The sequence below is a fragment of the Nymphaea colorata genome, chromosome 2, assembly GCF_008831285.2.
Source record: "Nymphaea colorata isolate Beijing-Zhang1983 chromosome 2, ASM883128v2, whole genome shotgun sequence".
In the NCBI taxonomy this organism is placed as follows: Eukaryota; Viridiplantae; Streptophyta; class Magnoliopsida; order Nymphaeales; family Nymphaeaceae; genus Nymphaea; species Nymphaea colorata.
In genome coordinates this window covers 6,642,753-6,706,812 of record NC_045139.1, presented here as the reverse complement: position 1 = coordinate 6,706,812, position 64,060 = coordinate 6,642,753, and the positions used below count along the sequence as shown (strand labels likewise).

Genomic DNA, 64,060 nt, shown 5'->3' with positions numbered 1-64,060 from the left:
ATAAGGCATTTGATAAGAAGAATATAATGTTCTTGAAATTTATGTTTTCATAATTCATATTCCAACAGTTGAAAGTAGTCTAGTTAGGGAAGCACGAATGCATAGTAAAATATAACAAAATTTATTTATAGATTAAATAAATATTGTTAAAATATATAAGCAACTAAAACAAATGTAATTAATCATTTCTTCATACAAAATTTTGTTTATTTTTTTTGTCACTTATTAATACAAATGAAGCTCTAAAAAGGAAAACAGAAAAGAAAAATATACCTTCCAATTTCCTATTTGCACTTGCATCTAAGTTCATATTTATTTCATAAACAGGTCCAAAACGGAATTTCTTAACAATAACAGTTAGATTTTTAAAGATCGAAATAGATTCATGAAATATTATAATAACAATGTCATGAATCTCTCACAATATTTTAGATAGATTCACGAAACAATAACAAACTTGAAATATTATAATAACAATTCTTTTAAACAGATTCAAAACAATAACAAACTTGAAATATTATAATAACAATTCTTTTAAACAGATTCACGAAACAATAACAAACTGTTGTCATTATCAATATCAACATGAAATACAACCCATACAATTTGCACCATGACAGTCAAGGCCAAGCCTATTATGCCAATTTTCGCGTCTTGAAAATGCAAATTATGTTGTCAAAACTGGAGGTAAAACACTACTCAAGGCGAATCAGCCGGCTGCCCAATGTTGCCAGATGACAAAAGGCTTATAACTATTCTGCCACAAGGGCATTAGCAACAGTTTATAAGGTAGTCAGTCATGGATTGTGGTGATTTTATTGACGGTTTATGATGTTTTTAGTGGTGCTTTTAAATAGCTAGTCGTCCCACAACATTCGGCTTCCCGTTGATTTCAAATTTCTTATATATATATATATATATACTTAGCTAGAAACACAATTCAAAATTTGAACTTATTTGTTTGCAAATGATACTTTAGAAAGTTTGCTTTACTTCAACCATATTATGTGTCTTGCTCGCATGTCAAATATATTTGATTGAATCGTGTTAGAGTCTTGCTCGCATGTCAAATATATTTGATTGAATCGTGTTAGATTAGAAGAGTAGCACCCATGAAAATCGAACATGAAACGTGTCTCATCTTATGTTCCTTACCCAGCCAATTATTAGGGTGACACGAGAGAGAGAGAGAGAGACACCCCAACAAATAACTAACCCAAACTGATGAATGGGGGAAAGGAGGGAAGAGTAGGTGCGTTCCGAAAAGGAAAAGTAAAAGGGCAAGGATGTGGATATACTTAACCGAGGGTTGAGTCACAAATATTTTATGAGGGAGGCTGAATTATAGTTAATTTTTAAAACTTGTATATAAAAAATATTTTTTTTAAATTTACATATAAATTTTTATTTCTTTTTTAGAGGAGAGCCAAGGCTCCTGCCAGCCCCCCTGAACCAAACCTCACTCACTATAAGAAGGTCATAATTTGAATGCCTTAGAAAATTATTAAATGGTTGGGATTTTCCGCACGAAAGACACATACCACTTGTTAATTTAATATAGTAAGATATGAAAATGTGAGTCCATATGCAAGAAATACAAGGTGCATTTGAGTACTTGATACATTTGTTCCTTTTTCTTCTTTCTTTTATGTCTCAAAGGCCTTCCTTTTTACTGCATTAACACAAAAGTTGCCCCCCACAGTCTATTAATAAGCTAAAGCTTCCAAATTAATTTAGTTCACTTTTGAATTGATCATTGAAATTCTCGTCTTGCTTATTAATAAGGTAAAAAAAGTTCTTTGACATCGAGGCTGCCGATTTAAAGAATCAGCCAGCCAAAAAATATTAAAAAATAATTTTTGTACATATAGATTAAAAATACAAAAAATAATCAAAAAAACAAAAAAAGTTCTTAAAAATACTCAAAATTATTTTATAAAATGGCACCCCCGCGTTCTTGCACATGAATCGAACGAGTTTGATACTTATTGTCACAACTTATTGCTGTTAAGTTTTGGTGTATTATTATTCACAACTGTAAACAGTAGGTACACTCTATTCTAGTTGACAGATGGTTCACTGCATGCTAAGTCCTGAAACAACCTTAAACCTTACCTTAAACCTTGAAGATGAAGGGAAAAAGGAAGAAGGTTTCGGTCTCTCGTGCCATTGGCACTTGACTTTTTGTAAAGCTTTTTACTGTTGTATACCACACTTGACCCTAAATATAAGCGAGAAGCAAGTGCCCCGACATGGCTCATCTGCTACAATTTTAATTTTTCGATGAAGTATTTGGTGGCATGCATCAGCTCCTATAGGGCTATTTTTAATAAAAAAAATGAATATTCAAAATTATTTAATAAATACACAAAACAATTAGTTATTGTAAGATTGGTATTTTGGTCAAACTGTTTATCATTTGCCTCATTAATGCTACAACCAGTTTCCTAATTACATCTGATTTTTTAACTTGATATTAATTTTTTTCTCATATCCAATTTATAGTAGAACGGTCCCATTGGATATGATATAAATCGGATATGTGGACATTCCTAAAAAAAATCAAGGACATCCACCCCATAAAGTTTCCCCACCTCTTGAGTCATAGGTTGCAGAATTTATTTCAAAAAGGAATTGAAATGAGCGGACTCCTGGATGTTGCTGGATGCTTAAATATTTTAAAACTATGGATAAATGTGCCATAAACTGTTGCTAAAAACATCATAAATATGATGTAAACTGTTGCTAATGCTTCTGTTGCATGGTAGTTTTAGCGACAGTCTTTCAAATATTTTAACATCCAACAATATGTGGCAGCTAGCTGATTTTAATTCCTCTTTGAAATAAAGTTAATTTCACATAATATAGTTTTTCATGTGGCAAGGCAGCCTTTGTATGCCATGAATTAATTCACAAAAAGAAAAGAAAAATTGATGACCCTGTTCTAAGCAATGCACATGACAAATGTGAGTCATTCTAAGGGTGGGAAGAAATTTTAGTTATATTTTTTTTAAATATTTTTGTCTATTCTTTTATAAAATACTTTGAAAATATTTATATCTGAGGCGATTTAGCTGAATTGAATGGCCAATTCACTTAATTCTCAGTTTTGCCGATTCCGTTTTACAAATCAACGTCGGTTGGAGTCCGTCCCCAAGAGGTGTGGCTGGTTGGATCAACAGCTATTAAGCGGTTGGTCGATGGTTCAAATCCTAGTGGTAACAACTTACCCCTTGAAAAAGATCAGGAGCGCCATGGTGTTTGAAGCTTTGGATGTCCCCACACAGTGCCGGAAGCATCCGCAACCATCGTTCATCGGAGAAAATGGAGGAAGAACCACGTCCGCCACTTCCATCGCCGGATTTTCAAACATTTGGGAGGGAGAAGAAGAATTGAACCATGCTTTGGCTGATGATCGAGATCGCCGAGACGATTGGGTGCCGGAAATCCCCTCTGAGTTTCTTCAGAAATGGCTCTCCCCTCCCCCTCCTACCCTAACATTCTTTTTTCAATGGGATCCTAGGCAGCGCGAGACTTGATTGGGATACCCACTTTCAAACTTGAGTGTCGCGATCCCATCTTTTACTGTCCAAAAAAATAACATCTACAAAAATAAAAAAATGCGCAACCAGCAAACCTTATGCTATGCCCGTTGAATTGAAACAACTATACTACTTTATCTTACCTAAGGAAATAATCTATATTTTATACCAGACATGGGCCGAATCATGCTTCAATAAACCACGTGTGGGGGCTCGAATTAAATTATATCCGTGGCGCTCAAAAAGGAATGCGTGGACATTTATTAATTTCATGTCGCTTTTCATCATGGTGGATCGATCGGGACCCTTATTGTACCTGGCACGTGAAGAGAGAGAGAGGGAGGGTCCTGACACGGGCTGAGACCTAACCCTGGCATCCACCCACCACCACTACATTGATGAGAGGAGGTGGGTCCGAACGAAGGGAAAAGTAAAAGGCAAAGGTAGGGACCTGACCTGACCTGACCGACCCATTTTGAGATCGAGGCTTCGTGCTAGGCTGTTCTTAACATCATTCCATCGTGCATCGTACGGCCAATAATTTATGAATCAGGCACAAGAGTTTTATTACTTGTATCAATGTATATATTAATGTTGGCATGTGATGTTGAATTGTACATTTAACTTCAAGCAAAATCAAAGAGCAGCTGCATTTACTTTGGATATCGAATCAATTTTTGTTGCAACTGTGTTGTCACAAGTCCCCAAGACTCTTTCTAATATCCACGGTCACTCGATTAACGAGATAAAAAGTCCAATTTTCGAGTGAGCATGAGATTAATAATCCACTTTTGGAAATGATGCCGAAGGTCCTTCTATTTTCCCTATCTCCACAATTCTGTATTGCGTCGGGGCTTGGGTGGCTAGTACGCCATCTTTAACGCGATATATCGCATCCATCTTTTGCAGTCCAAAGTAACAAGCAAAGCGAAACTGTGCATCTATATGAAAATCAAAGAATTTTGTTGCACAGTGTGGGCAGCTGCCCACACAAGCCTACATGTGCCACTCTAAGTGCCTGACGTGAAATATTTTAAGGGTTCAGGCAGCACAGTGGAGGTGATTGTGATGTGTTTGGAATCACTTTGGAGGACATGGTTGAATTAAATGTCACAGGTTTGATGGTCACAGACTTACAGTACCGGTCGACTTGTATCTGTCCACTTATCTATCTCAATAAATTTCGGGGTTAAAGTTATTGGTCGCCGAAAGCAAACGAAAGCGAGTAAGAATCTCGTATCATACAGGGCCGGCCGCTGTGGAGGTTGTTTGATTTCACACTCCTTGTTTGGCACATACAAACATGAGACGGTCTGCCACACCCTAAAAGACGTTCGAGTCGGGGGGAACGATCGAATAAACTATCTAAATAGGACTTGCTTGGGCACGTGTTGCCATAAAAGAAAACACTGTATTCTTGGAATATATTTCAAGAATATCAACATGGTGCGTTAATGTTTATGTTTCTTGTTTGATCGTCCATCTAGAAATAAGATATACTTAATCACACAATGTTTGTGGAAATATTTTTCCGAAAACTTGTTTAACGGTTACATTTTTCATTCCACTTTTGATGGAATGAGAAAAATTTTGAATATTTGAAATTTCTTTTAAGGATTCATCTTTACAGGACATTTTCAGGCCATCAAACGGTCGGTCCCTAATTAAGATGATTATGTTTTTAGTCTTATTTTTTGGGTGAGCCGGAGGGAGTTCTTACCACTTAGGTGAGAAGCCGAAGCCCCATCCCCTCCCCTTCTTTCTCTTGCCACCTAAATCAAGAATTGTGTCGGGACATAAGTAAACTTATGGTCACCTCGATGCTTTTTACAGTTCGAGCAGCTCGTTGGTAGCCAATTTATAATTAGTAAACTGAGCGCCAAGTAAGTTGCAGCAGCCCTACTTAAGCCCCGCATTTTGTCTGGCCGGGCTAGCCATGATGTCCAGGTTTATTTGTATGATTTTTCATGAAGTTGTTCCATATTGTTTCGTGAATCTGTCTTAAAAAAAATAAAGTAAATTTATAAGACATGTGCATAGTTTTTCAACAATCAAATGATTTTTTTTTTAGGTTGTATTTATTTTTATGGACAATTTTTATTAGAAAACCAACTTGCGGCCATGACATTTCATATGATCCATAGGGTTGCATTGTTGGTCTGAGTTGTCGTTTCATCATTCTTGTTGCTTATATCATTATTTGATATTAATGTCACTAATCATATTTTCATTTAATGCGAGCAACGAAGATTGGTATGAACGAGATCCCCGTGATTTGGGGCCTACCCGAGAGAGAGACAAGACCTAATATTTTTAAAGTGGCAGTACGATATCTAGTGATGTAGGCCGCCTGGATATGAATTTTCATCCACTATTCCGGTTCAAACTGGTTCAAAATTTTGACATTCTTTTCATGGGGTAAGCGGCAGTTCTGGATTGGGATAGGTTAAGATTGGCTGACAATCAATGTGTTTGATCCAGATCCAGTTCGAACTAAACTGCACAATTTATGACCAAGCACATCGGTACTTAAGTTAAAGCAGTGGTTACAATGTTCTTAAATACAACGGTAAGATTGCTAGATATATTGTAGTTCTGGCTCATATATTGAACCAATTATTGAAAGTTCTCTTAACATTCTAACTTCTTTTTTTAATGTTTGTTTATTGAAATCCGTGAATACCAAACTCTTGTCTTTAAGTTTCGGGCTTGCTTCAAAGCTTGATTGGACTTACGGTATATTTTTCAACTCAAGTGTTGCACCATTTGTAACCCAAATGAATTAACGCACGACAGCTACCACGTGCTTCCTGAAACCGAAAGATTTTAATCCTGCAATCAGCGGAACAAGAATTTGCATCCCCATCCCAGTAATCTAGCAAACTGAACTTCGACCCTCTAACTCAAGTTCATACCCGGCTGCTGGATCCAATTTGATTGAGTAGGTAACCTGTTTAATTATTTTATCTCTGTTATCTCACATGTGAAAGAGGTTAAGAACAATATACCACGAAGCTCTGAGGCAAATGGCAGGTTTCTATTGTTTCTTTATTTCAACATACCGCCATGTTTCTTTAGTCAAATTAATGAACATAAAATAAAGTTTCTTTTCCATAGTAAAAGCCAGAAGAGTTACATCGAAGCACATGGAGGAAGATGGTGCACTCAATGGATTCTCGTAAGAGTTTGGCGTACATGCGGAGTCCATCAATCTTTCTTTTCTTGGACTTATTGTTGGGGGGCGTCTGATCGATTGCTCCTATTTGCAATTTTGATATCTTGATACCACTGGAAAGAGAAGAAGATCAAAGGCCATCTTGATTACTGATACGAATTTTTTATTTACTGAATCTTGGTCTTCATGACTTTCTGGTTCCAACTTTTTTTTTATTGAATCTTGGATCTTGATGTCAGTGTAGCTTCATGCTAATTCATGCTCACGTTACGCTTACAACGAAAATGATTTGAAATCACGAGATAATTGTCAATAACCATTAAAAAGTGTAGTTACTTTTATGTCGGGAAGAATTACGTCGCAGTGAATAGATGACATGAATCTAATGTGGCATGTTTGTGCTGTTATGGCAAAAAACTCCATGATGAAATCTATGGTTGATTAAACTCAGGATCTTAGATTATACCTAAGATCAACAGTTAAGATAATGATTTTACACTTTTACATTGAGAAAATATTGAATTGAAGATTAGTTACGAGGAGGGTCTGATCTTAATCCAAGGTTCTTAGACCTATAAATTTTTTATCAGTGTCAATTAAACACACCTGGTTTAGAGAAAAGAAATGCCGTGAAAAAAAAATAAATTTTAGTTCAGATCAGAGAAAAGGGCTACAATCCCAAAGCTGTAGATAGGTCCCGCAGGGAAAGAAAAATAACATTTAATCTGTAGAGAGAGAAAGAGTTGGCATCATATGATATGAGATCATTGAGACAGAGCCCTCTCACTGATCGTTGTACTGTTCTTGTCTGCAGAAAGCAGTGAGCAAGGGAATCAAAGTGCGTATTGCCACCGACCAATGGGGAGTAAATACCACCGTCATCATTTCTGGCATTTTAACTGACTTTTCTTATTTGCCTCGTTAGATTTATTATTAGTTTATTGTAGACAAGCTTATGCCCATCTCTTTCTCTCTCATTGTTCAGATTCATGGAAGTGGGCAGGAACAGGACAACAAAAAAGAAGTGGGCGGTGTTTTATCTTCCAGATTTGACTTGAGAGGAAGAAAGTTATCAAATATAAAGAAAACAAAGAAAGTGGCTCTGCAGATTTACCATCTTATGATTTCTTCTCTTGGATCTTGAGAACGTGTAAATACTCTAAATCAAAGAGGTGCAGAGAGACTTAGATGGCAGCTTTAGTTTCCTTTTCCTGTGGCCTGTTCTGTCCTGCTCTGCCTCTGTGAAACCACTCTTTCTCTCTCTCTCTCGTGAGGAAAGGAGCATTTCGGTTTCCTTTCTTTCATGGTAGCGGCATTGAAGTGAGTGAGTGAGTGAGTCAGCCTCTACAGAGGGGTAGAATACCAACTCTGCTTCCGTCATTTCCAAGAGAGATAGGGAGAGGGAAAGAGATGGGCAGAGCGGCAGAAGAGATGGATCCTCCACCACTACCGGAACCACCGGTTTACTTCCCCCTCCGGTGGGAGAGCACCGGCGAACAATGGTGGTATGCCACCCCAGTAGACCTCGCGGCAGCCAACGGCCACTACGACCTGGTTCGAGCGCTCCTGCGCGTGGATAGCAACCTACTCATTAAGCTCACCTCCCTCCGCCGGATCCGCCGACTGGAGACCGTCTGGGACGACCACCCTGATTTTATCCATGCCCCCGCGGCCGCGCCGCCGTTGCCCGCGCCCTCTTCCATGACTGCGAGGTCCGCGGCACCAATGGGGCCAACTCCCTGATCCGTGCTGGGTACGGCGGGTGGCTTCTGTACACGGCCGCCGCGGCCGGAGATGTTGAATTCATGGAGGAGCTTCTGAGGAGAGAGCCGTTCCTTGTGTTCGGAGAGGGGGAATATGGCGTGACGGACATTCTGTACGCAGCGGCGAGGAGCAGGAGCATTGTGGTGTTCAGGATGATCCTTGATGCAGCATTGATGGGGGCAGAAGCTCAGATGGAAGGGGAGGAGGTGGTGGAGGAGAATGTGTTCAAGGGAGAGATTATGAGCAGGGCCGTCCATGCAGCGGCCAGAGGCGGCAGCTGGGAGGTGCTAAGGGAGATGCTGCTTCAGTTTGGAGATGCATTGGCATGCAGGGACGTACAGGGATGCACTGTTCTGCACGCAGCAGCAGCAAGAGGACAGGTTGAGGTGAGCATTCTCTCTCTCTCTCCCCTTGTCTGTTTGATGGTTATCAATTTTCTCGACGCCTTTAGCTTTAATTTTGCTCTTCTTGAGGAGTATGAAGCTTTGAGTCATTTGCTTCACTTAGTTAAATTCTGGTATTAGGTTCTGGGGACCTTGCTCTCCAATTGTGATATATACAGTACAGAGAGTTTCTTGTAATTCTACTGTTAGTTTTTTCCCCTTCCACTTCTTTCTCACGTTGGCAGTTCCTTGCCAAGTTTCTTGTTCTTCACTAAAACAAAACCATTCTTCACGTATTTGTACAGCACGCGACCATGGATTTGGCACATCACAGAACGACAGTTTTCAAAATGCTGAAATTGTTATTCTCTGCTTCAGCTCATGTTACAAAATAAATTGAATCTCTATGTCTGAAGTCTTGAAAATTTCTTATGACCCCAAATTCTGTTTATGTTATAAATATACTGAACCCATGTCTCTAAAAGTGTTCAACCTGCAAGTCAAACAGTCTGTTGCATGTCAAATAGCGGGCTTACCTCTTTCGTCTGTCACATGAATCTGTTATCTGTTCATCAAGAATGATGACTGCTGCTTCTTCTAAAGCATGACCATGTAAACTTTACCGTCTCATATTTCCCCAGTTCCATTTCAGCTCTCCCTATCATGAGTGTTCATGCTCGTACGATCAGCTTGCTGCCTGTTTCAGCGTTAACCAAGGTCTTAATATTGTGCTGCAGGTGGTAAGGAATCTGGTGGAGTCTTTCGAAATAATTAACTCTAGGGACAACCAAGGAAACACAGCACTGCATTCGGCAGCTTTCCGTGGCCATTTGGAAGTAGTCAAGGTTCTAGTTCTTGCTTCTCTTTCCTTATCGTCTGCAACAAATGATGCAGGGGATACTTTTCTCCATATGGCTGTTTCTGGCTTCCGAACCCCAGGTTTTCGAAGATTAGATCGACAGATGGAGCTGATGAAGGTGTTAGTTAGTGGACAAGTTGTGTGTCTGGCGGAGTTTATTAATCTCAAGAATAATGAGGGGAGGACAGCCCTCCATCTTGCGATGACTGGAAATATCAGTTGTGATTTGGTTGACCTCCTAATGTCTGTTACTTCAATTGATGTAAACATTTGTGATCTTGATGGGTTGACGCCTTTGGATCTTCTCAATCTACATCCACACTCTGCATCTTCTGAAATATTGATCAAGCAGCTGGTTTCAGCGGGTGGTATTTCAAATTCACGCAGTCACTCGGCCAGAAATGCTCTGACTTCACACTTGAAAATGCAGAGTATGGGGAGCAGTCCAGGCACTTCCTTTAAGATATCAGATGCTGAGATATTTCTGTATTCTGGAACAGAAAACGCATATGATCCAGCAGAAAAGGCCTGCAGCGTGAGGTCAAGTTCTTGCTCAAACAGCAGCAAGAGTGGTGAATTCAGCCATTTTGAGATTATGGACATGAGTCCTGGACCTCACACCATTCACAAACCCAGCAACTCTGTGACTTCTGCTGCACGGAGATTGAGGAACCTACTTGGATGGGCCTACAAGAAGGGCAGATCTAAAAAGCCAGGGAGTGATGCGCAGACTGAAAAGGATAGCACAAGGAGTGGGTGGCAACATGGTGGTGATGAAGAATCCATGGAGGACAAACACAGTTGGTATGATCATCAGGACACGCCAACTCCACTGAGGCAACGATTCTCCACAACATCTCTCCTGAACAACAAACGGACACTTGCAATTAGGAGCATTCTTCCTAGTCCATCTGCAAAGAAAAGATTTGCTGCCGGGTTGATGCATGGGGTTATTCAAGGAATGCCTTCTCAGTCTTCTTCAGAGCCCTCATCATCTGAGAAGCTCAAGGAAGTTGAATCTGATCATGAGAATGGGCCTTCTGGTTGCAAGACATCCATAAATTCTGAACCGTATGACAAGTTGAATTCAAGTAACAGATTAATGAACCAGTACTTCTGTTTCGGCGCACATGGCCTGTTTACAGAGAACCAGATACCAGACCAGCAGGGAGGTCATTCCTACGGGCGTTCAATTTTTTCAGAAGCATGAGTGGACTCATAAAAAAAGCAGAAGTTCCAGATTTACTAATGAAAGCATGAGGACTGTACCCAGTAGACTGTTTCACCAATTTGTCTTTTCGGTTCTGTTGTCTGTACAAGATGTATAAAATTTGTTTCGGTAATAAGTTGGAACTACTTGACAAACTGCTGTATTTCTGTGAAACCTCCTCTGTTGCAATCAATGAACTGCTTATCCTTTTCTATCAAATTCCTTTTCTTTTGGTCCAAAAACTGGTTGCTTGTTCTGATAACCTGTGCTGTTCATGATCTTTCAGACCATGTGAGCGTACAGTCCCTGACACCTGTTAGATGTTGTCCTACTTGGGATTGAAATGTTTCAAAACCCAGTGAAGCAGGTTGAGGTGTGGTCAGGAAATGTTCAGATAATGACTCTTTTTGGCTGAATGTGCGGAGGATCCTGACAGGTTGGTAAAGATGTAAACTAGGGACCTAAAGCTAAAAACTGGATTGGATGAATATTGGAGGCTGGATTCTAATACGATGATGCTAAAAGTAGGGGGAGATTAGCCCACGTGAACTCGTAGTTGGATTTGAGACCTTTCTAGAGAGGGGAGATAAGTTTCACCTGGATAACTTGTCTTCTATTTTGAGGGTGAAAATAGACCCTACAAAAAGCAAGGGCATGCTTGAAGGTGGTATTAAGGTTAGACCATGTTTCTGTTTTGAGCTTACGAGCTGATGATTGCATTTGAGCGTGACAAAAGCAGGTCGAGCAACAGACTTGAATGGGCATCCAGGAAATTAAACATGACAGAAGAAGATATCTTAAGTCGAGATAAAGGATTTCAGAGTAAAATTTCTTTCTCGATCCATCTGGCCCTTGAATCTCAAGTGCCAGGCGAATCTATATACGCACAACTTGCCAAGAATAATTCGCATATATACATATATATGCACTCTTAATTCTTTGAAAACATTGGCACGAATGTTGCTCAACAAACTTCAACATTTAACCCCTATGCTCCCTCTTCAACCATTAGATACTTCCTCGAATCCCAACAGAACTTTATAAGTAAATGGTCTTTTTGGTTATTCAATCACTTACTAATCGTCATAATTTTATGATATTTCCAATCTATGGCTACACTATTCACCACCCACAATCCCATTTCATTCATCATGTAGAGACAAAATACTGTCGGTTGATTATACAAAAAAACTAAATAAGCCTTCTGCTATGAAATTTTTCTTTTAAGAGGCCTACCTAAAGTAAGATTGGCACTTGCAACCAGATCCAGAACTTCGTCAACAAGCGTGGAATTAAAGAGATGGGAGAGAGAAGAAGCATAAACTCATCGTTTTTCCTCTCTTTAGTTTTATATTTTTGTTTGGTTCCGGAAGTAGTGTAAGTACCAATAGACTTGTTAAGAACTCAAAAAGTATCACGGCCAATTAGGCACCGCCCTTTCTTGTCCAATATCCTTTATTTGGGACGGCTTGGCTTGAGGTGTAGACTAGGCTGTAAACCAGCAAAGTTTGCTTGTCTTTTGCCTGCTGTCCCAACTTCAGGTTGCATCAGATGCAACCTTGTTACTATTCGTTTGGGCACCGTAGCAGTTTGCATACCGGACGGCATATTGGCCTTGTTGTTGTTGGCCCGTATCGGCCTTCTCTTTTTCTTTCAAAAGTTAGTTTTTCCAAGAACAAACAGTGCCGACCGGAACAAATATTGTTTCAAACGTTGAACTACACGATGTGTATTGGCCTATACAGTACCATAGCGGCAGTGGTGACTAGATGCAGTTACTTATTTTTTAGATTACATGTTCTTCTGAAATCTCTTTCCTCTACTCTGTAAGATACTGTTTTCACAATCGTTAACACAAAATTTTAATTTATAATTGTCATCTCTCATAAGCTTTATCAAATCAAAGGAAAATTGAAATCAGCCAGATACTGCTGTGGCCAGATGTTTTTCTTTCTTTTTTTTAAATTTAGTGTCGTTAAAAACTATTGCAAAAAGTGCATTTCGGCTAAAAACCGCTAGCTAGCCGTCGCAAATGTACCATTTACGATAGTTTTTTTACAAAACAAAATAAAAAAATAAACATCTAGCCATAGAAGTAGTCATCTGATTTCAATACCTCACAAATCAATATATGAATCTCATTTGTTCAGATAAGCTAAGTTAACTCAGTTAAAAGCAGAATAAATATCAGGTCACCTCTCATTTTGCCGTCTAAGTGCAGCTAAAGGAGTCATTGAGTCATCAGCATACTCTCATCATTACAATGACGACTTTTGCAGAACCAAATATACGGAAGTTGCTCGGTGAGAAATTTAAATGGTATTTTCATTTCAATTTTTTAAATAAAAAAAGAGGACGACCATATGAAGCTGTTTCTACATAGGCTACTATTCATTGTCAAGTTCTTAAACAGCTAAGCAGCATCAAATACCAAAAGGTGGAAATTAACTCGTAATTTAGTTTGAGAACGTGTAGGAGGCACACTATCCCCGTCGTGTCCCTTTAGAGGCCGTGACAACAAGAACAGAAACAAAATGTTGCGTCTCTTTAGAGGCCGTTTGACAACAAGAACAGTAACAAACTGTAAGATAAATCCACCTTAAAGATTGAGACATATTTATAAAATATATAGTGTTTTATGGATGATGGAGCTACCTCAATCTTTAGAGGCCGTTTGACAACAAGAACAGTAACAAAATGTTAGGTAAATCCACCTTCAAGATTGAGACATATTTATAAAATATATAGTGTTTTATGGATGATGGAGCTACCTCAATCTTTAGAATAAATCACATTCAACTTTCCCAACAATAATATTTGTGGCAACGGTCCACGGATGAGACTAAAGAACATAGAAATTACCTTTTTTCTTCATTCACTTGTAATTGACAGATCTAAATTTACCTGAAAACTTTTTTTAACTGTAAAAGTATTCAGTGGTCACTTTAAGCAAGACTGACCGCACGACCTCAGAATCGCAAATGTTTAACATGCATATAGAAATTTGCAACATTCATCTAGAAAAAATTATTAAAATATAAAAAGATTGCAATCTTAAAAAACACAATCAAGTGAAAGACAAGCACAATTGAAGCGTGAATCTTTAATAAATCAACCAAGTAGACCACATTTGTATCAACAAAGTAGATGACATTTATATGGTTAACTTTGCCCAAGAACACCTGAAAGCATGGAGATTGAGGCACTTTTAAAGTAACAATGGATCTTTAACAAGTAGAAATTCTTGAATAGATCGATTCGACAGAAAATGTTGATAAACCATAGAACTGATTAAACCCATGGGTTTCACATGAATTTAGATTCTGCCTATACATAGCTTTCTATGAGTACAAGGAATCTCAGAAGTCGGAGGTAATGAAGTGGAATATTTCCAGCAGGCTACATGACCAATTTGATCTCCTAAATATGAAGCAAAAATTTTAGACGTTATAAGCAATAATCGCTTTAAGGACTAAGCAGATGCTACAACCAATTAAAATAACCAATTAAAAAATTTACCAGCTCAGAATTGAAAGACGACTACACAATGCACTTGCAACACTGAAATGTGCTCAGAAGATTGCAACAAGCAGCACAAAGAAAGTTGAATACAATATGAAAGAAAACAATAGATTAACTAAAGGGACATCAATTACAAAAAACCATCAAACTGGGAAAGTCGCCCCTGCAAGTGATGAATCAGAATCCCAGAAATCTTCCAGAAGTATTATACACTACTTTAAATGACAATAAGAGAGTCCATTTGGTGTGAGGGAAGATGACACTCTTCAACCATTCTATTTTGGATATCCATAATCACTACAAATTACAGCAAGGAAGAAGTACATTTGTGCATGAACTACTGCAATGAGCACAATGAATTATATGTTTCAGTTAACAGATTTTGAATGACTATTTACAGATTCTTGGCACACAAGAAAAGCCTAATTTTTCTGAACTTCCTCAAAATTTTTGTTTCCTGTCTCATGAAAAAGCTGCTGGGTCAATTCATATGGGTCCTCACGCCCAAGCTTCAGTTATAGCAATAATGTACAGGTGACCCGTAGCATTTCCAATATATCCTTCATCTTATTGTCCAAATAACCCGTCATCCGACATGTGGGTTGACTCAGTTCCATTAACAATTGGCTGTGATGTGTTTGAACTTGAGTTGCCTGAATTTGAATACTCTTCGTCTTGTTCATCATCCTCTTTCATTTTATGAGCTCCGGCTTGCCGCTGCATCTGCTGTTTAATTGCATCTTCGTATGACATCTCATACCATACCGTCCCTTTGCCAATTATTGACTTGTTATGGAGATCAGTTTCCCTCTCTTGTTTGCTCTTCTCAGAGTTTTTGGGTTCTCCCCAGTAATCATAGCGATATAATGGGTTTGAAGGGTCATAATGGTCTTTTCCAAAGTAACTGTCATCCTTGTATCTTTCTGGCTCCTCTAGGGGAAGGCCAAGTGCTCGCCGACTGAAGAAACAAGAGAAATATTACCATAGAAATCACTATGTAAATCAGATCACCAAGAAAGAGAGATACGGACAAGTTGCAAAAAGCACAAGGCTGCATGAGCTAATGCTTAGACATCCACTATGCTCATAGTGGTTTTCAATGTGATTGGGAACTTCCCTTTCGTATCAGTATATGAGTTCAGTATTTTCATAATTCAAAAATCATAATCGAGCAAGTTATTACTTTTTTAAAACTACTTTTTCAATAGGGAAACCATCGTCCATGGCACCCTTCAACGAGAAAGTCTTACCACTCTAGCCTTGCAACAAGGAACACTCACCCCATGTGCCAAGCTCCTCAGTGCCTTCATATTGGACATCTTGGACTGACCCACCTTGCCAGGTGCATAGAACCTTTATGGACATTTGACAGATTATGCTAATAAATGGATGACTAGCTGGATTTCTAAGGGCGGTGGAACCTTGGGCTTCCAACTAGGCAAAATACTCGACCAACTAACTGCAAGTCACTTGATAAGAGTGTAAGACAACTGAAGTACTTCAATGAATATCCTCAAAACTATTTGAAGCATTTGAACTACAAGTTCTTGTGACTGTACTATTTATCTAACACTTGTCAACGAGTGTATGATTGCTTAAGCCATAGAAGCAGTTTATTGAACAATTGAACATTATAGCCTATTAAAAACTTAAATATTGCCCCCAGACTATGTTTTGCTAATAGTTCACGAAAGGTGCTTACAACATACTTCCAAGAGGTTATGTTGCAAGATATAGCAAACAGCCCTGCTTGCAGATTAGCTCCAGAAATATTGTGCAATAAGCAAACACCTCACTTGCAGATTATTAGCAGTTTGTAGAAGAATATAGCCATAAATAATTAATATTTCTAAGGAAGATTATAGAAATAGTAAATTAGACAAGAATAAGCGTATATACAGCATGCTGGAGTAGGATCCACATATTAAATAAAAGATAAAAGAGAATACCAGCTTATATCCCTGATAAGTGCTTCCCTCTCCTCCAAAGATCTCCGCCAGTGGATAAAATCATACTCGTCCATCTCAATGTTTCTGTGCAATTTTGTTACCTTAAACTCTTCTCCTCTTTCCTCAGCTTCCTTCTTTAATTTATTATTAAGCTGGGTTGAAAAAGAAAAAGCAAATTATTTAAACAGCAAAAGACAAGAGAATGTGAAAAACGTGTGGAACCTATTTACACTCCATATATAAACCTTTAGATTCAACATAGTGAATGATGATAATCAATGTCTGCAAGTGATAAAACAGAATCAGATTGGGCAGCACATTCATACATCTCTCTGCACCTCCAAAGCATGGCACAATGTGTTGGCTCCATCCTTGCCTTCTTTGACTTAAGTCCAATAAATACAAATGGAGCTTGAGAGAGGCATAGGTTTCACAATATGTGTTGAGTAAAAGTTCAATACAAGTACATTGGCCATTTAGAGGCAACCACATAACATGGTAATTTGATAAAAAAATAATATAATAACATGATAGCCTGGAAACACTGCATCAGTCACTCTTGCTTCAAGGTCCTAAGTCCAAATATGACAAAGCTCTTCATAGACCCATGCCTTCACAGGATATTTGTCCAAATTCTGGACTTATGAGACATAAAAGGAAATATTTCAAACTTTGCAACATGACTTCTTCGTACACGATGTTTTAAGTTGTGCGGCCTTGTTTCTGTTTATATGTGAAAGAACATGTTAAAGTGATTCGCTTGAGTGAAGACATCACATAGCTTCAAATGTAACATGCATAGATTATATGGAAAAAGAATCCTGCTGAAACTAAAATCAGGAAAATATTGGTAATCCACCAAATGGTGACATGCTAAACAGAAGTTGTTGGTGACACTTTTACCTGCCTTTCAGCACAGGCAGATTTCATATCAAGTTCCTTCACATTTGTTTTCTGCAAGAATTATGATTGTCATATATCAGATAATAATTCAAAAAAGTAGTAAGACATGAACTCTAGAATTTTCTTATTACCATGATACATGTGGAAGTAAAGCCTTCTTCAAATATTTCAGAAGCAGTAAAACATGAACTCTTGAAATTTCTCATTACCATGATTACATGTGGAAGTAAAGCCTTCTTGAAATATCTCTGTGTGTATTCAATGGATTCTTCATCATTAGCAGAATCAGCATCCATCAATTCAGACACATCATTAGCGTTTTTATACTCGTCAGGATTCTCTTCCTCATCATCTAGAATCATCTGTTCAGAGACATGGAGCTGCCATATCTGCATAGAAAATAAAAATCATGGACACTTAACACCAAAATTAGCACTTGAATCATTGTGTCTAGCAAAATTCTGCAACCATGAAAAAGAACATCACAAAATGTCTGGTTCCAAATTTCAGGAGCCACTGAAGGTGAAAACAATCGTGAATATGGAGCTTTATGTTGCATATTTCTTTGATCAAACTGAATAACAAGCGACTCCAAGATGCATTAGGGAGTAACTGCTAACGAGCATAATGGAATACAGAAAGACAATAGTTTCAAAGAACAAAGTGCCATATTGTGTAACATTTCATAAATGTGAAAAGTATAATTATAGTTTGTGATTAAACATAATTAAAATATGTGGAATTGATTATTTTCTCCATTTGATGAAAGTGTTTTTGCCTAGATAACTAAAGCAACTCAGATCACAATGACACAGGAAATTGAAATGGCAGAAGCCCCAGATTTAACTAATAATATGTTCAATATTTTTCTGTATAAGTAAAAATTAAAAGAGGCATGGTCAATAAAGTAAGAAAAACCTAAATCCTGAGGCGATAGTTATATATGTAGCTGGATTATGGAGGTCTAAAATATTTTCCTCTCCTTCTGCACAACAGTCCCTCTTTAGCAACCATTAGTCTCCAGCAAAGCATAATGACCAGATATTCCTTTACAAATACAATATAGGTACTTTTTATCAGATAAAGTAACTATATCAGCCACCATGTCAGCTTTACATTTATTCAGCCAGGAATAATGTCCTTTTGTTCACAAGATTGAGAAAATTTTGAACCAAGTAAAAAAACTGTAAATTCAATACCTCCCATAGGCTTCTCTTGCAAGGCAATCCATGTAACTGAAAAAAGGAAGTCTGGCAGAAGACTTGTGTCTTACGGTCACAGATAGCGTGATATTTTTGAAAGTATCGCGATATTAACATCAAAAATCAGGAAAACAAAAAATTGGAAAAAATCGTGATATTTTGAAAAAAAGGGGAAAATTTTTATCGCGTTATTATCGCATTTTTTTTCCCGATGTTTTCATTTTTTCTATTTTTTAGCATTGATATTATCATGGATTTAAAAATAAACTTAAACTAAATTATTTTCATCATTTTTATTATCATTAAAACATTCCTATCACTTTTATATAGTTTTATTCATGTTTTCTTATTAGTTTCTCATTTATTTCATTTATACCTATTTTTTTATTTTTAAAATTTTCTGAGTTTTTCCCAAAATTTTCCCGACAAAAACAACTTTGCCGTTAAAACCCCAAGAAAAATCTCGCCGGTAGAAACCCTAAAACGACATTTGTGACACTGATCTTACCTTATCTACGTAAGGATGATCAGACAGTAGAGGTTGCTCCTCAATTTTCTCCAACTGCCTTCTTCTTGGCATTGGAGATCTCCCAGAATCACGCTGCAGAAGAGAAACCAAGATAAATAATTATCAGGAAATAGAGGACAAAGTTCAACATGTATTATCCCTTAAAAGAAACAAGAGAAAAAAGTACACAATTTACTTCCAGTAAAACTGCTTTCACAAAAAAATGGAGGAAAAGAAGGAAGCCAGACATGTAAATTTAGCTCACTTAGCAGACTTCCATATCTACAGCACATAAATGAGGTTGACAGTCATTTTGACCTTTGTACAATGAATGTCACCCCGTGCATTTTATAGCTTGTAAGTTAATTTTACCTGCATTTTCATGGATACCAGAATTTGGTGGCCTTCATTAATATTTGAATGCCCTCCTGTTGTTTCCTATTTTGGAGAATGCAAGGGTACAAACCCAGAAAAGATACAAAATATGGTTGGATCTTGATCACCAAGTAGATTTACCACCACAAATAGGTATCACTTTTCTTTTAACATACATTTTGAACTCACCAATGCTCCATTGGGAACAAAGGACATAACATGGACAGCAGAAACCAAAGATTGCATTTCAATGGACAACTCATCATAACTTGGCTGCTATCATCAATATCTACCCTGAGGCTTTATAAAAGTTAAGAAACCATGATTGTTGAAATAGCTACAACAAGAATGCCTATAGATGGATATGCGGGACTCCGAATCCCACTTGCCATTAGTGGATGGAAGGGCTCTTGACACCTATAACCTAAGTCACATGGGTGTTGTGTTTTTGGTGACGCACCTGCATCGACGCGACTCGGGTGCGGGTGCAATCCCATACATAGTCAAGGTGAGTAGGGTGCAGTCAGCCGCACCCGACTATTTTCGTCAAGTCTGGATGCGCACCTGACTCGCGTCAAACGTGAGTCATGTACGGTCAAACCGCGTCATGGACATGTTGGTCCATTTTTTGGTTTTTTTTTATTTATTTTTATTTATGTAACACTCGATTTAGGGAACCATCGATCGTGCCCTTCCCGCTGCTCTCTCTCCGTCTTCTACCTCCACCGACAGCATCCTCTCCGCCTGGCGTCCGCTGCTCTCTCTCTCTTCTACCTCCACCGGCGGCATCTGCTGCTCTCTCTCTGTCTTCTCCCTCCACCAGCGGCATCCACTGCTCTCTCTACGTCTTCTCCCTCCACCGGCCGCATCCACTCCTTTCTCTCTGTCTTCTCCCTCCACTGGGGTCCTTATCTTCGACGAGATCAGGTCAAATCCTCTTGTCCCTTCCTAACTTTCTGCTAAAAAGAATTATTGATTATGTTGCTTCTGCTGAGCATCGTGGGAAAATTTGGGACCATGGGTAGCTTCATCTCATAGAAATTTTGATTTCTTTTTCTTACACTTGATTGTTTCTCTGAGGTCGAAACAATGGACCTTCGAGCAGAACTTTTTCAGATGCAATAAAATCTTCTCTTATTTCCTTTGATCAAATTGCCGTACAACTATGTCACATAGGTACGGGTACGGGTGTCGGTGCAGGTACGAGTACGGACCATTTTTAAAAAACTTGGGTGCGGGGGTATGGCCGTACACACACATGCACATACATATATAGAAGTTAAAATGAAGAAAAAAGAGGGAAGTGGGACATTAATATTGCTGGTCATACTTAGCAACTGTGAGACAACTGCAGCCTGCAGCTCATTTTACTCTTCTATTCTCTTCTTTTCCTTTTAGTACTACTTGGATGTACTTGGCATGAACAGGTTCATGTTTGTTAGTTTGACATTTATATATATATAAAATAATAATAATAAAAAAAAAATACCCTTGCCGCACTGCCACACCTAAATTTTTTGAGATGTGCCGCTCCGGCACCCACACCCTGCACCTATGTGACATAGCCTATAACAATGATACAGATCGCCATAATTTATACCATTCAAATGGGTAAAATCTAATTCATTTAGATATATTCACCGAGACAAGACGGAGAATTTCATTCATTTGGTTAGGAAGCACAGATTAGATTTATCTAGATATTGCTTTTCAGAAAACCTAGTCTGAGAACTGCTGTGCGGAGTGTATCAACTTATGATTAACCAAGTAATGATGACTAGGTCCTAGAATGAGATTTCATTAATCTGATGCTATGTATGTCGCTCGATTTGAAGAGACAAAGGATCCAAAACTAGAAGCATACGTGAAGAATTCATTTGTGTCCCAACTCCTAAGTATGCATTTCCAAGTCTACTTCTAGCTGCTAGCCTGCTACTGGCTATGAGCTCAGTAGTAAAGGCTATAATTGAGAAGAAGTACCGGAGCAGGCAGAGGCAGTTTAAACGTTATTATGGCATAGGACACCTATGAAACAAACACCAAGGAACACAGTCCTGTCAAGATTGCTGAATCATTAAAGATTGCATTTGCTGATAGAGATGTATAGGTTTTTGTATAGCTATTAGAATCAACTCGTGAGCTCTAAGTTGTGCCCTAATCAACTTAACAAACAGCTTTCCTAATGCCACATTCATCTTTATGAAGTCTCTAACACAAGATATATATAAATTGCGCCTACACCACTAAGCTCGAGCAGGGGAGTGCGGGGAGTGCCAAAGTTTCTAGATATCCTACTACCTTTCCTGTACTCTTCAATATAGCCAATGCAATTGTTCTAGGAAATTACTTGGCAAGGTTTTTCATAAAAATCTTTTTGTAAACTGCGGGGTTTCTTCCAGAAAATCTCAAATTTTTGTAAAGTACAAAAAAATATGCTTTTCAGCAGTTTCCTTGCAAAAAATAATGAGATAATCATAGAATTTTCCTAAAATAAAACAAATAAAACTGAATAGTCTGCCAAAAATACCAAAAAGAAAAAATTAAAATAAAGAAACTTAACAGTATATGTTTATCATTTTATTGTGCTAGTATTCCAATAATATCATGACATTATTAAATATATAATTCTCTTTTATACTACAAATGCTAACACCATTTTTCCAATATTAACTGATCATTTTACAATGCTCATATTATTGACACATTTCCAAATATTGAGGAATGGGAGATATTGGTGACTATACTCTTTATTGCATATAAGCATCCAGTATTATTACAGATGCATAAAATGCACCGAAATGGAGCCAATGACAGCTTCTTGAAAGCATTTCAATAAGATATCAATGATAAGTTTTGGATGACCTGACAACTGACTTGTTAATCTTATACTCAGAATAGAGTAGCAAGCAGCGACTGCCACATTGAAGATGGAAAAAAAATTCATTCATAAAGGCAAATGCATATACAGGGTCCTACACATGCACACACAATCAAAGACATTCTGAACAATACTCACCAATAAGGCATCAGGATTTGTATCTTCATCACGATGGAATATTGGGGGAAATTCAAATCTGTTAAAGCTGAAAATACAACACAAAATGAGTAAGTATCAAATGTAAAATATGGATGGAAAGAGTGAGAGTTTTCAGCACATACATAAGATAATCAATATTTGGATGAACAAAGCGCAATTCGATTGGGAAACGATACCGGTATGGATCACGCTTTGCCTGCCAAATTAGCATCAATATATAAAACATAGTCACAAAATACAGATATGGAGAAGACTATCAGGCAAATCCTCATATTCAAGTCCAACATGTTTCCCCACAGACACAGTTTTATTTTGTGCTGCATTTAAGGCTACCAAGTCTTTCTAAAAACAATTTACCAACTGACATTCTGGGCAATCTTGCATATACATTCCAAAATCCAAACATATACAATTCCAGCCAGGTACTACATCATTGCATAAGAAATAATTTGTTTGCCCTCAAGTTATTAGCATGACACAAAATAGAAATTGACACTTCACCCAGGCATGTCCATAAGGAAGCAAAAAAAAAAAAACTAGGAAATGTAGAGAAATCAACAAGAACTATATTTGATATACTTATGGCTGATAACTAGCAATGTTAAACATGCAATCTGATGAAATCATCACATATTTCAGTCTGCATGGAATAGCAATCCTGTAGTCATGTAATTATTTTCCCTTAGTAGATCACTAACCATTTTTAGTACATTGAATTTGAAATGTACCCAGCATCTGGCTCTAGGGGAAGGCATTAATTAAGCAAGTTTACAAGGAAATCTAAGATGCTTCTGTTCATGCAAACATCTGACATCACAAGCTAATTTAGCCTTCAAAAGCTGAGAAAGGTCTAAAGTTAGCCTGTGTGGAGCTAAACCAGATGCAACTTCACAGTTCAACCCTTAAAAAGCAACATGTGATGCTTCGTTCAATATAAATTGAAATCATGCTGCTTAAACTAAACTATAACTAACAAAAAAACAATAGCTTTGCCCAATGAGGGCTTCACTCGTTGTACTGAATTTATATTTGGAAATTGGACAATACTATTCAAAAAAGGATACAACTGCAAGCTAGAATCAAATGCATTTCCATCGGATCATAGGTTAAGGCAAGAAGTCAGAAACGCATGGCATTGAACGAACAACTAATGTGTATCTGGAGTAACAAAGAAACCCAACAGAAAAATCACTCACCAGGATTTCAACAATGACATTCATGCCCACTTGTATATGATGACGTATCCAATACCAGTCATTTCCCTTTATGGGAACCCAACTGAAAAAGGCAGACAGAAGATTTCCATTAAGCAATGAAATCCAGTAAGCAAACGCAAAAATACACACAGTGCAGGAAATTTTTGTATAATATGAACCTTTTGGAAGGTTACTTTCCAATCAAAAAGGACAAACCCCAATGGCGGAGCCAGAAAATTTCTGCCTGAAGGGGCACTACTGGTACATATTTTAAACTTGAAGGGACACTCATATATAAATAAATAAAATTGGTTAAGGACTTAATGTATAAATAAAGCCATTTCTGTATACTGGTGTGGGCAATGGCCAACATCAGCCCACACTTGTCTCCGCCACAGATAAGCCCTAAAGCAAGACCACCAAAGATAATGTCATATCTCTAACAATAGCAACAGTTATCTGGGAAGAACAGGGACTTAAACAGGTCTAACAAAGCAAGGAAGAGAGACCTTCATAACTAATGGCACTGAGCCAGTTATAACAGAGGAAGTGGCACGCCATGATAAGCAATATATGCCATTCGGTGAAATTTTTTTACTGAAGATATTTCTACATCTTTTTGCAAAAAGACGAATTTGTTACTGCTAGAATGAGCAATTACTTGTTGCTTATACCTATGCATATTAGTAGTCCTTCCAGGGCCAACGGTTATTAGCATTTACAAGCATGTGACGTATTACAACACACCTAAAGTTTTACAAAATCCATTTCAAAAGTGATGATCAAAAGTTTACCCATCATGCACACAGCCAATGTCAACAAATGCTCCTTGATAGAGGTGTATGCTAGACACTTTTCCTGCACAAATCTGTAAAAAATGTAATAGATAAATTACAATCATTTAAGAATACTTTGAACGCAGCTAGTTGGAGCCTGGAGGCCCACAAAAAAATTAATGGCTGAGAAAATTGCCAAGAAGAGGGCAGATGCTAATGACAATATTAGTCAAGAAAACTCATGAATGAGAGCCAGCAAACCATTGTGTTATAATGGCATCAACTAAGATGTAAGGGAGAATATCCTTTGGCATTTCTACAAGACTTTGAGGGCCCAAAGACAATTTTAAATACTCACACCATGTATTTTGCATGTTCTTCCAAGCATTGGTGGACCCATTAGGTAGATATTCAAATGCATCTTCATTCAGTTTTACAAAGTCATATTTACAATTTAGTCAAAATTGATGGAGCAATTGATCAAGTAATAATCAAATCAAAATTTATGATTTGCTACTTAACTTGTGATCCAGTCACACAATTAAGAGCGCAGTATTCTAATACTAAATGTAACATGCTAAACAAAGTACCTGTCCTGGATACAGAAACGGAAGCTCATGCTGGTGAGAGAGTTTGGCCGATCAAGAATGATCATGCAAGAAAAAGAAAAACATATTAATCTTCAAGCAGCCTGATGAAAAGATGGGATAACACACTTAAAAATATAAAGAAATGAAACAATAAGAGAAAACTTACCATGTTTTCATTGTAATCTTTGCCTCTTTTCCTTCTACCAGGATAATAGTCTTGATCTTCCTGAACATGAACAACCAGTAGTAAAAGACAAAAAACGTAAATCATCTACAAGAACAGATACCCATGCCCACGCAAACACACACAGACATCATAATTCACAAATGCATAACACAGGACAGCAAGTGCTGCCGTTTCCAGAATGTATACAAAATCAGCATTTGGCAGCCAAACATACTGCACAAAGCTAAAGTTTGAGATTAAGGATCCATTTGTCCAGAAGCTGTTTTTTTTCTGTTTTACTCCGAGTAAACTATATTTTTCTGGTTCTTAGTTGTTAAAAACAAAAAGGATGGTCATGTAGAGAAAAAAATGAAAACTGTGAGCAGCTTTCCAGCCAGCCACCAGATGCAGAAGTGTCAAGTTCGTACCATACACCAGATATAACTCTTCACGCTAATCTTAAAAGTTTGTCACACACACAAATTTTATAGATTAACGACAAAGCTCTTTACATTTTTGTGCTAAACAAATCAGCGCCGAATGATTCCCAAAGACACTACACTGAAATGTGTACTTCCAAATAGATTAGTTTAAGGAGTCTCACACACATTAGCTGCTACAGTTGCCACCTGAACCAAAACTTACCACCACCGACTACAAAGAAGACCGTCATATAATTCACTAAAAATGGAACTAGCAGTATAAATTGCTACCATTCGCTTAAACTTCTTGGCCTAATAATGCTGTTTACAGATCATTATGGTTACTGCCATTGTTTATACAGATCATTATGGTTACTGGAATTGAAGAACAATGATCACTGCCACCATAATTACTGGTACTCCGGCTGCTGCAGCAACAGCAGCTTCTGCTACTACAACGATCACTATTACCAGACTACCAGTGGTGGTACTACTGCTACTACGACTACTTTTACACCAACAAAAGCGACCCCTCTACCACTAGTTTGAGTTACCACGTAGATTTTCTCTTATCATCCTCATTATTATCGACATCGCAGTGCTACTATCGTAACCACAAGCATAGCTCGTAACAAGTGTGTGCTTGTGTGGTGTTTGTGTGTGTCTGCAGGTGTGAGAAAAGGAAAGAAGAAAATCGAACCTCATAAGACTCATCCTCCAACCTTTCCCTGTTGGCGTCCACCCATATTTTGTACTGCTTCAAGAATATCTCATACCGAGAAAAGCTGGCCTCCTGTGCATCAATGGCCGCCTCCACGTTGTCCGGGTCAATCCGAACTGACTGCAGCTTGTGCGCCTCGCGGATGAACTCGAGCTCCCGCTTGTTCACCCTCCACCCCGGCGGAGGCCAGTCCCTTGGTGGGATCTTCAGAAGCACGAGAGGGCCGTTCCACGCTGTCTTCAACGGCTCCGGAATCTCTCCCTTGATCTCGAACTGCTTGCTCAGCCACTCATCCTCGCTGAGCCCGCTCTCCTCCATCTTCTTCTTCCTATACTTCGGGCTTAGCATCCGAAACGCCTCGATTGCCTCCGGCGTCTCCAGTGGCACCTCCTCCCCCTCATCAAGGCTCTTCCTCGCGAACTCCGCTTCGGGCGTAAGGATCTCCTCCCACGGAGCCCAGCCCCGGTCCATCCAATTCCTCCGGCGCGCCTCGTCCTCCGTCTCCTTGCTCCTGGGCTTGAACTTCTCCAGGTAGGAGTCGTCTACAGGGAACTCATCAGACGATCCTCCGCCGGCAAAACGCCGGAAGCTGTCCGAGAGCCGACGCTTTCCTGCGACATGCAATGGGAATTTGGCGAATGAGAAGTACGGCCCCTTAACGCTGGGTTTAAAGATGAGGTTCGGGAAGGATGGGGAGAAGAGGGTCAGGGTTTCCATCCTCCGTCCTCCTTTCTGCTCCCTCTGTGAGGGGGAACAAAGAGATACGGCCTCTTCGGCAGAGCTGACAGAGGATGAGGCCCGGGAAGTTGCAGAGTTCTACAAGCGGACTTCTCAAATATCAGAGAGCGCGAGTTTCCCAGCGTCGCCATTTTGTCCTTGCGCTCAACGGATAATCTCAAGCATGCGCCGGACGCCGCATACGGGTCGGTTTAAATAGAATAATACTATTCGAATACCGATCCGATCTTTCGGCATCATTAAAATATGTTGCTGCGCACTTTTTCATCAGGATAATCTAATATATCAGAGTTTTGGATTCGGATTCTTTGCTGTTGATCAATTCCTTTTGGATACTAAATTCAGATCTCATAATGGTACTTTCACAGTGAACTTCGAACTCGACCGATCCATCAAAGAATACTAATGTAATTTCCACAAAAGTCTCCAAGTCGGTGACATTATTAGAGAAAAAAAAAATATTTTTACCCTGATTCAAAATTACTATTTCCATGGTTTAAAAAGGAGGAAACAGATAGAAATTTTGAAGGGAGTGCCCAAAAGAGACTGAAATTTTGAAGTAACGCTTATGGAAATAAAACTGATGATTGACAATCTATTCATCCACCCACTTACGCTTTGTCTCTCGACACAATTGATGGATATCTTGAAAGCTAATAAAGTTTCTAGAAACTGAAAAAAGAAAACTGTTTAAAATTGTATATGTTTCTTCAACATGCACATCCACCTTTTTCATTCCTTTCGGTTGTAGATTTAGAACCCCCCAACGAACAATCAGACCCCTTATCAAAGGCATTGAATAAACAAGTGTCCTTTACCCATAATCCAAAAAGATTGCACCCTAATATCCAAATATAACGGTCTCAGCACATAAAACTGGTCGTTTGAACGAATTTTCTCTTGGGGCAATGAAGCGCACATTAATAGATGTGGATTTTCTTAACCCAACCGGCGTTTTGAACCAATACGGCAGCAAACTCGATCTACGTTCAAATAGTTATATGTCACAATTTTGTTATTTAGATCCAGATCCCAATTTGGACACCCAATATCAGATACCTCAAGTCTTGAATCAATCAAAAACCTCAAAAGCAACGCCACCCATGCCTTTAAACAGTCTGAAACCTCAAAACCTCATAACCAAGGGAGGTAGGTTTTTTACCTTTCATTGAATTGCCAAATAAACCAAAATGTTAACTGTGAGGAATATCATATATCATAAACCAAAACGGCAGTTACAATTTCACTCAAATAGTGTTTATGTCCAACTTCAATCGAAATCATATCTCAAATCCAATGTCAAGTATACCTACAGAACATACAAACAGCCCACAAAACCAAGAACAATTTGAACAACCAAAAATTTTAAAAAAACTGCTACAACTTGATCAAGATAACACCCACTTTAACCACTAGCAACGATTCATGAAGAGATTTTTTGATAATTGGGCTTTTCATTAATTTGCTAAAAAAAAAAAGAACTTCAGTTTAAAAAAAAAAACTTTAAAAAAACCCCTTCAATAAATTAACCGAACCACATAAAAAAAAAAGTTAAAGTTTCACATGAATGCTTCAGATTTTACCTTTAAAATGTAGACGCATAAATGCCACCCAATTGCCTACAAAAACAAGAAACTTAAAAACGCAAAGCGATGGTACTCCATGCATGAAAGGGAACATCTCACAAAGCCAATTGTTGACATGAGTGGCAGATGTGACAAACGACGGGATGAATGCACCGGAAGTGATTACAGCGAACAAGATATCGACCACTTTTTAGCAACAAAATTTGTCAAAAAGCTTAAATTAAAGTCAATAATAGACAGACACGGCGCATTGACATTTTAGTTTGGTAAAAATTTTGACCGTTACCAGTTTACAACAGAACACCCAAGTCCGTTTGTCCATGGTTGTACTGCTTGTTTGAAACATCCCCCTATAGAAAGTCGTGAGATAGTTATACGGATAAAGTATTCACCAGATATGGAGATGGTCACCATTAGAGACGATTCAGAGACGGTTTCTGTAAGTCGGTCTACTGGACAAAAAGTACGACATTTTGAAATAAAAGCAACTTGCAGAATATATACTGAAGCAAACCAGCGGGGAACCTGCAGAATAATTCATCTCAATTGGTTCACACTTTTCAGCATACATTTGACAAGCCCATTAAATGATCCGAACAAGATGGAAAGCAGACAGCAAATCAAGTCCAGCTAGCGATTATCCAGCAAAGCAGCACCAGCATCGTTCGAAATGCTGCTTGAGCAATAATCAACAGGTAGAGAATATGACAGAGCCAGTCCACATGAACATGCATACCATGTGCTAAGCCTCAAACTGCCGTCAAAGTTCCAGTACATAACATTCCCCACTTCTTTCTCACAAGAACAGCCGAACGAAAACATATCCAACTTGAAAGACCTCAGCAGACAATGATCATGACGACCAATGTAATTCGCTTCACAGTTCAAAATAAAGTGGGGCAGTACCTACACGTTACTACGTTAGACTTGAGGCATACTTTAACAGATTAAAAAATGAATGCCCTTAAAGAGGACTCTCAGGCCTAGTGAACGTAACCTTGAAGCTAAAGGAGAAATTTTGAGTGCAGTAGTAAACGCAGAGGCACCTCCAGGCATATAACTGAGTGTACTGGTAGGCGCACCTGCAGAACTGAACATCACAAATCAAATGTAGGAATAACAGGTCGCACCAGGCAATTTCTTTACTGGGAGAGGATATCAGCATCATCAAACTGAAAACAAACAGACATTAGATAAAGATGAGACAACAAAACCAACAAGGTACCAACAAAAGCAAAAAAAAAACTTGTCGGAAAAGTGACTGGGTTCGTGAAGGGAAAACAACAATTGGCTGGTGCAGCATCGTACAATAGAACATGAATGTCATTGAGACAACATAACTGGTAAAATACACTTAGTGCTATTAGACATCTACATCCAGAATGCCAATCTAAATTCAACTTCTCAAGCAGCTCATCGTTGGAGGTGAGAATCAGTGCATGTCATTATCCACTACATAATTCTTCTAATAATGAACATACTGCTAGATTTGCACTTCATTTGCACGCAACTTTACTTTGTTCACTGCTTGTTCTGTAAGTAGACGAATGGGACCCACACAGAAGTGGATAGTGTATTTAGATAGCTACACCTCATTCTGTTGCAAACGCTACTGCATAGGTCATTTTAATTTAGTTTCCACCCATGCCCGTAAGAACTCTGCAGCCATGACTTTTGTTCAAAAGTCAAGCAATTTTTTTTTATTTCTTCTTATTTTAGATCTGAATAGGGCAAATAATAATTATGCATATGTGTATGCATAAGTAAACAAAGACTATATGTGCACCATTTCCATTCCGTCAAACCTGAACCATAACATATCTGTCCGCACCAGAATGGGCAGCGCATTATGAAGACCAGCCTAATCGACTTAGCAAACTAGAGAGGGACGTTAATATCACATAACAGGCAGATGTGGGCAAGAAAGAATCGGTAGTGCATAAGGCTGGTAACTACTTGAAAGGGACCCAGGCAACCAATCCATTCAATCTGAATGGGCTACATTTCTCTCTGAATTCCATCAGGTAGGCTGTCATGATGTGCACATTATGTTAATTATTTCCTTAAGTGCTCTCCAAATCAACAGTGCACAATATATCTTAGATATAACAGCTCTTGAAAACTGATCACAACACTTTGATTATCAGGACACAATTGGAGACAAGATATAACCTTTGAGTAACTTGCTTCAATCGGACACTTCCTTCACAGGAAGTCTTCCCTGATAGTTGATTGATGAAGGGGGCATATGAAACCAACTTTTGTCCATAACATGAAAGCTGATCAAGTTTTTCCATCCATCACCCAAAAGAAACAAGAAAGCACAACAAGACCTAAGATCTGCACAGAATACTTGCGTAACTGTTGCAAGATCTGGCACCGTTAACTATGAGTTTGTAGGTAAACTTGCCCATCTCTTTACATCCACCACCCAAAAGGAGGGGGAAAATCAAGCACAACAAGACCTAAGATCTGCACTGGATTGCATAACTGTTGCAGCATCTAGCAAGTTCATGCCCAAATACTAAATCCCATGGAACAAACAAATTGAAGCATCATAAGTGTTAAAAGTTAAAACCAGCATATAACACGCATATTTGACATACATAATTTGACATATCTCATCATTAACCATGCATTTGTAGGTACACTTGCCAGCTGTGCATTAATCAATCTATCAGTTCCCATCAAAACTGTAAAACAATTATTGAAAAGATCATTTTTACTCATAAGAACACATTCCAAACCTTCGATACTTCACATAGAGAAAGTAGTGAGAGCTTCATACACTTTCATAGTTCCAAGGAAGCTTGGTATGCTATAAAGCCTCCAAAAGTCTACTTTATTGTTTTCTGCTATTGTCTTTGAGCTCAACTAACCACCTAAGTTGTGATCATAACATACTTTAGAATTTAGACAACATAGGTTAGTAATAATATCGACAATTAGGTAGGGACGCCATCAGGAAGGTAGTATGGGCCAAAGAAAGCAGAACATCTAATAAGGGCAGGCAGAACAAGTACTAGCATAGTATTAGTATCTTGATTGCTCCACCAACTATTTTTATTCATTTCTCTTCCATTTATGAGGAAAAAATGAGGATAGTTCGACAATCCATATGCTGGAATGAGAAAAATAGCTCTGCACGCATTTGAACAGCTATGGAGCACACCTTGTCTTCCGACAGACACGTTACAGCAACTCCACAATCAAACAAAAAGACAAAAAAAAGCTTTTTTCTTAGCATACATAAACAAGTTGAGCTCAAGCACAGCTTGTGGAGACAAGCTACAAGCCCAGCATGAGTTTGCTTGTATAAGAAAAATACATAGTTTCTTAAACGTCACATTAAAAGTTTAAACATGTATTTTTATATAAAATATGAACAATTACAATTACATTGCATTATATGATAAGGTGTACGTGCATCAACTACTCCATAGGAGTACAACCGAGACAAACACCACACTAGATTGTATTCATCTTTAGCAGATAAACTTGCCCAAACGAGTGTACAACCATGACCAAGTTCATCTTTATGCATGGTCCGTATTATCTATTTGGAACAACCAGATATTGCAACAAGATTCATGAATGTAATATCAATTGAGGAAATGAACTCACAAAGTTTGAGATGATCATGACCTTGGTTGCAAAAATCTTGACCAGTCAGCTGACTAATTCATGCACCTTATTCAGTTATCGACCAACCTGTGCTTCACACCAGCAAGCAGTTGGTCAAAATAGCAGTGTTATTAGATGTGTAAGATTTGAGGCATGAATTGTATTATGCCCAAGTTTTTCAAGAAAAAAAACAGCATTGAAGTGGCTGTATGAAGCATATCATGACCTCATGCATGTGCTTCACCGAGTGAAGTGCATGCTTCACGTAGCTTCACACCTGGTGCCTGAGGCATAGCATACATCTCATGCATGGCTTTTATTTTGTGAATTATAATGGAAAAGAAAAGCAAAACTGTGTCCATCCACCTTTTCACAACGGCAGGTTAAACTGTTCATCGGCATAGAGGAATGCTGTGCACTACGAACCCATCACCGGCAGCATTTCTCCAGGTATGCCACTGGCCGAAGCTCTCCGTCTCTCTATATCCTGCCAATTTGTTAGAGTCTAGTCTCCCTCTCTCTGCTCCCATTTCTTCAAGACTTCTCTGTCTCTCTCCCATCCTCCATCTCTCTTTTGAAGTTCTCTGCATGGGTGTCCAATGACTCAATCTGCTTTCTGTTGATTTCTTTCTCAATATGCTTTTTTTGAGATATTTGTCGCTGAAACTGTTCTTTGTCTGAATCGATGTCTGCATGCCAATGTGTTGGTGGTCCACGAAGGAAGGATCTTTCTTTGAGTAGATAATGTCTCTGAAATCGGTCGTTCTAAAAAATACAGATATTTTAAACTTGGGGAAAAGAAATGGTTAATGATTAAGCTGTTCGCAGTGCAGTTCATGCGAACATAACTTGGTCGATTCAATCTCATGATCAAGCAAATATAGTCAAATATTCAGTTCCATATATACTATTGATTTTCTGCAACCTGCAACAAGGATGTGAGATTTCATTGAAGAAATGGTGGACGTTTGCAAGCATGCTTCAAGCTGGATAGGCTTGGCCTTGATTTTGACAATCACAATTTTCTTTCCTGCAAGTCAACTATGCTTGAGAATAGCATTACAATTTACATTGCAGTTAGTTTTTAGGGTTTTTTTTTTCAATGTCGAGTCAATTCAAGTGATCAACTGATTGTAACAACTAAAACAGACCGACAGCTCACAGAAGAAACAATACACGAAAGCACAAGCCAAAGTTTTCTTATGTTGTTGTTTATTTGGTTATTTACTTAGTGTGAAATTCCAAACCCTTCATATAGAGTGAGATGACAACAGCAATAATAGAACCTCACTTTATGTGTGCAACCAAATGTATATGGTCATAAAGGTACCTCCCAAAGTTCATCTACAGTGGTGTTTTAATCCTTAAACCATGTTCACTTATACTTTTGATAAGTTGGATTTGTTGCTAATTGACAATTTGACACATGCAATAAATCCACCTCACTTGTGCTGCAATTGTGGGTCTCAACGCCGGACTTTTCAAGTTGCTTCATCAGGAGAACAATCATGAGATTATGAAAATTGCTTTTGTGTGTGTGTGTGGACATATCTATCTTCGTTAGTTTTTCACATAAATATGTGTTTATTTGTTTATAGTCGATCAACTTGAACCAAGTTAGTACTAGTCTCAATTAGTCTTTTCAGGGTCTTCACCAACCTGAATTCAACTTTCAGTTTTCACCTCTTAGACCGAAACAGGCAAACCGGCCCATTTTGGGAATAGACAAGCCTCCTACATTGTCAAAGGCATACCAAGGCACCATGAGGAAAAACAGAATGCACGTATTAATCTCTTGTCCCAAAAATTCTTCTTGATGTCAGGGGTAAAAAGATAAATGTTTGAGTGTAAGAAAATGGCTTCTACATCCCACACTGCAGCAGCAAGCATTCTCTAGAAGGAAACCAGGCCCAGCGCTGTGTATCTGCCTCCAATTGTTACGCTATCACTGCCCAGGTGCTCACCTTGTTGAAAAAGAAATGCACAAATGGCTCGTCTATGCCCCCATAGGCCCCAACCCTTGGTTGGCCAGTGTATTTGTCTTCTTCTTTCTCTTTTTCTTTCTACCATTTCCTCTTCTGCCACTAAGATCGAGTTTTTTATTTTTGTTCTTATGAAATTTGAAAGTAGGTTTTTTAGTTTTTATTTTCTTCTTCAATTTTATTTGTTTTCATGCTGATTTCCTTTGCTATATTTTGTTTACATTGTATGTGATTTTACATTAGAACTCCGTCTGAGTGTACATATATACACACAAGGGTACCTACGGTTACAAGTTATAACTATAGGTATCTGATACTTTGTTATGCATCTAATCTCACATTGACTCTAAATTGTAAACTCGTTCTCCAGGCCTATTATAGAGGGCGTTCACATCCATTAAAATTTTGATTCTTGAACCAATTAGTGTTATCAAGCATTTCAGTTGTTTTGTTGTCGTAAGTTGATAATTATAGGTTTTCCATTGAGAAATGTTTGTTTTATGTTGTTAATTTTAACAATTAGCTTACTTATTAGGATTTTCAGACCACTTAATCAGTCTAGTCCACTTAGTCTCCAGGCTCAACCCACCACCCAACATAACAAAGTCTTTCTTTGAGGAGGCCGATGAAAGAAACAAAATGGAGAAGGCAGTCACACCAACCAAGAATATAGGGCCAATAAAAGAGAAAAACAAATGGTTGAGTATGAATTCCTCCTCAATATAGTTTCACCTTAACTAATAGAGTCATCTATGTGCAATTATCTTTGATTCACAAACATTTTCATAATATATCAACCACAGGCACTTATCTTTGATTAACAAGGTCTTAAGCAAAACGGGTCAAGAAATAAAAAGCTCCTTGGCTTAAGGACCTTAACAAATGATAGATTAACAATCTACGACCAGGTCGAATATTTTTTATCCAAAATATTTCCTCATGCGCAATAAAAGAAACCAAGTCAATGATCAGCAAATGTCATTCATAAAATTAATTAGTTGATGAACTTGGCTATAGTACAAATTTTCATCTGCTAAATGAACAAATTCTCCCTCAAAAAGGAAATAACTGAACCAAAAATACCTATAAGGAGACTGGTATCAGAGTTGGAGCGCTCACAACCAAGGTTTCTATTTTGATCCAAAACATTTCCCCATGCGCGATAAAGGAAACCAAGTCAATGAGTAGCAAATGTCATTCATAAAATTAATTAGTTGATGAACACGGCTCTCAGTACAAATTTTCATCTGCAAAATGAATAAATTCTCCCTCAGAAAGGAAATAACTGAACCAAAAATACCTATAAGGAAACTGGTATCACAGTTGGAGTGCTCACAACCAAAGTTTCTAATTGTTCTGAGAATTGAAGAACCTGCTTGCTTCGTACTGCAGTAACATTTGCATAAGTGTCACGACAATTCAATGATTGCTAGATGACAGCATAACAGCACAATAACAGAATAGGTGAAATGCAGACTTGAGTTCCAATATTAATTTGCCACCAAAGTAGATGTGATGAGGCTAAGGTGAACTTGAAAGTGGATAGCATAGATAGCAAACAGTCAAACCAATCCATATTCCAAAGTCTCCAAGATAAGAAGCTACTGTAGACCAGATCTCCAACACCATAAAGATTGGCACCGCATATAAAACCTGGTATTTGCTTCAGCAGCTTGCAAGCGAAAAGACAAATAATACAGTTCACTACCAACTATTCAAGAAAGTGAAGTTTTGGCATCTCGAACCACCAGACAAAATTCCATTAATATTGATTGAAAACGCTTATCAATTATTTTACAAGCTGGTCTACAGTTGAGCATGCAGAAAACAGGTTAATGGAAGATAAACAAGCTTCGGTAAGCTTCCTTAATTCATATATAAAAAGAGCGTGTGACACCCTTCATTAGTCCATGTAACTCCATATGCAAAGGAGAGGTACATAACCATGATCCACATCCACAGAATTTCCATTGCACAGGTAAAGTGATTTGGACAAATACATCTAAAGATGACATTTGTCATATATCCCACAAAAATCACTCTATAAATGAAGAGAATACCATTTCCATCACTGTGTTATATTCCACAGGATCAAATCAGAAATTACCTTTCCACTGGTATTTTTTGTTCCAAATCTGCTGGCATGAAAAGCAAAGAATTTCCCCCTCGCCTCACACCAAATGTCTCTTGCAAACACAATGTGGAAATTAAAAAAACATGTGTTGGAAGCAAAATAAAATATCCGAACATATATTCATTAATTGAATGTGCACCGAGTTTCTCAAGAATGTTACACTGTGTCAGAAAGAAAATATGTTACACACAAAAGGCTGTTTCCACACCTTGTTATCCAAGCTAGGTACGGGGTGCATTTCCTAATGACCTCGGAAGCTGAAGGCCACAGATAGACCTGCAACATACTAAGAAAAGAGTATATTGCCTTTACACATGAAGTTTCATCTTTGATGCTTGCAAAAGTCTAATATGAGCAACCTGAAAATGGCGCACAGAGGTTCATACAACTTTGCATGCTTGGCAGGCATCTCCTTTTCTTATTGGGGGCACCACTTTTGCACCATCTCACCTCAAAAAAATTCATAGTGGAGGGTTCCCTTCACAAGGAATTGTTGTGTGTCAAACTGCTTGCAGTTTGGACTCAGACAGATCAGCTAGCCGAATAAGCTGGCAGCACGCAATAGCGGTCCCTGCTGCAACCCTTTCTTCCGAAGCTCTTCCTTCCGCAACTCTTCTAAAGGATCAGGGCTCTTCTTAAATTTAAACAATCTCCTGACATAGGAAGGGAAAAATTCAAACTGTCAAACAGCTAATTCAAGCGGGTAGCAATTTTCATAATCATACAAGTTTAATCCAACTCACTTTAGATCAAACATGGTCAGAGTCAGACAAACACTGACAAGGGCAACGTATTCAAAACTTGCAGAATTCAGAAGTAATACCTGTCTTGAGCATTTTGAGAGGGAAAAGTTGGCATAAAACTTGGGTCCTTTGGTTGAGGAGGCTCAGTGAACCATTTGTGCTCCAAAGCATCATCAGCTGTTATCCGCTGTGCAATTATGGAAAATTATAAAATGTCACTACCTGTAATCCAGTGCTCACAAAGAAAAGAAACAATAATTTAGGAGTTCATACCACACCAATTTACCTTTTCAGGGTCATAAGTAAGAAGCCTATTCAGCAGATCAAATCCAGCATCTGAAAGTGTTGGCTTCCCAGAGAAAGAAGTGGCTGTGAATTTCGGAAACTTCTCACGGAGCTTATTATACCTGAAGAGGCACATCAGTAGTCAATCCAATAGGCAAACACATAGTCAAGCTGGGGATACGAGTATGTCAATTGTCAAGGTTGTAAACTTGATCACAAAACAAGCAGCCAAAATAGGAAGCTGGACACAGGTCAGTCAAGGCCCTAAAAGGACAAATGGGGGCAAATCAGTCTCAGTCTACTAACTAAAAATAATAATTAGGAATAAAAAGAGAAAACCTAAAGTGATAAAGGTATATATACATATATATATATGTATGTATGTATGTATGTATATATATATATATATATATGTATGTATATATATATATATATATATATATATATATATATATATATATATATATATATATATATATATATATGTATGTATATATATATATGTATATATATATGTATACACACACACAACATATATATACAGGACATTGGCCGTAACAGCCCTACAGTCCCTCGCACAGGAGCCCGGTACAAGTGAATCACGGCACATGTGTGATAAACTGCCCCATGAAATGCATTGGGCATCGGTGGTTTGATAACCAAGAGTACAAGATCACAAACAATTACTTTATTGATGAAAATAAATCGAATAGGAAACAAGAAAAACATTCGAATATACACCTGATTCAACAGGTTAAAAGATTGCTGTGCAGATGAAGTTCTTAGAACACAAGTCACAAACCTAAAACAAGATAGCTACTTACGGTTGTCTGACAAAGTTGCACTTGGCACCTGGCAATTTGGCATATCCTGGCCATATTTTCTCATTGGGTGTGCCCAAAATCCTGAATATCTGCAAGCAAGCAAAACCAGGATTTTAATCTTCCGGACAAAATCAAGACAACACCAAAAGCATAAATCATAAATGAAACAAAATAATGCATATGCATTACTCATTTGTTACCTTGTCAAGCTGGTCAGTTTCAGTTTTCCCAGGAAATAGTGGTTCTTTAGCCAAAAGTTCAGCCATTATACATCCCAAAGACCACATATCAATAGCTGTCGAGTATAGCTTTGCTCCCAGTAAAAGTTCTGGAGCCCTATACAAGTCAGCAACAATACACATTTGTCAGAATGCAGAATCAAGAAGAATGAGGCCTCTATGTTAGAGAACAAAACTGGATGACTTATAATATAGATCTTAATGGACATGATAAACAAACAATGGGTCCTTTTCTTCCAGAAAATATGGCATGAGAAACAAATACACCAGGCCTGTACCATTGACGAACCAAGATTGGGATCTAAATCCCATACATTCGCACCATCAAGAACCAGGACACAACAAAGACAAATTCCACAATACAATATTACATCATCTTCAATAAGAGAAAGGTGAAATTTAAAAAAAAAAAAGAAGCCTCCAACACTAAGAGAACACTAAAAAGTGAAAACATCATTCTATGTCTTGATCACTGAAACACGTGAGCAGCAGGAATCAGCACACCCTGGAAACCAAGGGACAAATAAAAAAATGGTCCAGCAAAAAAAAACGATTATATTAAAATTACAGAAGTTGAAGCACACAAAAGGAAAATTTACTCATCTTCATTTTCTTAACGAGGACATTCCCATTTTACCAGTTTTGCTTTTTTTTTTGGAAAGAGAAAATGATAAATCACTCTTTCAATACTAATGATTGAGAAAATGGAAACTAGGAGAACCGAAAATGTTTGAGCATGTCCCAAGAAGGGTAAATGAGAATATTGCAATCATATATGTTCATGTTCCCTTTCCCGGTCCATGGACCATGATCAAACATCAAAATCTTTTCAGACCAGAGAAGGAAGTGTAACTTCACTATATGTACCAAGCCAAAGACAGAAGTTGTACCCTCATCACCTTGTCACCAATCAGGTGGAATCAGACCTTAGGCAGCCAGATTATTTGAAATTATCAATGACAGTGATACTTACAACATAAAATCCATTTGGCCTAGTACTTTCTAGTTAACACAAAATTACAAAGAACCACAAAGCCAATGTATGCCCTCAAAGGGTTGGTTGGTTAAAGAGAGTTTTATTAAAACTATGAATAACTAATAGAGAGGGAGAAGGAAAGAGAGACAGGGAGTGAAATATTTACGATGAAGTAGCAAGGTTACCTTTGGAAAATGGAAAAGCACTACGAATATGTGAATGTCTGCAAACTTAAATAAATAGTGTAGCTATTTAGATCCTAACCTGGGCCCCAAGGCTACCAAATTGAAGCATCGACACATTACCACTATGCTTTAGCCGACTGGCAATCATGCCTTGTGTAATTACATATATTGTTAACATCGTATTCCATTTTGAAACTTCACATGTTTGCAAGGCTTATGAGAAACCTCTTCACATGGAATCAATCTCATGATATCAGTACATGGAAATTCTGATTCATACTTCCGCAAATTATAATATCTACAAGAAATTCAACTATTTAAAAACACAAATTCTTGTGTAATTACATATATTGCTTACCAGATGATATCCATATTGCTCTTAACCAGCTCTACATTCTTCACAATCACTAAAATTTTAAAGTGAGTGGCTTCCTAACTACAACCGTGATGATTCCATCAGATCTGAAAAGCACAATCTTCATTCAAAGTCACTCAGGTAGTTGCCACTCAAACACAAACCATTATATTATTCCTAGTTCACATCCCAATTGGTATGAAAAACCCAGCAGCACGCACACATGGAGAGACAACTACTCACTTGAATGGTTCGCTCATAACAAAAAAGGATAAAGAATAGGTGGACCAAGTTACAAATTGACAGCGAATAGGTGGACCAAGTTACAAATTGACAGCGAATCAAACACCTAAGTTAGCCTCCAAAATGTTGTTACAGAGGGAAAGGGCTCTACCAACCGCAGGTCCACAAAGAAAAAATTTAGCCACATCTTTCTTCATGGATAACCAGATCACATCACAGCAGCAGGAGGGCTCTACCAACCGCATGTCCACAAAGAAAGATGTTAGCCACATCTTTCTTCATGGATAACCAGATCAGATCACAGCAGCAGGGGAAATTCCACCTTTTCCAAATTTTTAATGTAATATTTATGAATAATTTTGCATGTCGTAGCACAAACTGACCTGTCGAAACTTGACAACTTCACTATGCCTTTAAACATTTTTCATTCTAGCCCCTAAAAATAAACAAGCGACACAAAGTATTAAAGGCAGTGCAGAGATACAAGCAAACTTGGAACTTGGAAGCTGCAGGCTATGCACCAACTTGACATGACATGTTCACAATAATGATGCATAAAGACACAGAAATAACATAAGCTATGTCCCACCAGCATTAAATCAGTGGAAACAAAATCTTGAAAGCTTTCTTATGAAACAAACGTTAAGGAGAATAAACAACTAGGAGGCCAGTAGCTGGTTTGTCCACATAAGAAAATTTCAGGTTGGCAACATTGTGATGAAGAATGAATGAAACACACAACAAACTTAAGAAATAAGCAAAAATCCTACTAGTATAGCAAACAGACAATAAAGTTTGTGCCTGCCTAGGATTTCAAACTTTAATAGGCTGTCACTATTACACGGCTATTTTGATGAAGATAACCAACTTGTATAAAAAGTAGGGTTCTAGCTTAACATAGTTTAGCTACGAACGAAAGAAAAAACTAGCTCAGAATTGGGAAACAAAAAGAAAGTCAATATCGCCTTGTAATCCCATTACACGCTAGAGACAGATTGTGATGGGTTTGTAGGGAGTTATTGGCAACTAGGATAAAGCCTTCCTTCACTCTTCAGATAGAAAGCAACACGAAATTCTCAAAAAGGATGGGGCAAAAGATCTGATAGGAAGTATTAGAACAAGAGCATAGAACATACCTGTACCAAAGAGTGACCACCAACCGGGTATACTCTCTCAATGGGCTACCATACTGCCGAGCCAACCCAAAATCACATATTTTCAGTTCTCCACGATTATTCAGCAGAAGATTCGATGTCTTCAAATCCCTGAACAGTTAAAACAATGTAGGTTTTATCATATCAAAATGTTCAAAAAATAATCAATGGTTGAAATTTTAACAGCTACAGTAGAGCGTACCAGAAGTCGACATATCAAAGATTATGGAGTACCTGTGGAGCACCCAATTATCATGAAGGTATTTAACACCCTCCAAAAGCTGCCGCATGAGGCACTTTACTTCACTAGTACTAAAAGGTTGCTTCATTGTCTCCATCAATGCTTTGAGATCATGGTCCATATACTCCATCACCATAAATACACTGTCAAGGTTGCTGCCTACTACGACTTCCTTAACATCCACTATGGATGGATGATGAAAGGAAAGCAGGATATTTATCTCCCTCAAAGAAGTGAGTGGAAACCCTTCTCTTTCTTTCTCCATCTTCACTTTCTTCAAAGCCACAATCTCCCCAGTCTTCTTATCTCTGGCCCTGTAAACCACACCATAGGTTCCCTCGTTTATCCGGTTTAACCTCTCAAATTCATCGACACTCCTACACCCTTGTAGCATATTGATCTTCCTAGATACCGAAGTCTCGGCGGTTATAAGCACATCTTTCTTGTCATCACCACTGCCAGCATCGTCGACACTAACATCCTCATCCGAATTAGACTCCAGTCCAGATTGCCCTCCCTCGTCACTTTTATCAACCACATGATCCTCGCCATCTACTTCCATCCGATCACTTGCATCAGCTGCATTTCCGCGCTCATCCCGATCATCTACCTCTTTTTCGTCACTGCTACTAAGGGGAGCATTCAGGCTCCGCTCCTCATCGGAACCAGATAGTGACCTCTCTCGCTTACCGTCCAAACGTCCTTCCCTGAGCTCCCCAAGTTCAGGACTCAAACTGCCCTCCTCTTCTTCCATCCTTTCCGCACTCTTCTTCCGCTTAGGGATGCTCTCTTCGTCGTATGCGTCTTCACCGTCGAAATTGTTATCGAACGCCCACCTAGACGCCGAAAGAACCCTAGTTGGGGCGTAGTCATCATCCTCCTCCCCATTGTAATGGAAATCAGACGCCTCTTCACCTGAAGCTTGCTCAGTTTTATCCTCGTGATCAACGGCTGCCCTTTCTTCATCCACCGACAGGCTCACCGAACCCACCACGCAAGATTTTGATGGCACCTTCTCCTCCACATCCCAAATAATCGGAGAGTACTTCCTCTTCTTAACCTCCACCGAACATGGCTTCGGCGACAAAGAAACCTTCGCCTCCGTCGTCTGAACCTCACGATGCGACCCACTACCCTCGCTTCCACTCGATAGTTCGCCGGGCTCCCTATCAGCCTTCCTATCCGAACCACGGCTGCCACGAGACGACGAGGAGGAGGACAGCGAAGAGGAACGGTTCCGCAAAGACACGTAATCCTGCTCCTTCTGCTCAACCTTACCGTTCTCCCTCCGGGGAGGAACTCGATCACCGTCCTTCCACCCACCACCAGACGACCCGTGGCTCCGACGGTGCTCGCGATCTCGGTGCTGCCGGAAGCGATCCCTGCCATAATCCCGCTGACTCCTGTGTCGGCTCCCCTCCATTACAAACCCTATAATGTTTAGAACAAAACCACGAACCCACTTCCAAAAATACAGCAAATAACACGAACCCTAGAGAGAACCCCCAAAGTCGAAGAAACCCTAGCAGAGAATAAACAATCAACAACGATGGACGAAAAAATAGCAGAAAATCCCTAATCTTCAGAACATAAGAGCAGAGAAGAAGCCTGAATTGGATAAAGAAGAAGGAACCGTCCGCCCAATATCTCCCCTCCCACCGGAACGAACGTGAACGAGTCCAGAGAGATGAATGGGCGCCAGAAAGAAAGAAAGAAAGAAAAAGGAAACTTCTGCAAGAGTCGCGACGGATAGGGGTGGAGTCTACGCCGGGGTTGTCTCGAATTTTAAAGGATTTCTCAAAATCCATCCCCAACTTGTGGTCAATTGATAAATCTACCCCTCTTTTTCCCTATCGACATATTAATGCTTGTTTTTGGCTTTTAATTCTAAAACCGTCTTTCCCCGTATCACGAGGCAAGTACTTATTATAAGTAAAAATTTGAATATTAACCCGTAGAAAATTTGTGAATCTGGGCTACTCTACTTTTTAATGTATAAATTATTCTTTTTAAGTCAACAAGTCATGCAACGTACGAAATAGACAATTAGTTTTCAACTTCATCCTTTGGTTTATATTGTGCATATAATTGTGATATACTGCTAGCTATCTTTGTTGTAACGTAGATTTAAGGGTCCTAATTGGTGATCTGATCTTTGTTAATACCAAAGAGTTCGTATTTAAACGTTGACATTTATCATGCATTAAAAATACTTTGTTCATGATAAGTTAGCTCCAAAACATTGTTTTGATGAATTGGTTTGCATAAAACATTAGGTAGTGAGTGCAAAAAAATGCACTTGTGGATTGGACAGAAGCTTGGTGTAAAGCTCCAAAACTTTAATGAGTTAAACAAATTCCTCCATCCTAGTTGGATTGAACATAAGGTTGATAATTGACCCACATAATTGTTTCACAATAATGTCAATCATAGGTTTTAAAGCAAGTGTTTTTCGTACAAATGCTATTAGAGTTATGTGCCTTTTTTAGAAGTTAACATTTCACTTCCAATATTCTGTAAGAAACATTTAAATTGTTGCAACGAGACAAAATTAAACATGGGTTGATCATTTAATACATAGACTAACACATTTTGTTAATTATTTGTTGTATGTGATTACAATGAAACAGTCAATTTAAAGTGATTACAAACAATCACAGTTATTAAACTTAAAATATATCAAATAACATGGATTTTGTTTTTTTACAACTTCTAAATCATCAATTGGCTAAAACGAAAACAATATAGTTTTGATGGCGTGTGTGTCGTCTCCCTTCAGTTTCTCTTAGTCAAGTAAGTTAGGGTCACTCATCGACTTTCATGGAAGATGGTGTAGAACACAAAAACCACCGGTTAACATTAATATTATATGGTAGTTTATCATATTAAATCGTATACTGATTTGAAATCAGCACTTTGTGGGGCTCATTAAAAAAGCAATGGATTTTGGTACTGTGTAAAAAATATAGATTTCATATCCACGTTAAGTAGCAGAAAATATCTACGAGGTTAAACCGGGGGGAGGGTGAGGATTAGAGCTCAGAAGCATCATATATTATTTAACTTAAATGTAGTTGTCATGGGATGTTTCATTCGTATAGATGTGAAAAAGCAAATTTCACACACATATTATATATATATATATATATATATATATATATATATATATATATAGAGGACGAGAGAAGAGAGAGAGAAGGGAACACTCAGAGCGTCTCTGTGTCTCTTCCCTCCCTTTCATTATCTCATTCCACAGTGCAGGTCGCAGACGATGAGCTAGCGGGTCCTTTTCTCTGTAGTGCTCTTCTTGCTCGACGAGAACACAATTTCCAGAATTTTTTTTGCTAATTTCTTATTGAGCGTTCAACCTCCGCGAGGAGGGGGGTTGGAAGTTGGAGGCGGTGCTGGTGGAACTTCTCCGCTTTAGCCTGGCGATTTTCGTCGTTTTTTTGGGTGCTTTCCCTCTCTCGCTCTGTTTCATGGTTTTTCTTGATGTAATCAGTATTATTGGTTTTTCTCTTTCTTATTTGTCTATATTATTTTCTGCTTGTTGTTTAGTGCTGGGGTTTGTTTGGTAAGAGGGCTTTCGTTGGAAAGAATCTATGAAAATTCATCGAGAACAATAGTTCGTACTCTGAGAAACCAAATCGTTGGTCTTTGTAGTTTTTCCTTTAGCTTCAGCTTGAAATATACAGTCGACAGGATTGCAGATGAATTTCTGGTTGGAGCTGTTATGTAGTCAAGTAACTGTAGTGTTGTTTGGCGTTTGTTAGATCCGATGGAAGGCTATGCGGTTGCTGAATAATGTTTCGTGCCATTTTCTCTTGGTTCACGGACGGTCCACACAAAATTTAATGGTAATTGTTTCTTGCCAATGTCGGTCCTGGCAGGGACGCAGAATTTTTATAATATGAGATTGACTTATCTCTTGCCGATGTTGGTCATGGCATAGCTGCCATGGATAGGCCCTCACCATGCCAGGATCGACTTGCACGGAATAGGACCTCATCCGGACCTTATTCTATTTTGTCTTCCCTGGACGGGTTCGTGGAAATTGGCCTCAGGTTAGTCTTTTTCCGGTCGGCCGTGCTACGTTCCTTTTCGCCTGTGAAGGCCCTGAAGGGTCTCAAGCTAGTGTTTTACTTTTACCTGCCACTTTCCCGTGTCCCTCATCAGGATATGAAAGTTAAGGGCATGTGTCTTTAGATTTAATTACTACGCTGTGTTGTTTGTATGACGAAGTCCATTATATCTTCATATTTCTAAGGAAAAGTGAGCAAATGGATGTTTGGTCTTCCGCCATTTAAAAATACCAAGTTTTAATTGAGAAAGTAAGATAGCTATGGTCCTATGGAGTCACTGGGGACTTGTCAAACACCATGTATACGGAAGTGATTAGCTTAATCTGATTTTGTTCCGTGGGCTACCATCAAGATATGGACCGCAGTAATATCTCATGTTTTGACATATGGAGTTGTCCCGAGTTTCAAAGTTGGCAGATTAGTTATTGACTCCACTTATGACTCGACAAGTTTTATAAGATTTTTTATTTTTTGACAACTATAAAACATGAAGCCTGAACTCCTTTATCTTCTGCTTGTTGTTAAGAATTATTGTCCAAATTAATGAAAGGATTACTATATCTTGAACTATCCATTCCATTCATTTTCTATAGCCATCTCTTTCCTGACAGTTGCATTATCGAAGCCGCAACATATGAACTATATTTCCTTATTACGTGCTGAACACTTACCACTCTCATCATTTCTGAAATTACACGAGCCTGACATATTCCCTTACCTGGCTATCTTTTTGCTTCTAAAGACGATTGTTTTTATTCAGAAATGTGATTTTCTCTGACCATCTGTGTTGTGATGCATGCACATGTATGTTTGCATGCACAAGTACTGCGAGCGTAACACCGTTGCTGCTCAGCCTATAAATATTGTGTTTAAAAAACAGATGTGTGTCTGTGTTGTGCCGCATGCACATGTATGTTTGCATGCACAGGTACTGCAAGCCTAACGCTTTTGCTGCTCGTCCTAGAAATGTTGTGTTATAAAAAAAGATACCGTTCTACAATACACAGATGTGTATGCATGCCTTCTTTGAAGTTTGAAGTGATATTTGTGACTTTATCCCTTATGAAGGCATATTGGACATGTGCAGATGTATTTTTTTTCTCCCTTCTTTACGTATGTAGTTATACAACTGAAGTACTTCTCTTTCTGGTGGAGTGGTTACTATACTTTCAGATCTTATAAAATATATGATTTGGTTTAATATTAGTTTTCCTGAGCTATTTTGGTGAAAACATTGCAAAATATCATTGAAATACCATGTTTGATATAATTTGTTGTTACGTGCAGGCTAACAACTTCGTACTGAAAAAATAGATCCGGTGAAGTGAATAAAGGATCCATTCTTGGAAAGCTCTAAGGATCAAAGTTTCTCCGTTGGTCATCCAATTAGGCTTATTGACATTATCATTACTTTGAGAAAAAAGAAGAAAAACAATCTTAGGACCGAGAAGCTGCTTCCTGCGCTAAACAACCATGAGTGTGACCATGTTGTCTTCAACCTTCTCATCTCCCCAACCTGCTATTGTCTGCATTTCTCCATCCTCGCCCTCCCCGTCCAAACCTGTAAACTCCACATTGCCCTCTTCATCGCTATCTAAAACCAAAACCGTCAAACTTAGAAAATTCTTTCATTCACCTCTTCAAGCTTTACGAAGCCCTGTAAGTTCATTTACTTATGTCTCTAACATGAAAATTTCTAGTTCCCTCCAAACCCAAATGCTGAACGCCCAATTGAGCCAGTTTGGCAAGAAGTGGTCTGTGTTCTCTTCAGGGATTCTTCCACTGAAAAGAAGATATGGTGAAGCTTGTGTTAGATGCAGTCCTCTGGGTGATGGAGACAAACAAGAAACTTCATTAGAAGGTGAGAATAATCTTAGAAAGGATGGAGATGGTGGTGATTGGACAACTTCGGTGCTTTTGTTTGTATTCTGGGCAGGGGTCATGTATTACGTCTTCCAGCTTGCACCTGATCAGACCCCTGTATGCTCCTCCCTCTCTCTCTCTCTCTCTCACACACACACACACACACACACATATATATATATATATGTGTGTGTGTGTGTGTGTGTGTGTGTTATTGTTTTCTCTTTGATTGAGTTTATTTTGCAAATCTTATTTCTTATGATCATCGAAGATGAAAATTTTGTCTGTTGTAATTGAATGCCGGCTCTGCAGAGATGATTTTGTTTGTCAGGTTAGGTAGGTGTTCATTATATTGAACACTTGGTTGGTAGACCTGATATTGTCTCAATCCAAGGGTCCTATCAGTTGGATTTGGTTTACTACCGGTTTTGTGTGTGACACATCACCCATACGTGGGTTACAATTTTCAAAACTTGCATTTAGTATTGATTTTGATAAGATCTTTTATTTTCTTTCTTGATCAAACTAAACCTCATCATGGATGAAAACCTCTTAAGAATTTTGACTCTTGTTTTCAACGACAGATTGATAATGTTGTTAAGTTCTTCTCTGACTTTTTCTGTAAGTCATGAACAAAGTTATCAACTATATACACGTGTGCACACACATATGGAGAAACATGCACATATATTACATACTAAGATATCAACAAGTATTTAATATATTACATTCTCTTCATATTTGTTTCATGTCCATATTTTTTGACATAGCTTCTACCTGTGGAATATCTCAGTGACTTTATTGAGGTCATGTTGTATTTTGTTATTTTGCAGTCTCGGGATTTCTACTTTCTGCAGAAGTTGTTGAACTTAAAAGGAGATGATGACTTTCGAATGAATCAAGTGCTTGTGTCCCTTTGGTATATCATGGGTCTGTGGCCACTAGTATATAGTATGCTACTGATTCCAAGTGCCAGAAGGTGACTAGTGGAACGAGTGTTAGATTTCCTTATGTTGATCATCCGTTTTCTCGTGCTATTTTGAGAATTAGATTAACAATAGTGATATTCCTCATTGAATTTTACAGTTAACAACTAACAAATTCCCTCATTTACTTTATCTAGAAAAGAAATGCTTGCTATTCCCTTAGCAGAACCAGAAATCATGATAGGGTTGACATCTTATAAGGCTTTTCCTACCCCGTGGTATTATAAGGATAATGCCACAATCTGCGCGGATAAAAGCCATTTGAGAATTGCCAACTTAGCACTTTCAAGGGGAAAGCTGAGTTCTCCAGAGCATCTTCTTTGTAGCAGTTCGTGCCCCTTATTTCTTATTTTTTCTTTTTGTACTTGGATGGTAGAAATGATTTAGTGAAATTTTTGGCTTTTCACAGTTTCAGGTGCAATATTGTTTAACTATTCCAACACTGAATTGCAGCTCAAGAAGCAGAGTAGCTGTTTGGCCATTTGTTCTACTATCATTCTTTGGTGGTGCATATGCCCTTATTCCTTATTTTGTTCTTTGGAAACCACCATTACCTACTGTTGATGAAGCTGAACTCAAGAAATGGCCGCTGAGCTTTCTTGAGTCAAAGATAACAGCAGGAGTAAGTAGTTATTCCAAACCAGTTAATGTTTGTCGATGAGGTATGGTCTGTCACATGGATATGGTCTATGGTCTATGGTCTTGGATGCAGGGGTATTGTCATTTTTGTAGAATTTCCATCGAGACTTGTATTTGAAGGGGGAAAGGAACAAAAATTAAAATGGAGCAATATTTTGCTGCAGGTTGTAGCTGCTGCAGGCTTTTGCTTGGTTGCATATGCAGTTATGTCCAGTGGTGAGGACTGGAGAGAATTTTATCAGTATTTTCGAGAAAGCAAGTTTGTAAGTCTATTAATGATCTTTTATTCTTTTTTCTGGATGGAGATGCATGCATGGATAAGGTCATACTGAATATGATTGATCAGTGGTTGTATTCAATCACGAGTCCAGCTTTGCTGGGGGACTATGATGACCTCCTTGATTGTTGAGCTGATATGCAAGGGGATTCAATAAAAATCACATGGTTAATTGCTTTCATTATGGTCTGATATTCTTTTGACCGTATACCAGCATTTTTATAAGCTAACATTTGGCATTTGTCTTCTAATATAGATACATGCGATGTCCCTCGACTTCTCACTGTTTACAGCATTCTCACCATTCTGGATTTATAATGACATGACTGCTAGAAGATGGTACGTCCTCAAATCGGTGGAATTCCTAAACTTTAGTATGAGAATTACTTTGTGATTCATTCCTTATGCAATCAAACGTTCCTCTCTATCTGAACTGTGTCACTCAGATGATTTTGATTTAACACCTATAGTTTTCCCGCATATTATTGGTCGAGCTACAGATTTGGCATTTAAGGTTAACACGCTTCAAATTTGTTGTCAGAAATGATATGCTTGTGTGTGCTTAGCTAGATAATCCAGATAATTCTGCTCGTTTAATGCCCATTTCTGTCAGTTTTTCTAAGCATTGTGTATATGTGGTGTGCATGCATGAGAGAGAGTATATCTGTTTGGAGTATGAGCATAAACCTAATGTGCGTATCAATTTTCAGTTTAATGGTTACTCATTAGGTTTATGTATAGCGATGACTTTTTAACCTTTCTCTTGAACGCAACCCTATCTCTTGTTTTAAATAGGTATAGTCGTGGATCATGGCTGTTGCCCTTGAGTCTTGTTCCATTCTTGGGCCCTTTACTGTATCTGGTTCTGCGTCCATCTCCTTCATTGCCTGCAACAGCTGCTTCGACAGCAACAGAAGACCGCTAAATCATGTTCAAGCTGTTTTTCCCACTTCTTTCTGTTCTTTTGTTGATTGTTTGGGCTCCTTGTTGGAGTCAAAATTATGTTTGTATATTCAAGATTGTCTGAAGTATGTAAGTTTAAATGTACGATGATGGAAAGAAATTGATGGCAAAGCCAGGATGCCGGGAAGAAGGTATTCAATGTTCAATGGAAATTGCAGGGAAGGCTGTATGATAAAACAATAACACGGTCCTGACTGACTGTAGTTTGGGGTTCAACTTCCGACATTTTTTGCTTGAACAATCAGGGAGGGTTCACCAACATGCGAACTTTTGTCTTTTAAAGGGGAGATGCTACTTTGTCTTTCCCTCATTAATAGGGGGAAAAGAGAACGACACCTTTTTTTTTTTTTTTTTTTGGAAACTCACTCGTTTTGTTCTACATTTTTGAGGCTTGGTAACAAGACATGCTGCTTACTGTTTCTGCATTTTCCTGCTTGTGTTATGTGGCGACAAACGCCTAAAAATAAGATCGACCTGAGAAAATAGTGTTGCAGAGGAGAGAGGGTGGTATTCATTTGCGAATGGTGAAAACATTTTCCAATCCCTCCATCAACATGGATACGTTCTCTATAAGCACTCTCATGCTTGGCAGATGACAAAAAGTGTCTGGTTTTAGACCATCACAAGCCCAAAACCATTCAGATGAAAATAAAATCCGTTGATCAATTTGACTGAGTTTTTTCTACCCCAATCCAAAGTGTGTATCTACATAGAGTCCGAGCCCAATACCTGGGTACTCAAGGTAAGCCCCGATACTCGATGCTCGAGTCGAATCGGTTCGGCTGAATAAATGTTGGGTGAGCGAGAGGTGAACCCTTGAGGCTGCTTCCGGGGTCTTGGGCTGCGTCGGTGTCAGCGATAGCAGCAGTGCACTCTTTAGCTTGGATGTCGCGCCCTACCGCCTTAAGACACAGGAACATAGCGCTCACGGGAATCAAACTAGAGACCTGTCTTAATACAGGCCTTTAGCTCGATCAGATTAAATGTAAAAAAATATTTTTTAAATATAAAATAAATATTTTTAAACACAAAATATATTTTTAATAATAAAAAAATATTATTATTAAATAAAAAAAATAATGGGGCTGACCTGGGCCGTCTTTTTTTGGGCCTGGGCCCGATTGGACCGAGCACTCGAGTCCATGCCCAAGCTTATCTAAATATAAAAAAGTCCATTTAAGCTAGTAGCACTTGGCTTCAAGTCCAAAACCCTCAAATATCCTACGGACGTAGGTATACTTGAAATTTACTGCATATTTCAAAACCTTAGATTTGAGATCTCTTTTGTTCACGAAATCCATGCACCTCTGTTAGAGAATATCTGACTTCACATCCACATATAAACGTCCACATATAAGAGCTGCATGTCTGTATGTATTTGTAGTAATTCTTCTGGTGGAGGCCATCCCAAGAAGGGCTGAAACCCTTTTCCCTTTCTCTTGCCCTTGAAGTTCAAAGTTGTTTTTAGGGACTTTTGTAGACCTGTGATACACCTGTCACTAAACTGCTGTACTATCACCATTCACAATTTAGATGAGTAACTCATATGGAAATTGAACCGATGATCAAGCTCGCTCTCACTAACCTACCAGCCTGACCAGCTACACTACACATCAAGCTAGCTCTCACTAGCTTACCAGCCTGACCAGCTACACTACACACTTTGGGGCACATTTGTGGCAATTTAAACATCTTTCAAACAACAGGATTTATGAGATCAATAGATTTGAGATCTTGAGATCCTTCTAAAATCCAAAGATTTCAAAACACCATGTTTCCAAGATCTGAAACAGGCAACAAAGAAGGTATAGGGTTCGATCCGAGGTTGGCATGTTTAGGTGCTGTGAGTTTTGACGTCTATCTTTAGAAAGCCAGATTCTGTTGAATCTCGCAAGGGTCTTACAAACAGTCGGTAGGTGGTTTGAACATTTTGTCAGGCTTCTAATGGTTCAACCTCTAATCATTTTTGCATCTCAAATTAGTCTGCAATCCCCATACCAAGGGAGCCCATTGACTTCCTAACGAACGAGCCGGGGCGGAGCCAAATTAAAGTTTTTAAATTTAGACACAGGCCGAAAGATTATTTTTCAAAAATCTTATTTAGGACAAGTGAATTTTTCAAAAATTTACATGTAATTTTTTTTAAAAAAAAAAATTGAGGTGGGATGTGAGCCCCCCTAAGCCTATGGAGCTAGAATGACAAGATGGGAGTATGCTTATCGGAGGACCCATTGACTAACTCAACTAACTCATTAGCTTTTCCCACAGCTTACAACTCACAACTGAACTTGGCCATACTCCATTGCATGTACTCCATTAAAGCTGTAGGCCCATAAAGACCACCGTCGTTTCTGAAGCTGCAAACTGTCATTTCCCAAGTTGAAGCCCAAAGAATAGGAAAGACATGAAAGAGGGAAAGAAGAGCATACATGGAAAGTGATAGTCTGAACAAAATTAAATCATTCACGAAGCGAAGAAATTAATAGGCAATTATGAGGGGGAGAGAAAGAAGGAGGTGATACATGGAAAGTCATGGTTTTAAGGACCGAGTCCATTTACTGATTTCCCTTTTCCGGGGAGTGAGTATGGCTGGCATCTGTTACATTTCTCTTCCTCTCTCTCTTCCTTTTGCCTCTACAAAAAAAACACCATTGGGCCTTCTTTCAAACGAAGCCTTCCTCTTTATCCGTCTTTCATTTTCTCGCTCTGTACAGATGGGGAGTGAAGGTGCAGGCCTCAGCAGGTATCCACAGGTACGTATGCTCATGTACATTCGTCCTCCCTTTGGAACTTCAAAGTTATATTATGGCTTCTTTCTTGCTTTTGATCTACGTTCCCTTGAGAACCATAGTTGGACAGTTTCCCCTGGTCTCCTGTTTGGACTGCGTGGGAATATCTGGATCAATGGAAAAGCCATTCAAGCATCGTATCCAAGCCTTGTTGACGTACCACAGGACTCAGATTCGAAGCCCTGAACTTCACAAGTTTTTGCACAACTCTCTGTTCTATAGCATGAGTACCCAAAACAGTTGTTTTGTTTTGGGTGTTAATTTCACAAGACAAAGAAAGAAGTTTCTCAAAAGAACTGAGTTTGTGAGAATGTATTATTCTTCTCCGAGTTATCTACATATGCCTTGCAGTCCCCCCTAATATTTTTGAAAAACAAGGACAAATCTGTTGTTGTAGTTGCTTGATATGGTGGAAGAAGAATCCAAAGTTGATGGAAAAGCACAATGCATAACATTGAATGTTGGGTCAGTTTGGTCTGTTTTAGCAGAAGGAATTGCTTTACTGCACTCTTAATTTACTATGTAATGAAAGCGTTTTCAGCATCATACTCACAAGCTAGAGCAGCTTAAGTTGTGAAACAGCTTGAAAACTACTCATGGTTTTCACGTCTGCAAAATGGAGAATTCATGGTTTGCGGCGCCATTAGAGAAAAGAATCAAATTAATAAGCACCTCCTAAGAAGATAATTTAGTAGTACTCTATGTTTCTTCATAAATGAAAAGAAAAAAAGGTACAAACAGTTCAACAAGCAATAAATTAACCATAAGGGACGGCGGCTTGGCATTAGGAATAGTGTGAATGTTTCATAAATCTGCTTCAAAATTGAGGTAGATTAGTAAAAATCTTGAACAAGTGTCCTACAAATCTGCCCTTATTTTGGAGCAAACTCATGAAAGACTTACATGATGTTTCCAATGCCAAACGGCCCCTAAGAGTTGTTTTCAGCAGCTCCGATTAATTGGCTCGAGCCACAAGTGGGTTCGAGCTGTTCTGGTCAGACTTGGTCTCATGCACCAGCATGGGTTTCTGTTCAACAGCTCAATTTCTATTTTACTCATTTCTTCTGCTCTGCTTAACCTTTCTTAGTACGACTGCCCACCCGTTTCTGAGAATACCCCAAGAAAACTTTCCTGCTGCTTCGGCTGTTATTTCATTTATTGCGACCAAAGTGGACGCCAGATTGCCACCTCAATTCCTTTTAATGATCGTTGTCTGAATTTGTGAGGAAAAAATTAGTTTGGTAGAGAAAGGCTTTTCCAGAAAGTAAACACTCCATTTCCCAAAATTGCTTCTTTATTTTTTTGGAAAAGACAAATTTGTGCAACTGCAGGGGCCTATGCATTTTTATTTTAGAACTTATAATCACTTAAAAAGGTTCATCCCTGACTTTTATGTATTGGCGCCCTCCACTCAAAAAGAGGGTGAGGGTAAGAGGCCTTTGGTGCTTTCGTCTATATATAATGGATTCAAAACTCAATATTGCAATTTATGTGTTAATCACATAACAGTAGGTGCACTTACCTGCCAATTTACGCAGAACGACGAACCTACCTTTGGATGAATGGCAAATTCATACTTGTATTTACAATTTTAATGCATATAATTTTTTTTAAAGTATGATTATCAGCTTAACCTAGTTATACTACCTAGTAAAATGGGTTTATGTCATTTAAAAAATGCTAATATGCAATTCCAATACTTCATTGAGGGCACTTCTCGTTTGAATTCAACGAACAGATTTGGTTCGAACTTAACCTTAAGTACTAATCTAAAACAGTTAGATCAGGGCAAAGATCAATTTATGATATCAGCTGTGTAGAAATAAAGTTTTCCAACTAACAAATTGAAATTTCTATGATCTTAGAAGAATCAGGGCCAAATCACAACTTTTCCAAACTATCCCCGTTGGAAAAGTAAGGATACATGATTAATGCTATCACATCACATTGAAACATTTTCTTATCTTTTCTATTTAAAATTTTTTTGTATGTGCTTAATTTACCATACCTATATATGCCCATTTTTTTACAATGTCTTTGGGAAAGAAAAGAAGGATTTTTGAGAATTCCCCATGAATGGGATCTAGGATTATTTTTGCACGAGAAGTAGACTTCACGGAGCTTTCTGACTAGAAACTTCCTTGAGGACAAGAGCTGTGACTCACTTGGCGAGGGGATTGCAGTTACGGGAAACTTGGAAACCTCTGCTTGTCAAGCCTCAAGCAAGGTGACCAAGTTCATGAAATCGAAGATTTGTATATACAAGCCCGGTGAAATTCTGTGCGGTTCATGCTCTTGGTCACTGGCCCTGACTTGGCTCCAAAGATCACCATAATCCATTAATATTTTGTAGCCATACTCATATCTGCCGAAAGTGTTTCCTTATTCTTCTTTTTTCTTGAAGAACAGAACAATGACCACAAAATAAGAAGGCACTTTCCCCATGATTCTATAGGCAGTTAGACCCAGTAGGAAAGTTCTGCAGAAAAGGAATGCTTTACTTTCTTGGACAACAGGAAAGAAAAGGAAGGACAGTGAGTTAAAGATGATTCCTTAAACTGAAGAAATAGAATATTTTATATACATCAAACCGTTGAAGGTGGTGTTGCGGATATTGGCATTGACCTCCTTTTCTTGAGAAATCTCCAGCTCCCGGAGTTTCGTTGGCTTGTCGGTTACCGGCACGTTCCGGATAGTCGACAACCCACTTGAGCTCTGTTCGCATACACGTCCACATCCTGATCGAGGTTGCTTTGTCTTAATTTCATGGTTTTACTTGTTAATTTCTGCACAAACAAAGTAGTTCCTAGTTCTCTTTTGGCTAATCTGTCTCGATAATTGTGTTGAGCATCTTCTGTTTTCTAGGATTCTGTATCTGAGCTTCATTTTTCGACTGTGAAATGAGTTCTTTTGCCGTTTACCTGCACTTATGCAGAGTGATTAGTAACAGTCGTTCATACTTTTTTCAGGGAGGAAAGATGGATCTCGAGAAGGTTAATGACGACAAAGAACTTGACAAGTGGCTCCCCATCACTGCGAATCAGAACGGCAAATGGTGGTACTCGACGTTTCACAACGTGACCGCCATGGTTGGTGCAGGAGTTCTCAGCTTGCCTTATGCCATGGCTCAGCTTGGATGGTAATCTGTTCTCTTTGGCGGCACAGTTTCTTTTCTTCACACAAGATCCCATTTTCAGTTAGAAGGATGCCCTTACCATCGGAAGTTGACTTCGTCTTTCGTTTTCTCCAGGGGCCCCGGTGTCGTCGTCCTGGTGCTCTCATGGATCATCACCCTCTACACACTATGGCAAATGGTGGAGATGCACGAGATGGTGCCTGGGAAGAGGTTCAACCGCTACCATGAGTTGGGACAGTACGCTTTTGGCGAGAAGCTTGGCCTGTACATCGTCGTTCCCCAGCAGCTGGTTGTGGAGGTCGGAGTGAACATTGTGTACATGGTCACCGGAGGGAAGTCACTGAAGAAGTTCCATGACACAGTCTGCCCTAACTGCAAGGACATTCGACTCACTTACTTCATCTTCATCTTTGCTTCTTGCCACTTTGTCCTCTCCCAACTGCCGAATTTCAATTCAATCTCTGGAGTCTCTTTGGCTGCTGCAGTCATGTCCCTCAGGTATCTCAAGACACATGGCTCTGTCAGTGCCACTTCTTTTCCGCAGATGTTCAATAAACAAGAATTTTGATAAAATTTTCTGCTAAATTAATGTCACGGCTTCTACCAACTATATCTACATCTGTCCATGTGATGTTTTTGAAAATCATGGATGATGGTTCTTTGTTGTTTTATGTGCAGTTACTCCACGATTGCCTGGGGAGCTTCTGTTCAGAAAGGGAAGCAAGCAAATGTAGAGTATGGCCTGAAGGCTTCGACAGCATCAGGAACCATTTTCAATGTACTAAATGCTTTGGGAGACGTTGCTTTTGCATACGCCGGCCACAATGTTGTGCTGGAGATTCAGGCAACGATCCCTTCGACGCCGGAGAAGCCATCGAAGAAGCCTATGTGGAAAGGTGTTATCTTTGCATACATCGTAGTTGCAGTCTGCTACTTCCCCGTTGCATTGATTGGCTACTGGGCATTTGGCAACGGTGTGGCTGATAACATCTTGATCTCCCTGGAAAAACCGCGCTGGTTGATCGCAATGGCTAACATGTTCGTCTTCATCCATGTCGTCGGAAGTTATCAGGTCCTTATTTTCATTTGCATTTCTTTAAAGAAGGCATTGGTAATTAGAATTGGATATCATCCTTATGCACGGTAATGCTCAACTACGTTCTGTATTCTTAATTTCTTCTGTGAAAACAGATTTATGCAATGCCTGTGTTTGACATGATTGAGACAGTACTGGTTAAGAAACTTCACTTCAGACCCAGCTTTGTACTGCGATTGGTGTCGCGTTCGATTTATGTTGGTAAGACAGTTTTGGCCTGCAGTGGCTGTTTAATCAAGTACTGATTAACCTCCCCACTTGCTCATCTCTGATCTTCTCTGCCTGCAGCATTCACATGCTTTGTTGCTATAACCTTCCCCTTTTTTGGTGGTCTGCTTGGCTTCTTTGGAGGATTCGCGTTTGCCCCGACAACATATTTTGTGAGAACATCATAACATTTTAAGCTGACCTCCTAATGAATTCATGAAAATCTGATCCTTCTAAAACATGTAATTTGTGTTCTTTTGCAGCTTCCTTGCATTATGTGGTTAGCCATTTACAAGCCAAGAAGATTCAGCCTTTCTTGGTTCACAAACTGGGTGAGTCATTATATTCAATTGGCAATCGTTTCGACATAACTTTTTGTGTAATTGAACAAATGCAAGCAACTGTATTTCTTGTTTCACTGCAGATATGCATTGTTCTTGGTGTTCTGCTCATGGTCTTGTCACCTATCGGCGGCCTCAGAGAAATCATTATCAGTGCTAAGAACTACAAGTTCTACTCATGATCTTCATTGGCAATGTAGAAGACAATATGACTTTCTTCATGTAAAGATTTCAATTCAAAGACCACTCATGAGGATTCTGTTAAGTGCTTGTGTTATTGGCAGGATGCATGTGTTCGGTTTTTAAGTTACGGCGTGAATCGGCCTGAATTGAGCGGTTCGATCACGACAAATTCTAATTGATACACTACTTGTCATACGCCATTTTCTGTCACTTTCGATATTTTCATTTTTTTCTACCTTATTTCGTTGTTCCGTTCGTCTTTTGATCTCTGCATTGAAAATTTAGTTGGATCCAACAAAAAGATGATCCCCATTCTATTTAGCTGGTTCTTTTAATCCTTTTGAATATCATTTTGATTCAAAAACCGATTTCCACGACATGGGTCTTTCCTATTATTTATATCGAAAGTTGAAGCAAAACAGGTAACTAGTCAGTTTGATCAGTATTCCTGTGGTCCAATCTTCGATGATGCAACAATTTGATGCTGAAATTGAAACGGAGAGTTTTTTCTATATTCATCCCATTATTTGTCATTGATATGTTCATTCTTTTCTTGTAGCTACCAACAGATCTTGTATATTAAGTTAAACATCCCAGAGATGTTCTTTGAACTTAAATTTACCAACAAAACAGTACTTCTCTAGCGAAATCATGCAATTATACACCCTTAAAAAAAAGAGAGAAACAAATTAAATATAATGATATACTTGAAGGAACATAGAACATAAACCCATCACATGAAACAAAGTAATGAATTGATAACATGAAGAAACTCATTAAGGATCAAGAACTTCGATTAATCACATTGCTTTAAGAACAAGTTGAAAGAACCTTAATCACAAAGATACGGATAAATTGCGCTTGCACATGCATTCCGGCACCGGAAATGCCGTCACATCTTGGTAACCTTGCCTAGTGCCGGTGATGGGCAGAGGCTGACCCTGTAGATTCTGGTGCATCGACTTCATCATCCGACTGAATTCCTCGTCGGAAAGCGATTTGCCGGACAAGAAGGCCTTGGCCATGACTCCTTTATGCGGTCTTATAACCTTGCGATGGCCGATATATGCCCTATGCCCCTGTAACAATTAATGCAAATGATGTGAATCAAACAGTGTCATTTTCAATTATGTGATATATCAAAATAGATATTCATCATTAACAACTTAAACCACAAAATTTCTAATAGAAAGCACATAAGATTGAGACCTTGATTGATAGATTCAGAGAATATATGTGGATTGGTTTCTTTTGGGGGCTGAATAGCTCATTTGAGCAGCTGAATTTGGAGGAAGCTTGTTTGCTGATCCGTATCAACAATGCAGTACGAAAGATTGAATTGGTATATATATATATAGTAGCACTCAAATTTGCTGGATGCTAGATGCTAGTAGATGACTAAAAATTAAAAATATATTGTTGAAATACAGTTGCCATAACAACATTAGCAACAGTTTATGGGTCTATGATGCTTTTAGTGAAAAAGTTTATTAAATTTTAACCATCGGACAACAACCGACGCATTTGTAAGATTGGTCAATCAATAGAGATACAGGTGGTATAATAGAAAAGTCATGTTTACAAAAAACGACTTACATTAAAACATGATTTACACTAAATTACTGTTTATGAACACATTAGGATGTTTACATTTAGTTTATAAGATTTTTTACCACAAATTAAGATGTTCGGTTTTTGTCCTTTACCTTAGTGGTATGGTATTTACACATTACTCTCTTTATCTCTCTCATATTATATATATCTATATATATACATATGAGAGAGAGAGAGATTGATTGATTGGTAAAAGCCAGACTAATAGGTCAGAGACAAAAACACAACCCTTTAATTTGATATTTAAAATATTTTTTTTGAAATCTAACCTTACCAATGTATGTAATCTGAAAGATAGGTTGATGTGCAATATATATTAACTTTATCATTTTTTGGGTTTTAATAGTGTTTTTAATAAGCAAAAATGAATTACTTCCATAACAACAACATTTTGATAATAAAAGAATCAACATTTTTCATAAAAACTATTTGATTGAAGACGTGTTTTATATCAAAATAGTTTTTATAAATATATTAAAATTTGAATATTTTATTTAAAATAATTTTGTAGCAAAAAAAAAGGAAGAGTCTAGTTTTTATTTCTGACTCAATTGTCTGGTTTTCACTTTTATTTATATATATATATATATATATATATATATATATATATATGAGAAAGAGGAGCATCTTACATCAAGACTTCTCAATACCACCAAAATACACTGGAATTAAGGACATGGTGAGCACACGCCATACAGAGCAACTGATTGCACTATATACCCATGACTTAGTGATTAGGAAAGGGAGATTGTTGACCTGCAAGGCGTGAGCCATGTTGCCGCCGGTGGAAGGCATGAAGACGCCGCTATTGAGGGAGATGATGTAATCGACGGCGGCGAGAGCGGACGGCTTGCCCATGAACGGTTCCAATTCGCCGGGAAACGCAAGTTTCTCCTTGCTGGTCAAGTTGGGGAACAATCGAGACAGAGGCTTCACCGCTTTGGCGCCGCCATATGGCTCCCCGCCGGCCAGGTATATCTTCCCACTTCTTGGTGCACCCAATGCCTTCAACAGCCTGAAACATCTTTATAATTATACATTAAATTCTATTAAGAATAGATTTTTTACAAATAAAAGATCATCTTGAAGTATCGACATAGAAATAATCTTTTTTTAGGGTGCGTGAGGGCAATTGCCCACACTGCCTCCATTTCTTTGAAACGCTCTACATTAAAAGGTAGATCCCACGTAACGTACCGTGCGACTTGGTCTGCGTTCAGGGGACAGTAACCGGCCTCTCTGCGTTGCTCGTAAGTCATGTTCATATCGTTCACAAGCTCCGGGCGGCGTTTTTGTTCTCCGGCGACGGCAGCGTCCAGTTTCGGCGACACTTCCGGCAAACAGCCGGCGTGCACCCACACATCCTTCTCCAGCCTTAGATGAAGCGCAATGTACGGCCCATCCTTCCAAATCCTTTCTGCCAACTTCTCACCTACCGTTCTGATATTAGCGGCGAATTTGAGTGCCTGGAAAGCCACCTGATGCGAAAAGAAACATACGTTTTAAAATTGTTTAAGCGTTTTCTGTCATAGATCCAGTAAAAATAAATTTGGAAATAATTTTCTTGTCATTTAACTTTTTAAATGAAATAGATACGGTTTTGAGAGAACAGTTTTCATTTTTCGATGTGTTTCAATTGCTTATTGATGATTTTTTTTTTACAAAAAAAAAAAAAAAACTAAGAAACCATGCACCATAGAGGAAAAAATAAAGATGCTTCTAATGACGTAAAAGAAGCAGGAAGTGTACCTTGCATCGAAGCCTTTGTAGGTCGAGAGGTAATGCTCTCGAAAGCTTATGACGCATTTCGTATAAATAAATGACCCGACGCTCCATTAGCTGCAGAATGTTAACAGCACATTAATTTCCTTAAGAAACGATACTTGAAAATTTTCTTCTGCTAAGATACGATTAGGATGCCAACGGATTGTAATGGAATCAAATATACTCTATAGCATATTCACTTTATCAGTGTTTGCATATTTGGTGAATTTGAATTTGAGTGCCAACAAATCCAAATTTATTCCATATCTGAAGTCACAATCTAAATCCGAAACAAATTCGCTTTTTGAATTCAAATCAAAATCAGTCTTTTAAACTGAATTTAAATGAAACTGCATTATGATATGTTAGAGATTTATTTAAAAATAAGTTTTAATTTGACTCAATGTCATTTCTTAAATCCATCTCCGATTTCTTAATTGGATGCTAAATTTTCTTCCACATCTCGGGCCAAGTCTTTGGAGCCTATTGGGGCCAGGTAAGTTATAATTGAGAAAAAGCCATTTGATTTCATATTTGTGATTTTTAAAATTGGCTGTTTCATTAAAAGGACTATTGGATCAAAATTAATTCTTGCACCTGATCTAGCATGATAACTTATCTTAAGTTTGATCCATCATGATTGACAATTAAAAGAAAAAGGAGGACAAAAAGATGAGATATACATTTTCTCATCTAGTATAAGCTCAGACATTTTTCTCCTTTTTTTTTCTTGACTATTCATATGCATCACATGTACTCACTCATATATATATACATATATATTGAATGGAGACTTTAGCTTTTAAAATTCACTCAACCATCTAATTTGCATTGTCCCATCTAACATAATGAATAATTAAGAAAAAAATAAAGAAAAAAAATGATTGGTATTTTGATCATCTAATATTAGTTTATAGTTTTTTTTCTTTGTTTTTCTTTCAATTATTGATTTGTTTTAGATAAACGACCTTAATTAGATAGCTGTTTGACTCTAAATAACCATAGTCATATCTTCTTCACTTTATATATATATATATATATATATTAGATGCTGACAGCATCCCTCAATATTGTTTCCTTTCTCAACGTGCTTTTTCTCATACTTCTTGCATTCTCTGGATTTGTAATGAAGTTTGACGTGATAGAAGGTCTTTAGCGACAGGGGGAAAAAGTCAGGAAAATTGAGGGGAAGTATAGAGAAGGAGTGGAGATGTCCATCACCTTTGACTGGAATTTAGAGCGAACCACATCAGGGGTAGAATCAGGAGGCAAGGTCTCTGGATATATCCGGACGGTCAAGAGTTCTGCCGGCAGTGATGACACTATCATCACATCTGACCTCAACGTCGCCTTAAAGTGCTCCACGTCAAATATCTCACTGAACTCACTGCAACGTTTTTTTTCCTCACAAACTTCAAAAATCAGCAACTTATTGGTATTGTCATCAAACGAGAGAGTGAGATTGAAATTTCTTTAAGCTAAGCAACCGATCATCACAAATACACATTTTATAAAGATTAGATTGAACGTCGCAACGATGCAAAACGATTTTGTGCAAAAGCCAACAAGAAAATGAAGAAGATCATGGCTTGTACTATCCGTCTGCACAAAAAATTTTGTTTATATTTCATAGAATATAATTTGCTTACCTATCGTCTTTCCACACGCCATGACGTTGGAGGACAGGGACGACGAGAGCTGCTCCAAGAATTCTGGCTATAACAACCGCGTCGATGATCTCATTCCTCTGCTGGTTCAATCCCCCGTCCACCGACACGATCAAGAACCTCCTCTTCTCCGCGGTGATCGCACCGGAGTCCTGCCTGTACTCGTCGCTGAACTCTATGCACGGCTCAAATCCTCCATTCTGCGGCTGCTTCCAGAACTCCTGCTCCTCCGGCGATAGCTTCTCCGATATGTTGTGGACAGGCAGTGGCACTATGGCATCCTCCGTGCTCGCCATCACAGTTTTCGGCGCCGCCGCCAGCTCTATACCACCGGAGGAGGTGATGGTGGTGGTGGTGGTGCAGCTAGATGACATGTCGCTTAAGATGAAGAATGAGATCCTGATGGCCACCAGGATGGAGCCAAGCAGGAGGAGCACGACATGGAAGTTCATGACTTGATCAGGGGACGGCACCAATGAAGGAAATGGAGCTACTACAGCTAACTCTTGAACCCAAGCAATGGCCGGATCCCTCACTTTAAAAGGGCGCTCAAATGTTTGAAAAGATATGTTGTCTCAAGTTGCAATGATAATTTGTCTCACAAACCATCTCCTTTAATAATCTCATCTACCTCAACTCTATCTAAAACAAATTATCCGGTGAATCTCATTAGTTTCACGTTTCTGGTGCGTGTTTGAGTGTTAAACTCACCATGTGAGTTCGACGCCCTCAACATGCACTACCTGTCACTTCCTTCAAAAAGAAACTTTAGATTTTTCTCATGGCCCGAACTATGGAAGAGACGAAGCATATGCCAAACATGTCATGGAACATCACCTCACTT

The 64,060-nt window shown here is 38.5% G+C and overlaps 6 protein-coding genes across 27 annotated transcripts; 3 read left to right on the top strand and 3 right to left on the bottom strand.

Moving 5' to 3' along the window:
* The first annotated feature begins 7,593 nt into the window (after positions 1-7,593).
* Positions 7,594-11,152, top strand: LOC116249110 (uncharacterized). The gene is given in 3 exon segments (XM_031622249.2): positions 7,594-8,371; positions 8,374-8,867; positions 9,602-11,152. Coding segments are annotated over 3 exon segments (2,070 nt in total). The 5' UTR covers positions 7,594-8,127; the 3' UTR covers positions 10,934-11,152.
* Positions 11,153-14,111: 2,959 nt separating this feature from the next.
* Positions 14,112-27,161, bottom strand: LOC116248514 (protein PLASTID TRANSCRIPTIONALLY ACTIVE 10). Of its 2 annotated transcripts, none has more exons than XM_031621354.2 (12): positions 26,280-27,161; positions 25,158-25,217; positions 24,992-25,021; positions 24,420-24,493; positions 23,626-23,707; positions 22,552-22,625; positions 22,409-22,475; positions 19,018-19,110; positions 17,517-17,696; positions 17,308-17,358; positions 16,405-16,556; positions 14,112-14,353 (listed from the first exon to the last, which is right to left on the bottom strand). In XM_031621354.2, exons 1-12 carry the CDS (start codon positions 27,015-27,017, stop codon positions 14,293-14,295), a joined length of 1,662 nt encoding a protein of 553 aa, XP_031477214.1. In that variant the 5' UTR covers positions 27,018-27,161; the 3' UTR covers positions 14,112-14,292. The 2 variants fall into 2 exon arrangements, with proteins under 2 accessions (XP_031477214.1, XP_031477213.1); XM_031621353.2 differs by lacking the exon at positions 14,112-14,353 and adding an exon at positions 14,650-15,413 and having other exon boundaries at positions 26,280-27,157.
* Positions 27,162-29,128: 1,967 nt separating this feature from the next.
* Positions 29,129-43,360, bottom strand: LOC116247972 (cyclin-dependent kinase G-2-like). 17 transcript variants are annotated; one of them, XM_050076221.1, is made up of 13 exons: positions 41,603-43,360; positions 41,351-41,479; positions 38,417-38,552; positions 38,217-38,305; positions 37,394-37,514; positions 37,188-37,294; positions 36,338-37,017; positions 35,531-35,616; positions 35,314-35,360; positions 32,615-33,013; positions 32,249-32,335; positions 29,622-29,796; positions 29,129-29,530 (listed from the first exon to the last, which is right to left on the bottom strand). In XM_050076221.1, the coding sequence occupies exons 1-7, from the start codon at positions 43,030-43,032 to the stop codon at positions 36,900-36,902; spliced, it is 2,130 nt and encodes a 709-aa protein (XP_049932178.1). In that variant the 5' UTR covers positions 43,033-43,360; the 3' UTR covers positions 29,129-29,530; positions 29,622-29,796; positions 32,249-32,335; positions 32,615-33,013; positions 35,314-35,360; positions 35,531-35,616; positions 36,338-36,899. The 17 variants fall into 17 exon arrangements, with proteins under 17 accessions (XP_049932178.1, XP_049932183.1, XP_049932189.1 ...); XM_050076226.1 differs by having other exon boundaries at positions 29,622-29,714; XM_050076232.1 differs by having other exon boundaries at positions 29,622-29,706.
* Positions 43,361-44,796: 1,436 nt separating this feature from the next.
* Positions 44,797-50,660, top strand: LOC116248779 (uncharacterized). Of its 4 annotated transcripts, XM_031621748.2 has the most exons (9): positions 44,797-45,062; positions 45,383-45,466; positions 45,562-45,673; positions 46,979-47,671; positions 48,388-48,533; positions 48,994-49,162; positions 49,344-49,442; positions 49,713-49,795; positions 50,252-50,660. In XM_031621748.2, the coding sequence occupies exons 4-9, from the start codon at positions 47,165-47,167 to the stop codon at positions 50,379-50,381; spliced, it is 1,134 nt and encodes a 377-aa protein (XP_031477608.1). In that variant the 5' UTR covers positions 44,797-45,062; positions 45,383-45,466; positions 45,562-45,673; positions 46,979-47,164; the 3' UTR covers positions 50,382-50,660. The 4 variants fall into 4 exon arrangements, with proteins under 4 accessions (XP_031477608.1, XP_031477606.1, XP_031477611.1 ...); XM_031621746.2 differs by lacking the exons at positions 45,383-45,466; positions 45,562-45,673; XM_031621751.2 differs by lacking the exons at positions 45,383-45,466; positions 45,562-45,673 and having other exon boundaries at positions 49,344-49,395; positions 50,252-50,277.
* A 2,282-nt stretch (positions 50,661-52,942) lies between these two features.
* LOC116248175 (lysine histidine transporter 1-like) lies at positions 52,943-58,297 on the top strand. Of its 2 annotated transcripts, none has more exons than XM_031620820.2 (8): positions 52,943-53,172; positions 56,178-56,347; positions 56,459-56,842; positions 57,023-57,416; positions 57,536-57,641; positions 57,729-57,820; positions 57,911-57,979; positions 58,072-58,297. In XM_031620820.2, the coding sequence occupies exons 1-8, from the start codon at positions 53,005-53,007 to the stop codon at positions 58,168-58,170; spliced, it is 1,482 nt and encodes a 493-aa protein (XP_031476680.2). In that variant the 5' UTR covers positions 52,943-53,004; the 3' UTR covers positions 58,171-58,297. The 2 variants fall into 2 exon arrangements, with proteins under 2 accessions (XP_031476680.2, XP_031476681.1); XM_031620821.2 differs by lacking the exon at positions 52,943-53,172 and adding an exon at positions 55,751-55,955.
* A 666-nt stretch (positions 58,298-58,963) lies between these two features.
* On the bottom strand, positions 58,964-63,705 carry LOC116248819 (O-fucosyltransferase 37-like). Its single transcript, XM_031621808.2, has 6 exons — positions 63,199-63,705; positions 62,771-62,936; positions 61,535-61,624; positions 60,983-61,263; positions 60,542-60,800; positions 58,964-59,250 (listed from the first exon to the last, which is right to left on the bottom strand). The coding sequence occupies exons 1-6, from the start codon at positions 63,666-63,668 to the stop codon at positions 59,008-59,010; spliced, it is 1,509 nt and encodes a 502-aa protein (XP_031477668.1). The 5' UTR covers positions 63,669-63,705; the 3' UTR covers positions 58,964-59,007.
* Between the last annotated feature and the right edge of the window lie 355 nt (positions 63,706-64,060).

Coding starts and splice junctions, on each gene's coding strand:
- LOC116248514 (XM_031621353.2), bottom strand. CDS start 27,017: ATGGAAACCCTGACCCTCTTCTCCCCATCCTTCCCGAACCTCATCTTT. Junction 25,218..26,279: donor TGGAGGATGAGTCTTATGAG/GTTCGATTTTCT, acceptor GTTCATGTTCAG/GAAGATCAAGACTATTATCC. Junction 23,708..24,419: donor ATTGGCTGTGTGCATGATGG/GTAAACTTTTGA, acceptor TGCCTTTTTCAG/TTGGGTTCCCATAAAGGGAA.
- LOC116247972 (XM_031620475.2), bottom strand. CDS start 43,032: ATGGAGGGGAGCCGACACAGGAGTCAGCGGGATTATGGCAGGGATCGC. Junction 38,306..38,416: donor AAACTGACCAGCTTGACAAG/GTAACAAATGAG, acceptor GCTTGCTTGCAG/ATATTCAGGATTTTGGGCAC. Junction 37,018..37,187: donor TCTCAAAATGCTCAAGACAG/GTATTACTTCTG, acceptor TTCCTATGTCAG/GAGATTGTTTAAATTTAAGA.
- LOC116248819 (XM_031621808.2), bottom strand. CDS start 63,668: ATGAACTTCCATGTCGTGCTCCTCCTGCTTGGCTCCATCCTGGTGGCC. Junction 61,625..62,770: donor GCTCTAAATTCCAGTCAAAG/GTGATGGACATC, acceptor AACATTCTGCAG/CTAATGGAGCGTCGGGTCAT. Junction 61,264..61,534: donor TACAAAGGCTTCGATGCAAG/GTACACTTCCTG, acceptor TTTTCGCATCAG/GTGGCTTTCCAGGCACTCAA.
- LOC116248779 (XM_031621746.2), top strand. CDS start 47,165: ATGAGTGTGACCATGTTGTCTTCAACCTTCTCATCTCCCCAACCTGCT. Junction 49,443..49,712: donor ATTTTCGAGAAAGCAAGTTT/GTAAGTCTATTA, acceptor CTTCTAATATAG/ATACATGCGATGTCCCTCGA. Junction 49,796..50,251: donor GACATGACTGCTAGAAGATG/GTACGTCCTCAA, acceptor TGTTTTAAATAG/GTATAGTCGTGGATCATGGC.
- LOC116248175 (XM_031620820.2), top strand. CDS start 53,005: ATGGCTGGCATCTGTTACATTTCTCTTCCTCTCTCTCTTCCTTTTGCC. Junction 53,173..56,177: donor GCCTCAGCAGGTATCCACAG/GTACGTATGCTC, acceptor TACTTTTTTCAG/GGAGGAAAGATGGATCTCGA. Junction 56,348..56,458: donor GCCATGGCTCAGCTTGGATG/GTAATCTGTTCT, acceptor CGTTTTCTCCAG/GGGCCCCGGTGTCGTCGTCC.